This window comes from Oreochromis niloticus, linkage group LG12 (genome assembly GCF_001858045.2).
Source record: "Oreochromis niloticus isolate F11D_XX linkage group LG12, O_niloticus_UMD_NMBU, whole genome shotgun sequence".
NCBI lineage: Eukaryota > Metazoa > Chordata > Actinopteri > Cichliformes > Cichlidae > Oreochromis > Oreochromis niloticus.
In genome coordinates, this window is record NC_031977.2 from 11451731 (window position 1) to 11523819 (window position 72089).

Genomic DNA, 72089 nt, shown 5'->3' on the forward strand with positions numbered 1-72089 from the left:
GTTCTCCTAGAAATTGCCTGTGCATTGCACTTGAATCACGCTTGTGCTGTTACTTCTTTTTTTTTACTGTGTATATCAAAGAAAAAAACCAAACTTGTACATGTGCTTTGAACTTGCTGCTTGCTGGGGATGCTGGGAGTATTTCTTGCAGCACTTTGCTGAAAATCTAGAGGGATCCATGACTGACAGGGACAAACTCTGGACACGAGCTTAGTAGAAAGACAAGAATGAAGAACTATGCTAAGAAAATGAGAATAAATGGATGTCAATTTCCATGTGGAATTGGTAACCAATGATCCATTAAGCCAGCCTTTCCACAACAGACAGACAAAACAGCCTGAATTAGAAGTGCCTGACATTTCAGTTAATTGCACTTTGTCAGCTCTACAGTAGCTACAACCCAGGTCAAGTCCTCAGCGTCTACCCACAATATGTAAAGCTGGCAAATCCATACGTGATGAATAAATAACATGATTTTATCTTTAATTTGTATTTAATCTATCTAAAAACTAAACAGGAAATGTGTTTAAAAAATGAGAAGAAATGGCTTTTAATGACTCTGAAGTTCCGATTAATGAGCAGGAGCAGTCAGCTACCATTAAATTGCATCCCTCGTTGAGAGTTTACAGAGATGGAGAAGCGAGCCGAGGTTCTACTTACCAGACAAGCGTTAAGGGAAAAACTAAAGAAAACAAACACACCCCCTTGCTGTCATGAAAGCAAAAGGTTTATTCATGTTTGAAATTACACAACTACCACAAGGAAGACTTTTCAGTCCAGGGTGTAGTCTGGTTAGAAAGTAACACTAAACATCTTTAATACATTAGAATCACTGCCACAAATCATTTGTCATGACTTTTCAGTTTCAGAATCACATACAATAGAAAAAAGAGAAAAGAAGTCTTGAACCCTGTTGAACAGAGCTGGAAATGTACAGTTCTGAATACTGAAACCTCTATGCATTACAGTTTTTATAGTGATTTTTTTGTCTTTTTTCTCCGCATGATTTAGTAACAAGATGAGCAACATTCAAAATGTTCTTTTTTTTTTCTCCCTTCATTATTTACAACAGTTTTAACTGTTTGGTGTTAATTTATCAACAATATTCGCCACACGTCCCCACCCCTCCCGCGCGCCCACACCCCCCAGCCGTATAAGCCACAGAGCAACAACATCTTCAGCCACCCAACCCCACCCCCTCCCATCCCCTCCCCGTCTATTTTCCATGGTATTAATATTGTTATTTCATTGTTTTGTTTTGTTTTTATTTGTTATTTTAAGTTGCACAGCTGCAACATCATTTTATTAAAAGATTAAAATATACATTAGATTACATAGAGAATGAAGAGTTTACAGTGTTACAAGATGTAATCAAAATAACTACATAAAAACATTAAATAAGGGCCAAAGAAACTGTGGTGGTGATATGGTTTAGAGGTAGTAGGTGAGCGCTCTAAGCTACAGAAATGTTGGAAATTATTGGTTTCTATGAATGAGGTAATAAAGCTGGGTATTGATTGGTGGGGTGTATAATTACTCTTAAGCTATATTATGTACAACTTTTCCTGTGTAATGGGGGCCTGCTCCTGTGTGCCATGTTGTAATGATCTACTGTTCGTGTGTGTGTGTGTGTGTGTGTGTGTGTGTGCTGTCGAGGGGGGCTTCCATAAGCAGTACAAAGAAAAAAGGTTTACATATGTACATACTAAACATCAAATTATAAAATATGCAGTGGTGTCATGTTATAGTCAAGCAATCAATTATGCTTCTTTATGTTCCAGAGTTTGAATAGTCATTTCCTTGTACTAATGTATACAGCTGTAAGGCAAAAATAAATCTTGAAAGTAACTACAAAGCTGCCATTGAGCTGTCAACAACAGCATTGTTGAGTTGCCGGACAAGACTGCGAGCACATTACAGTCAAAGAAACAGCTGCTTTAATCTCTATGTTGTAAGGACTCAATTATCAAAATGGAGAGCGGCAATTAAATCAAGAATCGAACAAATGGGCCTTTAAGGTGTCATAAAATGTCACGGACAACACACAAGTGTCATCCCGTACTTTTGAGTGGAGATAATTATCCTGAAAGTTTACTGTTATTTTTGTTTGGAAATGTGCATGTGTTTACCTCTACAGTGAACCAACAAATTAAAAAGAAGAAAAGAAGCATGGCGTGTACACTTGATTGATTTATGAAGAAAGAACAAAACAGCTACCGGGAAACACTTGGTGTTCATAATGGAGGATGGAATTTCAATGCGTGCGACACGGTCGTGATGAATTTTAAGATACGTGAAAACCAATCTGCTGTGAAAGTTTAGTTTTCAATATCCTCTTCAGGTGGTCAGCCATTTAAAAAGTCCTGCTAGAGGCGAAGATGCATTAATAGCGGATCAATTCGAGGTATCGGAGTGCACACTTCCGGGTCCTTCTGTTGGAGATATTACAGAAGATGGAGTCGTTGCATCTTGCCATCCCCCATTAGCCTTGGACACAAATGGAAAAGGTTGAGATTACAATCAAACACTCAATGCAATACGAACCTGGTAAATTCTAGACACTCCAAAAACAGAATATGTAGATCTATAGACTGATTGCCCTAATGTGTCAGTTGATATTAAAGTGTTGCAGACGCAGTTAGTCTAGTCTCTGCGTTACAGTAGCATCAGCAAAGAGACTCTCAAAAACAAATTTGTCCTGTGTCCCGACCAATGGGAGCGATCCCTGAAATCAGTGTCTAAGCAGATTTCAGCAGCGACCGACAGCTTGTCGCTACATATTCTCCTGTCAGTCAAGAAGAGGGAGGGCTCGGGCTGGGTGAGGTGGGGAGAGCTGAGTGAAAGTGACAGGGCAGGGCCTCTCCAAGAGAGCCAGTCTTAGCCAGCCTGACTTTGCTTTGCTCCAGGCGTGACCTAGCCTTTACTGGATCCCTCTACGTCACCACCAACACAGCTAAAGGTCTATGTGAATATATCAATAGTGCATTTTCTGGGCTATGGCTAAAAACAGCTGCTTTTCCACAGCTTTCCGTTCAGAATATGTTTTTTACTCTATTACTCTTTGTGCTCCGATCCTCTCTTTTCATGTGTTAAGGTTATTCGACTATTAATATTTTAGTAGGGATCACACTGAGGTCTGCTGAGCCAGTAGGCACAGGTCTACACTGCACATGGAAGTGAGAAACCTTGTGAGAAAGTGAAAAACACTTGATCCTACAAGGAGTTGACATGTCTAAAGAGCTTATAGCAACAAGGCTACAGCAAAGCCAAAATGACACCAACAGCACAGAATTGCTGGCAACAGCCGCCACCGTTTGTTTATATTTAAAAGAAAGAAAAAGATTTTTAATAAACTAATTTAATACCTTGTTTTCATGCTTAACTCTTACATACTATTAAGACTGTGAATATCTGTGCATTTCACCCAACAGGCATGCTAACACAAAGAGAGCAAATGCTGCAGTGTTGATACAGTGCCGAGAGAACGAGCTGTCTCCTCCTATTTCTCTCTCTTTCTCTCCCTCACTCTCCATCCTCCCTCATCAACGAAATTAATCTTTACTCTGATAGCTTCAGATTATGTGCTGCTTTACAAAAAGGCGCCGTATCAAACCTCATCAGGGAAGAAGAAATTCATGTCTGGAAAAAGGCTGCGGGCGATCACGTGATCATATTTTATCATGAAGATAAGTCTACGGAAAATTCTGTGAAGCATTTCAAAGCAGCTGAAACGCAACAGATAGGGCGTGTTTTTTCTCCCCCTCCAAATCTCATTCTTGGTTTGAGTCAAACAAAGTATTAAAAGCCGTTTATTAAAGTAAATCTGATTTTATTCACCTGCTGTGTAGCGTATTTTTTATTAAAAGCAGCTTTTATTTAGATCAGGTGACACAGTGATGTGACACACTGGCTAATATTTTATTGTGCAGGTTGTAAAGCAATGTAATGCACCGTAATTTCATTAAATAAAATTAAAGGATAACCATGCAGCACTTTTATTGGAAAAAAAAAGTATCAATGAATTTCACACTTCCTTTGCCTCGACAAGCGTGTAAGCCAATAAAACCTTCACTTACATTTAGGCCATGTGGACTATACATCGCGTTTCCCCCCAGAGCATCATTGTATCCTGCCGTCTGACTGATAACATGGCGCAGGGTATCCACCTGAAGGGACAGACAAGGTGGACAAGCTGGTCAGCCGAGTGTCTCGCAGAGTTCCAACACTAACTGTAAACATGCTTAGTAAAGCAAAAGATACTAACTGAAGTGAAATTAACAAAAAGGGACTTCTGAGACAGCAAATGTACTAACCAGAAAAAACACGGCAAAAAGATTTTCAAAATAAATGTAAAAACAAAGGATAGTGATGTTACGAGCATGCTCAGGTATACTACTTCATCTAAAGCAGTTGTGGATTGATACCAAATAAAAGCATAAGTAAAAGTAATGGAACACATAGACTTTAATAAAATCTTAAATTAGCTTTGATTTTTCTTTACCTTTATTATGAATGAGCATATATTTTTTTCTGGTGTGGTAGTGAGTGTGTGTGCAGTGTGTCGGCTGTGTAGCTGCGTTAAACTCACAAAATGGAAGACATCAACAACAAACAATAACAAGATGAGACAGGAAGATAGCGATACAGAAGTACAGAAAAAAGGGGATAACATCGTACCAAAAAACCCAAATACCAACCCAAGAGCTCAAGTCAAAGCCAAATGCATTCAGACAATGTTTTGAATAGTAACCAGGAAACTGCTTTGCGGCATGATTGCAGTGGGGTGGGATCATATTTTGGCGGCCAAAGCATTCCATCCAAAGCGAAATAGTCAGTAAACACTTCAGTCAATGGGATGTTATTGGAGGCCTCGCTTGGTAATTTGAACTGCCCGTGGATTGGGCAGCATGTTTTTCTTATTTATGTTTTTTGGATTTTTTTTGTCTTTTTTTAGGTTTGTTGTGCTTTTTAGACTGCACTGTGGATGGCTCAGTACACAGGCAAGACAAGGACAGCTCTCTGCACTAGTCGTCAGGAACTGTCCCTGATTGTTGCTCCTACCTGTGACTGTACATTGGCTCCGACTTGTGCCCCTTGGTAAGAATCCCCATTCAGACTCTGCATGCTCAAGAACATGTCCCCAGAGTTTGGGAGGTTAAAAGAACCTGAAGAACCTGGAAAGGGAAGATGTAAGTAGCTGAATACATGAGAGGGCTATAAAGGGAAAGCACAGGCACACACACAGACACGCACGCACGCACACACATTTATCTGTAAAAAACACACCCAGCTCAAGCAGACAAACACACAGAAGAAAGACTCCCATAAAGCAGGCAACTACAGGGGTGACGGAAGAAAAGGCAAGGAACCAAAACAGAGGAGGAGGAGGATGATGTGCAGAAGAACTGAAGATCTTTTTTTACGAATGCAGTGAGCACAAATTAAATGAAAATCACATGACAACAAGGGGACCGATTCTATATGTGGTTGGTCGCTTAAGCTCCCAATTGTTCCACATCACCTACTTCCAGTCTAAATTAGCAGGGAGGTATCACATGGTAAATGACAAGGACAATAAGAAGCTTATGAAAAGACCAGTACCAGTAAACATGTTGCTTAAAAGAGTGTTTTTGCTCTCTGCAGAATCCAGCTGAAACTCTTCATCTTTCATCTGGAATCCTGGGTGCAAGAAAAAGGGACCACTTCATAAGCTTACCACATCCCGACGAAGCTCAAGCTAGTCCAAACTCAGCATTACATTACTCATCAAACTCGACTAAACATGCCCTTTCAGGCTCTTTGCTTTTATCTCTATTTTTATTCAGCATCAACTGCACATAACACCATTTTGATACTACTACTGCAGGTAAACTGCTCCCAGCAATTATGTTTCACTTTTTTGCAAAATGCCTTTACCATTCAGTGGGAATACATACCATTACATTAGAAATGACAAGAAGTTGACAGAAAGTCAAGGGAAAACAAATCCCATGGCATTATTTTGAATTTTTTTTTTCTTATTTTGCCAAAAATACATGTGTTCTCGGTTCACAAGTCAGGAACGCTCTCTTTATGCATGAGTTTGCTTGGCATCAACTGTCTTATAGACAGGAGACACTGTGATCCCCAAGCTGGGAGCAGAGCCTGTCACTCTAGCCTGTGTGAATGGTGCATGAGAGAGTGAGGCAGGCAGGCAGCAGGTTAAGGACTGAGGTAGAAGGTAGATCTTTTTGTTTGTTTTATTTGTCTATATGCAGGAATGCCTACCGGAGTTAGGTGTGGTAGGGGAGTTGGCCTGGCTGTTCTGCACTGCAGCGGCTGCAGCGTGTGCCGCATTTACAGCAGTCTTGGCGGCATACAGGTTGGCTTCTTCCTGAAACTTGCCGATATTTTTCTTGTACCGGATCCTTTTGTTGCCAAACCAGTTGGATACCTGCGTGGGAGAGCAGAAGGAGGAGGAGCAGAGGAGTCAGATGTCAAGCAGGCACAGCACCATGCACTGAGCAGTGCGATTGTTTCAAGATGTCATGTTTGGGTCCATCAAGTACCCAATTCCCAGCCCCTGCGCTAATGTCCGCCGGGTACACAAGCTAATTAAGCCGTAATCAGGAGCCACTTGTGTCTTCTCATGGATGGGAGCATGACATGCTCTCAGATCTGTCTCCTGACAAAACTAAAACACAAGGGGCTCCTATTGCACAGACACTGAAGTCGGTACATATTTCTCATATGAGGACTGGCTGTTAAGGATACAAATTTTGACATTTCCCTCAGTGAAACATATGAATGTTCATATTTTATCCTCCACAGAATTCTCACTGTTTCCAGACGAGTGGGTCCAGGTGACTGACATTTTATAGAAATACAGTTACTTAACATATTGTAATAATTCATCATCTGAAGAGTACGTCCAATTTAGCATAACCACTGGAAAGCATTACACAGTTTTCTGGGATTACTGGGTTTGGGTTGCTTTATTTTGGAAGATCATAAAACACTAAGGCAGTGAAACATTTGTGCACGCTCAGTGATTTAGAGCGCCGTAGACATGAGAAGCAGTACAGAGATTATTGGGGCAGGCCTAGAGCTCTTAAGGCTTGAGAAAGACTCGAGATCAAACATGCACTAGAATCTGGGTACGTTCAGATTTAGAGCAGTCGGATATGTTAATTTTGTTGGACCGAAACGATGCCATTCAACATCACACACTGAAAAGTTGTATGGTGTGAACCTTATGTGTGAATGCTGGCTCTGCAATAACAGTGGAATAATAATGAGATGATGCTTGTTTTTAATGGTCCTATAAATTAGAGTGTCTTGTCGCTGTGCTGCAGCCCCCCTCTCAGGCCCTGCAGCCCACGGCTGGACCAGCCAAAGAGCAGCTGCCCCTAATGACGCTTTATTTAATTTCCACCCATGTGCTTAAATTTTAATATCCCCAGCAGCCCGCCGATGCTGTGGCGTAAAAACTGACTGGATTTGCAGGACATCAGATCATTTCTATCCTCCACGTCTCTGTGCTCTAAATCTTTAATATCTAGGCAATTAAAATTAATGACCATTCAGGCGAGGCCCACTGTTGGCAGGGTTTCCTTGACATCAATTGTTTGATGGGTTTACCTAGAGGTTAAACTAACAAGCAAGGCTTAATTGGAAGCAATGAAAGCCCTGGCCATCATCCTTTTTACTTAACCTGCTTAGAGTGGATTGTAGAGCCTAAGACGATGCAATATTGTTGCTCTTTTGGACAGCTCGCAACGTGCCCACAAACCCCTGAAAAATCATATAAAATGTTTTGTAAAGCTCATCAGTCTGTTTAATTTAACAAAATGTTCATAAAAACAGTGCATTAAACAGATCTGCATTTATTAAAATGTCAGTTGTGGCCAGTTGTGGTGTTTGCACGTTCAGACCTATTTTTATCATTAAATTTGACTTAATGGATACAGACTATACACTAGTTTACTTTCATCGCATATTACTTTCATCAGAAAGGAGGCAAATCCTGCAATAAAATATGACTGATTATTTCATAAAATTAATAGATTTTTTTTTGAGTGTGTTATGACTGTAGTGCACACATTTATTGTGTTACAAGCCTCAGCAGTCTGGACAGACTCAGCCGCGGTGGCGTCACATCTTGTGGATGTTATACCACCCTTCTTTATTCTGCACACACATTTCTCTCCTGCCCGATGAACTCTGGCTTTAGTGATTCTCGGGTTCAGCTAAAATATTGAATAGATGCACAGCACCGCAAGGTGTGTGCAGCACAACCCAATCTACAGAACTAATTTCCTTTTATCTCGTAGCAGACCATGCATTCAATTGACTCCTATGTTTGGTAAGAATTACCTGACACCACCCGCACTCAAAGGCAGCGATTGTGTCATGACAATGCAGACTTCCTGTGCAAAGCTATGATACCACTGGCTTCATTGTTGCACACTGTAGTTAAGAGTTTGGACTATTTCATTGTGTCTCAGATAAATACTGCTTACTGATCAATATATGACCAATGCATGAGCCAAAAGTAAACTTGCAATGCCCTACTGTAAGATCAAATACAAAAAATAAAGCATTCGCTGCTTTGAAATTATTACTTTTTTTAAATAGCTGAAATATTGGACAGGCTGTCATACATTTTGCATTATAACAGATTGAACATATTAACCCTGTGGTGGAATCAGGTTTAACAGTTAACCAGTGTTATATTGACACATATTACATCAAAGGTGGCCTCTGAAGCATCCACACACCTCAACACAAACTACATCCATCATATCCCATGCCCTTAGCCCTTACTGCAATGCACATGCAAATTAAATAATAATAATAATAAAAAAAATTAAATGAATAAAAAAGGAAATAAGACCTGGTCTCGCACTAGGTAATGTTACCACCTTAAGTACATCATTGTGCATCAGTTATGTGCTCAAGCAGAAATCGGACATGAAACAGACATCTGCAATTTTGTTAACTCAAGGGTATTTTAAGGGCATTAAAAGTAATAATAGAAAGGAAATGTGGCGTTTGGACTGCTGGAATCTGAGTGAGCGCTTGACTTGAAGATGACTTCATTTTCAATGATCCCTGTTAAAATGATGCAGGGTGTTTCATCAGCAAAGATGTATTGAGCAAAGCTGCAAAGCTATATTGGCATACCATTCACAACTGATGGTGTTTAGTTAATGAACTACTTGTGCAATCGAGAAAGCACCAAAAAAGGGGGGGGGGGTTACTTAGTCCAGCCTGCAGTGTGACCACAGTAAGCCATATATGAAAGGCTGGGCCACAGTGAGGGATAACATACTTATAGTGAACCCAGCATTATGTCAAGCCTCTCACTCTGTTACCCTCCTAAAATGAGCCAAAGCACTAAGAATAAGTCAATAATGATGTCTGCCATGGCCTCCGCTTATCGAGGAGTACACCACTAATGGGGCCCGGGATGAGTTCAGGTGAATTTTTAAAAGCCCTCTAATTTCTGCAAAGACTTATTTGTTCTCATGGGAACTGGTTCCGCGGACTGCTTTGGGAGACACTCAGACAGCGATGCCCATTTCTTTAACTGCTGTAAATCACACAGTGATCATGAGGTGGGAGGGATATAAATAAACTCTGAGTGCAATTTTTTTTGGAAGGGGGGGGGTTCAAGATTTAAAAAGACCACACAATTATTCAATCTTCTACAAGAAAACAAAACAACAATCAAATCAAATCAAAAGAAAACAAATAAATCATGTCATAAACCATAGCCAGAAAGTAAAAATTACATGTGACACATTTGTACACACATAGTATGGTGATAATATGGGTGTAGTGTAAGGATGTCAAACATTAAAAATAGGCTGCAATCTCTTGTTAAAAGTGGGATGTAAATGCTGATATAGCTTAGCCACTCTTTTTTTAATGTAAATTCAAACTTTAAATTTGATATTATAGCATTAGCATGGATCCAATAGTGTAAGAGAGGGAGGGTCTGTGCAGTGGACAACTGTGAGGCCATTACATACATGAACAAAGGAGGTACAAAAAAATGAAAACAGTGGATCAGGAGAAGTTATGACATACCTGTGATACTGTGATGGTGCTTCCCACCCCCTGAAGGCAAAAAAGAATGGGCTTTTACAGTATCTGACTCTTCATGACTACACTCAATATACCCCTCATCACCCCCTCCCCACACAGACAAAACACTGCAGATTATTGTATAGATTCATGTTTCTCTGATATTGTGTCTCAAGAGGACAACCATAGAACAATGGAGAATAAAAAAATCTAGATAGTAGTCACAATCATAGCAAAGGGGGGAGGAAAAAAAAGAGAAGACAGGGTAATAATACTTTGGATGTGGGGGTTAGGTGTGAGAGATATTGCCTTCAGGTTTACCCAATGAGGAGGCTATGATAGATATCGAATTGGAAAGTTGACTTTTTAAGTGTGAAATATAACAGAATTAGCAGACTCCTGCAAGGTCACTTGAAGAGCAAACATATGAGTAAATACCCAGGATCATCCAGTGTTTTTGAAGCACCGGAGTGACCGCTTTTCTTAAAGTAATGGATGATGCCTTTTTTTTTTTTTCCCATATGACCTGAGCGACTGACCAGGCAAGAGAGAGAGAGAGAGCGCACATGGTGGATGGGAATGAGGGGGAAAAATGGCAGGGGACCCAGCGTTGGGGCGACTAAGGAAGGACAGCATAGTGCTTTGATTGAGGCTAAGATGATACAGGCCTCCCTTCCCTGTGGCCCTGCTCTGACTGACTGGGACCAGCCTTGACTGAAGGATCATTAGGAAGTCACAATGTCAAGGTTAGCAAAGGACATTGCGCCTTGGTGGTGCGACCTACGGTAACTATCCCTCAAGGCTTTTAGCCTTTCCCACCTTGATTACCCACCAGCTACTGTTAGACGAGCACTACCCACCTGGGAAACTGTGATGCTGCACTTCTTGGCCAGCTCCTCTTTTGCCTCCTCGCTCGGATACGGGTTGCTGAGGTGCGAGTAGAAATATTCGTTCAAAATTTCTGTTGCCTGCTTGCTGAAGTTTCTCCTTTTCCGCCTGAGTGGGGAGCAAAACGAGAGAAACACCGAGCAAGCCTATTAGTGAGACCAGCATTAACTCATCCATTTGGATTGCACAAATTGCACAATCAATCTCACACATAAATGGTGAAAATAATGAGGAATGGGCTCTAAGGGCCCTCAGGAGCAGGATATCGTGTCCTGCTCCAAGAGCCTCATCAACACACAAAAAACTACAACCAATAAACTGACAAGCACACAGACACACACACACACACACACACATACCGTTGCAAAATACATACAATGTTTAATTTGGTGTGTTGGTCTCCAATCTCTAGTCCAAGCGTGTAATGTGTAGAGTTTAGTGCAGCGGATGGGTGGGCTTCATGATGGAGCGCAAAGCCCAGTCGGAGTGCATCTCGGTACATTATAGAAATCATGGCATGCACAGTTGAGCATTGTTCCTGAAGTGCCACAGCCCCAGGGATCTCCAGTAGAAACAAGCAAACTCTAACTAGATCTGGGTCCCCTTCCCTCCCAGGGCACTACTTATCATGTTGTTGAGCATTTGCTTATTTTGCCTTGTTTACTGCGCTTCACACAGGCAGTGGGCAGCAAATGTGCTTCCACTTGGCTTGTTTGGCCCAAACTTGTGCTTCTCTCCGCAGAGCTTCTACAATGCACCATACTGTTAGTGATTAGAGTAATCCACAACACCTGCTGATGACCACCCCTCCATCCATTACACATGACTCGGCCCCCATTTCATTTGGGTCCTAACTGCTCTCAGGTGTGAGGGCATGATTGTCTTGGAAATGGATAACGCATGGAACATGGGCATAATTAAAATCATGCATCTCTGCAGTGCTCACACTGTGTGCTGTGCCAGAAAAGTGGAAAGAAACTTCAGACCTGCACGCCGTCTAAAAATGACCTCGCCCACTGGATTTACTTATGTGGGTCACGCAGAAGCAATAAAAAAGTCGAAACTTTCTACCTACACACACGCGCGCACGCATTCGCACTAAGCACACGCGATCAACTGACCTGGCATCAAGGAATCTGGAGCGCAGGATCATGACAGCCTCACAGGTGCTCTGCTTCAGTTGCATCTGGATGGAACTGAACTTACGGTGGATGATTCCCACCATGCGCTCAATCTCTTTGGGAGAAATGGGCCGCGTACGAGACTGTTCCCTCAGCAGGTTCATCACGTGGGTAGTGAATTCGTTACATGCCTGCCAAGAGAAAGAGTGACAAAAACAACCAACGTGAGGTGGGGTTTTTGTTGTTTGTTTGTTTTAGAACTTTAAAAAGCTCCTGACTGATGTGTTAAAGTTATATCCATTTTTCATGTATTAAATGAGTTAATATGCACGCTGATAAAAGCTTCCACGGAGTGCAGTGTTTGCATATAACTGTGACATAATAGGTGAAGTCATCTCAGAATAAATGCAGATCTGCAATTTGGCCTGGCCTTAATGCACTGAAGTTAAGCAGCTTTTCGTTAACACGGTAGTTCATACATGATTAATTAGAATAACTCATTTACGTAGTGCACACTTTAGCTCATTACTCTGAGTAAAATTTGTTAAGTATTTACATTTAGATAATTAAAACCTGGAAACACCCTTAAGAAAGATGCATTTACTCCAGGCGAAGTGTTGCGTGCCCCCGCATACCCACCTCCTCTCTCGGAGAGAGCACAAAGTAAATTACTCTAATTTACCTCACTGGCTTGCTGAGGCATCACAGTTTCACCTTCTATTTTCACCCATAATGCCCGTGTTTAATGGCAGGCTCAAAGTGCTGGGTGAAAGAGCTGATCATACTTTCATTTAACACAGATGACTGGGGCACTCCTTTGGATCTCTATAATCAACTACAACACAGTGAATAATACGGCAATTTCGCTTTTTCCCGAGCCGCTTTTTTTCCCACATCCTCCTCTATCGTGCATATTCGCCACAGTTTGCAGTTGTGAAAGTACAACTCAGTGGCTTTTAAACATTTAAACACAAAGTGAAATTTGAAAGCTGGTAGTCACGTGGAATAATGCATAAAGAACATTTTGGAGGGTGTGTGCTATTTCCAATAAAATCTCATTCGGGAGGCATTTCTTGGGAGGATCTTAACCTTGGGGCTGTAAAGCTTACCTGTTCGTATTTCTCCAGCTCTGTGTGGTAAATCTGTCTGATCTGGGTGAGTTTGGCTCTGTAGTCGGAATGTTCGATTGAGTTGTCGGCTGCCCCGCCCGAGGCGGCGGCGGCGGCGGCTGCGGCGGCAGATCCGCCACCTTTCTCTGGTCCCGCTACTCCCTCTGCCAACAGCATATTGTCTAAACGCATGAGCTGAGGGTCTGGGGGGTCCTCCTCCTGAGCGCCACGGATGCTGAGACCTGCAGAGACACAGAAACAGGGACACGTTTCAGCAAATGCATTCAAGAGATGAATTAAGATGGGAAAATTAACATTATTAATAAGAGAATGAGTCAGAACAGCTGAAATCAGAAGCGTTGACTCTATATCGTTTGATACTGTGATGTTTCCCCGTCAGGTAGGAACTGAGCGCCTCCTGTGTATATGCTGTGTTCCTGTCGCCCATGTGTACGCCTGTTCTCTTTTATTTACACACTGCGCTGCACACTGTGTGTACGGGAAGGCTGACATGACAGCAACATCCATAAACTGACAAATGCTCAATGGTGAAGTGGCACTTCTACTCTGTGAAAGGATGCTAAACAGAAAACTATACCTTTAGTAAGTGTCTGTCTTTCACACAGTGAATGCTGGGAAATCCACAAAAGTAACTACTGTTTGACTCGCGTCTATTTCCTTGTGAGTTTTGAATCTTCAGTTAATTTAATTTAAGAGGAATCTAGGCCATTATAAGACTGAGCTATGAAATAATAATAAGGAAAAAATTGCGTTGTGAATTGCATGCAAAGCGCAAAGCCTGATTTCTGTGTTTGTTTTCAGATGGTGCTGTTTATTTCCTCTGGTCTGTCTCGCCAGGCTGTCAGCAGGTCGTAATCACACAGCAGATAGCGCGGGCTACGTGCACACCTGGATGCGCTGGCAGTGAAACCACAATGTCAGGCTTTTCAGAAAACAAACAAAAAAAAAAGCTCTCGCAGGTCAAAATTACACCAAAAACACGCTCGAGCAATCAAGTCTAGTAAGTGGATAAAAATGTGGCTCAATGGGCAGTAAATACTGAGTGGCTACTCAAACGTTATGATTACCAGAGTTGTTTCAATTCAATAATCCCTCCCGCAATTCAGGGATTTTCAAGAGCTCATTACAGCTTCATTAAGATATGGCTAGCCTTTGGATTCTAAATAAGAAGATTAGTGGCTCTATTGTGTCAGCCAGTAGGCATGCAATCAGAGAAGCCCTTTTTACCGTGCTTTGACCGACTGACCCTGCGAGCCGTCCACAAGAGTAAATACTAGAGAGAAAACACTCCCTTTCTTCTTAATATCTCTCTTATAAACACAATCGTAGGTTAAAAAAAGCCCACAGTGTAACCTCTTTTCTGATGTTTTCATCCCCGTTGGTGGTTTGTTCAACTGCAATGCCACTGAAAAACAAATTTTCCTCTATTTATAGGTCGGCTGGCTTTGAGTCTTTTAGGTGTAATGGTGTGAAAGGAGTGGATGAATGTGGCTATTTGTGCTGGAGACATTGAGATGCTGGACAAAGCTCCATCAGGCTTTGCAGAGCCAAGCCATCCATGTGGACAATATGCCGCTGCTCCACTAACCCTCATCCACATCACGCTGCATCTGCACAACTCCACCCAAAGCCATCATTCTGGACAGACTCGACTGTTTCCATTCCAGTTTGTGCTGCGTGAAACAAAACGGCACATGATTCAAATGTGACTGACCAGATGCCCGGCTCGGGATCTCAACATGCTCTAATAGCTGGTGGTTTGTCTGCCACGACGGTTCATATTTTCCCTAATTCAGTGTTTACACCCACTCTCTGAATCAACGCAAACTCAGCAGGCTGCACTTTTCTTTGTGCTGCGGGTGGTGGTAAGTAGGTAGCCACGTTTTTCATGTCAGGTATATTAAATATAACTCTGGGACGCGGCGTGCATTTCCACACCAAACCTAGTTGTCACTTTCACTCCACTCACTCCATATCCAGGGGAAATGCAGCTGAGGGAATTTACAGGGCTTTTCAGCTAAATGGGCATAAATCACTGGTTTCATTCAAACTAAATAATCTAAGGCCATAAAGAGCTACTTGTCTCTTACCATATATTACCACAAAGTTCCTGTGTGCAATACTGTGGCCATTCACGGCAAAGGAAAACAGAGCGAGGCATTAGAAAGTGACACGTAATCCTGTTAGTCCGCTGACATGTGGAGTGGCCGTGACATTTTTATCATACGTGTCCATTTCTATTTAGGAAATCAGCAGGATAAAAATGATTACTGCGCTGCTCCGAGAAGGAGACGGCCCTGCAGGAGTCCACCAGGGTGTATTTGTGCCACGCCGGCTCTGGCTGGTCATTCATAACACATGTTATGGGAGGGATAGTGAGTTCATCTCAACCACATAAATACTAAAAATTAAAGAAAGAATAAGAGCGAAACGCATATCTCTGCCTCGCTGTCTCTTTTCCGCGCACCTTTGTTGGAGGAGCTAAGCTCGGCGTCATCACACAACTTCCACAATATAAGCTCAGGCGAGATAATATCTTTAATTTGCTGTGTGGTTGACAAATCTGTATAGTAACTCGCAATTCCACAGTAACATTTTGCAATGCTGCTTTTCCTGCTCAAATCTTTATCCTGTTTTTGTCTGATGATATGGGTATTAAAACAAGTTTGGGCACCCGAGTTTAGCTTTAATCCACCTCCACAGTCAAAGTGGGATTAATCTCGGTGCGAGGGGAAAGTGCGGGAGTCATGTCATCTTGGTAAAGCCTCTAAGCAAAAGAAAAAAGGAAAAAGAAAAGAAGAAAAGGAATTTAAGAAAGAAAAATCCATATCTTCCAGTTATTACACGTGGGCTTGATGATGATGCTCGCTCACTTAATTACCAGGGCGCATTTCATGATATAAAAGGGAAAAAAAATGAGAAATTGTAATAATAATGTCACATGTCCTTAATCGGCCCCATTTGTCATTCAACAATACAGGTGGGGTAGCCGGGTAGAAAAAAAGAAGCACTTGCATATATGATTGTTCCTCATTTCTCTTCTGTGGCTGAGACAAAAGGAGACGCTGTGATTAATCCTTCCCTATCAGTTAGGGGTGGCTCTTCTTTTCACTTTTTACAGGTTTCACTGTCATTATCTGATCTGTGGATGTAACAAATTTGACAGATAAAGGCAATGCAGCCCTTTTCCCTCATACACTCTCCCCTGTTCACTGTTTATAATCATTTCCGGTTCGGGGCCGTTGTCTCGTCCATCATTCCCTGCTTGAAGCCCTGACAGCGATCTGAGCACTGCCTCGGGCTGCTCTCCTTTCCTCCCACCTCTTTTTCCCCCTTGTGCCCTCTTTTATTCTGTGGGCTTAGCTGACCTTTGCCCCGCTGCTTGTTTACTCTCATCACTGAAGTGTGAGCAGGAGAGCCATAAAGGAAGAGCCCCGCTGGGTTAATGTGGCCCGCTGAAGAGTGCAGGGGTGGCTCTGGGCTTCTCCACCATATTCTGCCTCGCTCAGTGCACTGTCAGACACGAGATGATACACTGGAAGAGCGGCGCTTCTTGCAGATGAAGCCAGAGATTTTTATTTATTTTTTGCGATACTTTTCTCTCAATAACTAAAGGACTTTTCGAGATTAAAAGTTCTGTGAAGCAGTAAAGTAACCTATGTTTAGATGATACGCGCTGTGGTTCGGTTACTTCCACCGCTGTTTCCAAAACATCCTGTTCATTACAAGTAACCCTGACCTCCCGCAGTCCTCTCCTACCCACTGCCTCTAGTGAACAGCTCCGGCCACATATCGACAGTCTGTTCATCTAATTGCATCGATCCGCAAAGGTCTCCCAAAGCCAACTAATCGAAACAGAATTTATTTTCTGTCAATATTTGCAAAGGTCATCTTAAAGCCGTGGAGTTGATGGTGTGAGGAGAGAATCGTCTGGAAGGAAGAGCGGGACCGTGGCTTCTAGCCTGTTACTGAAGCTCGTCCAAGGTGAGCTTTAACTTAAGCTTGGCACTCGGGATCCAGGGCTTCTAATCCACCGTGTTATTAAAACCCACTGCCAAAGCAAAACACTAGAGACTACAGAGGGCTTAGAGTATCCATTTCACAAAGAGGCCAGTGTCACTACAGCCGCGTTCCACGTCTCCTTTGACTTCATATCATCTCCTTTGTCGTGGCGCCTGGATCGGTAACCTTCAGCTCGAGAGGCGGGGAGCTGGATCAAATTACCATTGAAAATCTTTTGTTCTGTCAAATGAAACATAAGAATCCTCTTTCATCGACGTTCTTAAAGGCTTTTTTTTTTTAAGATTGGCCTACATCCACATGGCACAAAGAATCTGAGAGAATGCCTGTGGGCTCTCTCTCTCTAACATGTACAGTAATTAACATGCCATTAACACATTAATACACATTAACTATTCCCAATGTTAATGGCAGGGTAATTACCATACCTGATACCACTCTGTGGGGAAGCCAAAGCACATTTGCCACTTTGTGTTTCACTTTCTTTGTTGAGTGAGCTGAAAAGAATAATTTGGGAAGATGGCTCAGTCTGCTTTCCTCCACATGGACAATATCTGTGTCAGTGCAAATGGATATATTGTCTGTCTCCAGCTCAAACGCTGTGAATAATGCAGCTGTTCTGATTTTACTATAAAAACACCGGAAAGGAAGAAAGCGCCCATTGTGAGGCGCTAAGGATTGTTTTTTTAGAGGTGAGGCTGAAACACTGGAAGGGACAAAGAGTGTGGTGATTAAATGCCGAGCAGTAGAAGAGAGGGAATGGGCCCTAAACTGGGGAATCCCTGTCTGGAATGATGATGTATTTCCTCCCAGTGCAGTGAGTGATAAGCTAATCAGCCGCGCTGACAGTGAAGTGTTACAGCCCCCCAGTGCTGGGTCAAGACTTCTCCCATCATACACCACCAGCACACACTAAACAGACAGCGCATGGAGATGGCGGCGCTGGGGAGTGACAAAAAGTGGCTCTGGTCAGAAAAGAAGATCTCTGTCAGTTCAGGTAGCCTTTGTCCCTTGGTGATGATGAGGCACTCCTCCCCCCCCCCCCCCAAAAAAAAAGCTGTGACAGCATTGGGGTGGGAGGGGGGGGCATGCCACTCTCGACCCACAACTCCAAGACATGCGAGGAGCGGGGGTGGGAAAAGGGGGTGGGAAAAGACAACCCAAACAGACATCTTGAAGACATTTTGCCAGGCACACCAAAATTAATCACTGTCCCACGGTGGCACTGACATTTGTGGGAAGTGACACACAACATGACAGACTAGAGGGAGAGGATGAAAGGAGAGCGAGGGAGGGTGGGAGGGCTGAGTAAACAAGAGCCACTGTCACTCGCTGCGATCATGTGTGTGCGCGCACCCCTGTGTGTGTGTGTGTGTGTGCATTTGTGTGTTTATATGTGGATATGTGAGTGCCCACTTTGTTTCCTGCCCTCTAAGACTCAAATGTGGGCAAACAGCCAAGTGGTTCAGTGATGGCTGACCAGGCCTGGTGGTGGCGGACACACGCGGCGGTCGGGGGAGACTGGCCAAATGAGCGGACAGGACCTCCGCTACAGATCAGCACACTGACTGACCCTACAGGACACGTACAGCATGGGGCTCCAACATAGGGCTCACGTGGTTCACATGGTCCGCTGGTCACAGAATGAGCAACAAACACAGAGACATCCGTGTGGTATTCAGGGAGTCGCACCAAAACCTAGGACAAACATAACATACGCTCGATAAACAGAATGGGAACAAATGACAGGAAAATCTTCCACAGCAGCTTCAGTGTGCCTTGGTTTTGGTTTTATACATCTTTGGGATTCAGCTGGAGGATTGAGCTCCAGCTGATCTTCATTTATTTGTTATTTGAAACAAATAAAGTGGTCAAAAAACACTGTCATCTTGGGAGAGACCACTCCCATCAAGACAGGAATGTTTCACCGGTAAGATCCGCAGTGACACTTCCCTCTACAGGGGACAAGTGGACACAAACCACATGAGAAACCCCTCCACCCCCACATATTCGAACTGCCTCACTAGGCTCTCAGTAGGTGACATGCATTCAGACCTACACCCTCTGTTGGTGTTGGTAAGGGATGAGTCATCCGACAATGTCCCCCTTTTTTCCCACATCTCTAAACCAGTGATAGTTTTTAAATTTCTGAACCTTCAAATCTGCATCTATCTTTGTAGGGATCAGTTTAAGGACTGCAATACTGCTGTAATATCCCTCTCTATGTAACTGTCAACAGTCTACCGTTGCCGAGACTGATCACATGCTGCACTGGCATTCTCAAGTCAGCTAGGGAAGAGTTGCTCTTTTGTTTTTCCCTGAATGTTGCTCTAGTGCACAAGCATCACAGGCCAATAGCAGTTTCTGACCATCTTTCCCACAGATCTCAATGCAGACGTCACTTAAGTCAGTGTTCTTACTGAAGCACTAGCGGAGCAGTCTTTGTGACTGAAGCCCCTGCCATCTGTGTCCCAACAATGAAACCACTCTTTCACCAGTGAAGAGAAATATGGGTGGGGGGACAGAGAGTTTTACTGTCCAAGAATCAGACCCACTGCTTCACAAGTTGTCTTTGCACGACCGAATGCCAGCGGCTTAACTCCTGTGTACCTGTAGTCACTGTATTTTTCCACTCATTTATTTATGCCTTCCCTTTAATTTGTCCCCCACCCTTATTAGTCAAATAATATCTGTAAGCCTCATCTAGACTAGCACGTGGAGCGTAGATCACTTTGAGACCGTTATTGCATCTCATGTTTCAATATTTCATTTTATTGCCCCCTATATTGTGTTAGCATGTTTTGCTTATTTCTTTTCTTCAGTTTCATTTTATATTTCATGTATTGATGGTCTTTAGCTGCTAGCCTCAATTTGCTGGAAAGGTAGGCTGATTTGTTATTCAGACCCCAAGCAAATAATGCAAATGTGGCACTGAAAGCCACTTATGAAATACCCAACGGCAACTAATCACTCCTCCTCTCGTTCCAGCCTTTCTACAGCCTCCTAATTAGAAGATGGAGATTGCATGAAACCAGGTCACACAGCAGGTCTTGTACACACCGATAACCAGGCAAATACGCAGGCAAAACTTTGCCCAGACACTAAGCCAAGCATGCATTATTTTAAAGGCTAGAGGTGAAAAATAATGCTATTCAGGTTATTAATCCCATATATTTCACTGTATGCTTCCAAAGAAAGGATTTGGGCTGGAAGCATTTTGTCTGTGTGTGTTTATGTGTGTGTGTTCTGTATTTGTGTGTATCTGTGCATGTGCATACGTCCATGTCTGCACGTGTGCGTGCAAAGGCTAGATGCTCACATAAACAAAGAAAAGGCATTGGTAGCATACAGCCAACCATGATCCACTGCCAGAGAGATTATTCTTTGCAGTGCCATTTCTGCAAGAGAGTTGACAGTCCATCATTTAGATTTTGCAGTGTATCCACGAAAAGGCTGCATTGCCTGAAGCAGAAGGAGCTGCTCTTTCCTTCAGTGTCTTTTATAGAAGAGAATTCAGCTCCAAATTGTAAAGCCAGAATGTTTTGCTAGCCGTGCTAGCGTGTAAGGACTCTGCTACGAGGCAAGCGGGGTTATGACATCGGAATAAGACTGCACTTGACGTGCTGATTCTCGGTGGGGACTGATAAAGCTCACAAAAACACATCCACCTCCAGTATCTGAGGCTGAATGCACTCAGGACGACAGCGCTTTTTCTGGAAGCATCCTGAGTCTGAGCCATGTTGCAGGTTACTGCTAGGTCTGCAGAGTGCAGTGCAAGGAGTGGCTGGGCAGATCAGGTCCAGGCCAAACAACAGCTTGTGACAGAAGCAGGCCAAAGAGGATGTTGAGACACGCAGAGATTTAACAGGCAGCCGGCCTGCCATCCACTCTTTTTCAGCTCTCCTTATACTCAGCCCATCACTTCGGATCCATCGCAAGCGACTCTCAAAGAACACAGCAAGAATATAGTTTGAGAAAGGGACAAAATAATAGTTGCACGTTTGTGGAAAAAGAGGAAAATATCATTTTTCTCATTTTATTTTGATTGTATTGCACACCTGCCGAGGATACTCCACTTTTTTTAATGACACCCTGAAAGCAAGGTAGCAAAAAAAGAGGTTATTTGGTGCTAATTATTCCCAGCATGTACTTTACACAACATTTAATGAGTTAGACTGGAGGTGTGGCCATTGGCTGTGACTTGCTTGCCCAGTTACCGAAGATGAACCATGCAATCTCCCTCACGTCACCCCTGTCATGTGTACCACGTCCCCCTCCGCATCCAATTCCCCGCTAAGGCTTCAGTGGAGCAGAGACGAGGCGCCACTGAAGCAACACAACAGCTCCCGTAGCGTCTCCACACACCGGCGAGGGAGGGGTTGAAGGGGGGTAGAGCTGGGAGCTCACTCTCATAATTACAATAATTAACAGTTGCAGATTTAATTGGAAGGGAAGGCATTAACAGGAGGAACATTGTGGTGGCGCATGCAGAGGGAACCTTTGCTGCGAGAAGCTTTTGTCTTCTTTGTACCTAATGGTGCCTTGGCTGTGGTTGGCGAGTGCTGACACAACACAACACAACCGAGCTGAGGGTTCAGACGGTAGGGCTTGTCAGGACTCAGACTGGAGGCAGATAATTAGGTGCCAGGTTAATGAGAGCACAGGCTCTTGATGGCATTTGGTTACTGTATGTGGGCAATTAATGACTTTGTTTTTGTGTTTTTATTGCCCACTTGAGTGGAAAACATAATACATTATTCACCTCAGGCCCGGCGTGTGGTGTTTGATGGAGTAGCAGTGACTCCGGACTAAAGAATCAGTTTCATTCACCGTGGCGAATTCAAAACAATACATAGTATACGGAGTTGTGAAATGCAATCTCGGCTCACTCACGGCTACTGCGCCGTCTGACCTTTTCAGAGCGCATTACCTCATGTCGTCAGCAATGATGTTAAAAACTCCAAATATGTCAAGCAAACGCTGAAGTCACTGGTCAGGCGGAGGACAACGTAGCCCGCGAAACACACCAGAACAAAGAAAGCAAACCCGAGCGTTGGCTTAATTCTCCGCGTCGCGTTTCATAATGTATTTACGAAATTCCACACCCCGTGGAAAAGCCCCGCTTTCATTCCAGAGGATTTATTGGCAATGAATCCACTGAGAGGTCTTTAGACATCCTCTTCTTTAGCCCAACCGCTCGACGCCTCCTATTTTGGAGTTAGTTGTTCTCTAGCCTGTGGTGGCCAATTAGAGTGCTATAAGATAAATGGGCACCCGCAACTTTGATGTCCATCTTTTTAATAAGCTTTGGTTAAGATGACATCTGTGTGAAAGAGTTCAATATCTTCACAGTGGGAGAGAAAAGAGGTTTATTCTAAAATGAAATATCATGTAAATACTGCTGGAGGTTTAGGCTGGGTGGGGTGGGGTGGGGTGTTGGGGGATCACAGTGTCTGCTGTGACTCTGGTGTTGGCATTCATTATCTTCCACTGCAGTCGTGCAGATTAGTCAGCGAAAGATGATTTTTAGAGCCTTGTGAAAACTAGGCTTTTATATACACCGAATACTGAATCAGCTTTAGCAGGATTCAAATAAGGAGAACGTATCACGTCTGAAAAACAGTGTCTATTTTATATATGTGTATATACAGAAAAGTCAAAAAATTAACACTGAAGAACATAGTAGAGCAGTAATAGGATGAAAGGTGCAGTGTAACAATATCTAAAATGGTGGGGTAATAAAATGGTGCATGAGTCTGTATGAATGTAGGAGAGAAGGAGAGGTGGAAAAAGCATATATCTAACCTAGCCTGCGGACTTGCTCCTTTATATGTGCGTGTAACTCAGTCAGGAATAATGTAAATGTCTGGAGAGTCTTAAGACTGAGCAGGCCCGTATAAAAGCACCCTGTTTCGGGCTAGTAAAACAAGTCAATAAATACAGCGGAGAAGTCAGTGCTGTCTGCTGCACTCTCGTGAATGAAAACAGAGGTGAACTGCTTATTTTCAGTCTGGCACCAGAGGTTGACAGCGGCATTATGGGCGCTCATACATTCTGACTATCACTCGTCACAAGCTATATCTGTCAACATTACACTCAAGTGCATTTTAGATGTAAAACAAGCCTTCGCTTTGCTGGTGGGGTGGGGGGCAGTATTTATGACTCGGCGTGGTCAGCTGCTAAATGAGCTAAACAGCGGTGGCTGACCACGGTTGCGACGTCCTCGAACTACTTTTCCGTCTCGCCCACTTGGCCTGTTTGTCTTGTTTGCTGATTCTCACGGGCAGAACAAACACAGACGCGCTACATGCTAAGCCTCTGTAGGCTGGCACTTACTGTGGGAGAAAGCGCGTCTAAATGGGAAGCCAATGGCACAGACTCGCACAAGATGGAAACACCATTAGGTAAGCAAACACTTTCCCGAGATAACTGCTACCTGATTACAAGAGGGAAGCGTAGCCATGGTTCTCCTTTTTTTTTTCATACTGTATCAACACTTTGGGAAAGCAAATATTTCAGTGACTACCCTCGCCGCGCTTTAATCCATATGGCGCATTCCGCGTGTCACCACGGATGTTACACTCCCCGGATGGGTTTTCAGAATAGGAAGAACTGCTCTCTATAAGCAGTGCTCACCTGCTCCGTGTTACACAATGAATATACAGAGGTCACACACCATATCACACCAGGGCCAGCATCAATCCTTTATTAAATTACCCAGCTATCTTATTTTCTGTCACCACGCTGATATGAGGGTTATCTTTTTCATTTATGTAGCGGATTTTCAGGGGATTATGCATTAAAGATTAGGGGTGTATACCTCAGCACAACAAAATGCAATACCTCAGACAGCGCATGGCTGATGTGTGTTAAGGAAAAGGAGGTGCTATAAAACAAATCTTCAGCAGCCAGAACCGGACAGGGTTTATTCTCCTCAGACAATACAAGCTGTGACTATACAGAATGCTTCAACCCTAAAATACTGTGGTAAGCAATACAAATCCCTTGGACAAAATGAAATGTATTAAACATGTGGATTTCATAAATCTCCCCTTCCTCGGTCTGGGTCAGAGGTATATTCACTGTAGAGCTCAGCAGGCATTTTTTTTTTCTTTCCCCAGCATTGTTACACTGAGTCGCAAGTGCTCCGAGTGGTTTCAAAATGAATGTCAGCAAAAGCTGCATGTGTACGGCAAACAGCAGATCCTCACAGTAAAATGGTTCAAATCACTTACCCCTGCTACTTTATAAGAGTACAACACTGGTGAAGGGATTTAGGGGTGTGCTAGAGGAACGCTGCAGCTGAAATAGCGAAGCGGGATCTACATTGTAAATGTGAAATCGTCTAAGATGAACAGTTCCGGATAGTTCTCCAAGCTCACACTCTACAGTACAGACAGTTTAAAAAAAAAAAGTGCCATTCAGATCCGAGCACAACACTGTTAAACACCCAACTGGGATCCCTTTAACCTTGAGTAGCATACCAAAGGTAGAAGCAGCCCGGGGCTATGGGGGTGACTGGCTAGCACAACTCCCAGTGCCATGCTGGTCCACAGTGGGGGCCCGACATGGCCAGATTGCCAGAGCGGCCAGGAGAGGTGGTACTACAGAGTTAGCGGGGACTGATCATTCATCTGCCACAACATTCATTTAAGTTGCTTCATTATCTGTTTGTTTTGTTTTCCAAACGATTCTGTGCTGGTAACCTCGCTGAGGAGAAATAGCACCAATGTTCACCTTGTGACAGATAAAGCATCTGTTGGCGGTTCGTTGGTGGGACGTTCCTGCTAATTATTTAGCTAGCTTGATGGATAATATGTGATCATTAAAGATCAGCGCTAAGAAAAGGGAGTAATTAGCACTGCTTTGTGGTTCTTGCTAGGACTTGAAGTAGCACAGATACACAATTAAATATTTTTTGTACATACCAACAGGCTGTAGAATTTGGATTTCAAACTAAAAGCGTATTAATGATGTATGGCTGTTATATATAGTCGTGCTTCGTGTGTCTGTGTGTGTGAGGGTGGGGGGTGTCGGGAGGGTGCAGGAGATGAATAAAGATGGAAGATAAATTAGTGTGTGAAAGAGGATTTTCTTTCCCTCAAGCTCACGTTACAGCTGAAGCAAAAACAAATAATGAAGCCTACAACCTACGAGTCACTTCAGTCCCATTGTACGATTCAATCATTTTTGTGACAGCTGACGATTACTTCATCATCACATAGAGACAGATTAAAAAGTTGTCAAATTAAATATTAAAGAGGGACTGCAGGCAGTGGTGAATTTTTAAAGGAATAACACAGATTGGAGATGAAACGAGGCACCTATATGCATATTTTATGCCATAGGGAACAAATGCATATTTTTTTCCTCTAGGCCACCTACTTTGTAATAAAGAATAGTGAGCGTATAGATGTGGCAATGCAAGTACAGCAGAAATGATATGAAAGAGAAATTGGTTCTACATAATGATGTCAAAAGGAATACGGCTCTGCATGGTCATGCAGAATAAAGATAAGATTCTCTTTCTCCGTCAGTGAATATTTTGCTAATGGTTTCTTCATTTCCTTAAAGAATAAAGAAGTCAGCTTTGTATGAACCTTGAATGAGGTTTCTATTGAATGAAGTTAACATTTATCTTTCAATGGCAGAAGAGATCTGTTGAAAATACCCATGTGTGGAGCAGAATGCTGAATATAAAAGCTTTGTCATCTGTTGAAATAAAGATAAAGTGACAAGTGACAGTAAATGCTATCACATTTTCAGCAGAAGGGAGGTTTGAAGAGGAGAACAAAGCCACGAAATGCAATGCAGAGAGGGTTAAATCCCTGCAAAGAACAGAGAAGAGGCTGCATTTCACTAAGTCAGCATCGATTGGAGTAAACAATGACTGATCAATACGCATATAAAGGCCCCCTTCTAACAAAGACTTACATGCAGATTTCATATATTATATCTCTCAGAGAGCGTTTTCTCAAGCCTGTTGAATTAGCAGCGTCGCACCTTTTTTTTTTCTCCTCCGAGCAGTGTTTTCTATTCGGTGCTGCTACATAGACGCACTCTTGTGTCCATACACACTTACTCATGCAATAAGCATCACTGTCACAGAGGCTTCCTTTCCAAATGGTTCAGCCTCCACCATCTGCAGGCGTTCCCAGACACACCGCTTTGAGTCTGCCATAATGATGCATGACTAAGTACAGTTAAAGTGTTGCAGTCTGTTGGCAAAAAGCAGTCAAGCACTTTGCTATAGTGTCACTCCGGATAAACCATACAGCTGAAGGTTGACGATGGATAAAAGGCGGTGACAGGCCTAGTGATGTGACTCTGTGTGCATGTGTGTGCATGTGTGTGTGTGGATTCACACGTGTATGAGAGGTTAGAAACCATGGCACAGCAGATTTGTAAGTGTACTTAACTAGGATGTGAAATAGGGTTGGACACAGTGAAATAAAATGCTGCGCTGGAGTCTGTTGAAACTGGGACACGGTTTAAAAGTTATTCCCTCTGCCAATAAACACGCGGCCTCCCTCTAGAACTAAGGGGTTCACAAGAATCGCAGACTCATGGGTTTGGAAATATGTTTCGTTACACATATTTCTGAAAGACTGTTGTTGGCATAACATTGTCAAATTGCAATTATTTTAACTGCTGACCTTGATGCACTTGGACCGTCTTTGGAAAATTTTGTGTATAAATGATCATTACTTGGGGTCCACATTTTTTGCCAGGCTTATTTGGTCCTGTGCAGCCTAGTGGTTCAGTGAATTTAGCAATAAGGGACTTAGCAATAAGCCTTCCTCTCAGCTCCAATCCAGTCATTCTCCTCTTTTTTACTGTCTCCTACAGTACGCTTCAGAGTAGATATTCAGCGTACAGTGAATACAGAGAAGACAAAGAACTCTCCATTATACTGTACTCTGTTTGCCAAAGTCTTTAGTGTCAAAATGCTCTGCAGACTTTGTTGCTGCTTTGTCGAGTTCACCGCTGCAGCCGCTTTCATGTAAATGATCCTGAATGTTATTTTCTAAAGAATGCATTTTAAAGAGAAATTCTCATTTCTGCCTCTGCGTCTTGTCACGAAACCCTTTTCTCTTCTATCTCCTCCCCCCTCTCTCTCCCCCCCTACTCGTCTCCCTCCTGCCGCAGCCGTAGACTGCATAATTGATGCAAATACTGTCACTTGTGTCAGGAGTGGAGGCTCTTCTAGTTTACTTCTGTGCTACACTTTATCGGAGAACATTAAGTGGAGAAAGCGGTCTCATGCCAGGGGTGGAAAATCAGCTTGTCAGTGGTCTCATTCACAAAGCCATTTCTTCGGGATTGTTTCATCAAGGTGATTGAGAACAAAAAGAACGGCAGCAAATTCCAGCTTATGTTTCGAAGCCCTGCCACATACATTATTTATATTTGTTGCCCACCCCGGTCTCCCTAGCCATCTGAATACATCATTGCCTAATTCTCAAATATTTCTTCAGATTTGCTCTTATTTGTGCAATATCCTTTCCACATCAGCCACGCCAAACCATTAGGCTTGTAAAGCATGCCTTTTGTGTGTGACACTGACATGAAATTATAGATAGCTACTTTAAAGGAGTGCTAGGGCATGATGGGAAAGCTGTAATGGCTGTTGAGTGACTGGAGTGCAGTCAGAGACAGAAACAGGATTTCATTTGCAACAACGATACAGGAGGAATTATGTAAAATGGTAACATTCCATGCCATTTAATGAGCCATATTCACTAATGTCGAAGTCTATGGTCTAGCAGTAATAAAACGCACCGCCTGCCAGAGCTCTGCCGCTACACTGTTTCTGTCTATTTCCAGCTACGTATGAAACAATGGTGCATAGCAGAACAGCCAGACATTTGCAGTTCTTTACCCCGCGTGCTGAATGCTTTGCCTTCAGAGTGAGGCGCTTGTCTGCTACCCTTTCCCCTCCTCCTCATCCTTCTCCTCCCTTTCACCCCTCCTTCCGTGCTCTCCCTGTCCTCGTTTTTCTGGCCCTAGTCTGTGCCACAGATTAAGTGACTTGATCCTGCAAACATCTGAAGAATTCAGCTCCACAAAGAGGTCAGACAAAGGCCAGGGGATAGCCTTACAGGTCCTCCTCTATTAGCAGATCCACAGAGGTGTCATCAAGAGGAGCAACAAAGTCGACTCAAAACGAGCAGACGGCCAACTGATGTTTATCGCGGCCCTCATTATTAAAACTTTCACAGGCCGCGTTTGCTTGGACGCACGCCGTCGGAAATTAACGGGATAAATCGATTAGCCTCGGACTGCGCGGATGTTGTGTGATGAGCTGCGTCAGAAAAGAATATATTTTCGGACTTGTAAATGGAATCTTTGCTCTTTGTCGTATCTTTACAGTTTTTATTTTTATTTCTTCACAAAACAATTTTTTCCTTTTTTTGCACAAACAAGTTCTCACTTGTGAACTGAAATACTCACACCAAGTGAGCCGCAAGTGCTGACTGTCTCTTTGTTTACATGCCACTTGATATAGATAAACAAAAAAATACCCCCATATTTTCCCGGCAATAGCGTTCACAAAGAATATCTGGGGCTCCTAGAAAAACATTTCAACTGTAATAAGCTTTCTCCATGAGAGTCTGAAACATTTCAGAGCGCCTCTTTGAAGCACTCACTGTGTTGACTGTTCATACAGACAGTGCTTGGAAAGTCTGAGCGCCATATCGCTGTAACCTCTCACTGCTTCTGCATTAATAATTAATAGCCAATGTGAGTAAACACCACTGTAGATACAAGAATGTCCTTAACAACGCAATCTCTGCTCTGCTCCCACTTAAAGCTGTATGCTCAACAAATTTAGTCGAGCTTGCAGATGCATGCTAATGCATGTATGTAGCGCCAATTCCAGCGGTGCCTTCTATGTATATATTCGTGTGCAACTGAGCGCCGTTTGGCATATTTACCTAAACTGATTTGCTCGGTTGTGCAAAACCTTCACACTGGAGACGGATTCAAGCAGGTGGCTTTATCTTTCATGCCACAGACTCCTATGTGCGGTGAGACCTGCTCAGGAGGAGATTTGGAGGTGCTGCTCCTGCGCAGTTACCCTTTTGCTTACAGGCAACACGCTGTGAGTTTACGGCTAACACGGCCTCATTTATATTACTTATAGTGAGCAATGTATGTGCAGGGCCTGTAGAACATGCTGACCTTGTCACTGTTAGCGGCATCTCTCCGTGCTAGTGAAGAGCCTGTTCAGGTATTGTTATCCAACCACTCTGTAGCTTCCTGCTCGTGTTAAAGGAGAAGTTAATGGGAGTAGTACAGTTGCTTATTGAATGGCTGAACAACATAACATGCCCACTGAGCTCTGATTAAAAGATTTTATTACACATACAGCACAAGCTCATATCACAGCACTGCATAATGTCTGGTTTTGAAAACCCCAGCTTGCTTCTGAATATAAGAGAAATGAGATGCTTTATAATATATAATATAATGCATACACTAATCATATTACAATGGCTGTGCAAGCATCACCAGTGAGCCTTATTTAGCTTTTGGTGGCGGAATATGAGCAGCTATTCAAAATTCAGGAGTTAGGAGAGCGTCTTTTATCTTACTATATATCCTCATTATTTCTAATAGCACTTCTGAAGGCTAAAGAGTAGAGCAGAGCATGTTCTCTTTATTCTTCAGTCACTGACAGACATTGCCAAGCACTATGGGTTAATGTAATATCACAGTTGGATGCCTCCTCAACTCACTTACATTCCCTGTTAGCTTAAAAGTCTGTCCATGAAAAAAAAAAGGGGGGGGGGGATGCAATGCATGAAAGGATGTGACGATTGTGGGAGCTCGTAATGGCAGAGGGCCCACAAATTACACCATAAAAACAATCTTTCAAGGACCCCTTAAGAAAATAAGTTTAGTGGGCTAAAAGCATATTATTATTTTTTTTATTCTAAATAAAGAAATGCATCATTATAATGTTTTCGCATAAAATCAAAGGGAAACAAAAGATCAAAAAAATTCACATGTGTGATAGCTACAGTCCCGCTCTATCGTGGGGAATTGCCGGTCTAAGAATAGAAAAACTGACTGTAAAAAGTCCATGGTTCATCTACTGAGACTGGCATATCAATTAGGATTCTGAATAAGAGTGTAATTGAAAGCAACAGGAGCAGAAAGAAGCGGAAATTCATCAAGGCAAGCATGGAAAAGCACAAATGAGTTCCGAGCGAGACACAGAGAGCCTTGTCCCTATTCTCCTGCTCTGTCTTTGCCCAGAACAGATCCACCTAATCTCTCCCGCCATTACCAAACAATGAAATTAGCAACCAAACAACTCCGCCCGCTGTAGTTTCCTTTAATAATTCCAAGCGGCCTAATTGTTTTATTAGAGGTACAAATAAATATTTCTCAGAGTGTCTCCCTTTCCAGCCACAGTAGATTCATAAACTTTGCGTTAACGGCACACTGGGCGCTCAAGTCTGCAGCCTAAGGGGCCCCAATAAGTGGTAAATCTAGTTTTATAAAAGCAAGCGAAAAAAAGGAGCTCACTGTGTAGCATTAACCAATTACTGTTAGCTCATCAGTCACAACCTGTTGCGGTGGTTCATCGCCTTCACGCAATTTTGAGCAAACTAAGAAATAAAAGTGCTGCCAGGGTCAAAGGTCACCTTGCTGGGAGTTTTATAGGTAGGTTTTATTGGGTGCGTCGGAGCTCTGAGCTTGTGATTGCTTTGCAGGGTCTGGTTTGCCGGACGGTTGCGTCTGGGTGTTCCTACAGCCCTCATCTCTGCTAGTAAGCGTGCACGCTGGTGCAGGACTGCCACACAATCATTGTACCATGGCTCCACTGTCACTAAATGGCACGTTCTCTGAGCCCCAGTCCTCCCTTTCCTAGGCACGGGCTTCTCCAGCTGCAGCCTAATTTCCTGTGACTTGCCTAATTACTGTAATTAAGGATTAATTGCCATTAATTATTCACACATAAGCTCATCGCAAATCATGGGGTAAATGTCTTATGAAAGCTGCCATACAAGCCATGTATAAACACACTAGGATGCTACAGGCTGCTGAATCGATCACTCAGCCCTCTAGCAAATACTCCACGCCACACTTAGGAAAACAGCGATAACTCTCCCCAAAATCAACAGCCTATCCAGGTGATGGAGGAATCAATTCACATGCTTTATTCATCTCAGCTAAATTCAGTTGCTTCCAAACAGCGCTTCCAGGATTTCCAAGGCATCAAACAGAGGGAGCTGTCTGCGAAATATTCCGTAAACACTAACTTTTGATTTTAAAAAAAGGAAAAAAGAGAAGAAAGTGTACGTGAAATAGATAAGTTGAGGCTAATTCTGCTCTAATCTGCTTCTGTCATCTTCCGCTTGATGTCAGCAGCATAAGAATCAGTCCATTAAATCTGCTATCTCAGCAAAGAGGTGAGGAACGCGAAGCTCTAGCAGAAATTGTCAATGATTGAGGTCATTCACTGACAGCCCTAAGGAAATTTATTCATGTGCTACTTTACTTTTCATTGTCTCTCTAAATTTTATGCTCAGTTGTTTGGGGGTTTTTTTTCAGGGGGGTTTCCAGGAACACGGTTTGATGTTTTTGCGACTGCGATGTTGCGGGACCTTCTGGTTCTGGGTGGAGGGAGAAAGTCGGACAAAACTCGGACAATTCCCAAGCAGCTTTTTTTGGGAAATGCTTTTTTTTTTTTTTTTTGAATTAAGCATCATAAAATCTTAATAGCCTATAATGTAAATCTGCTGAGCAGGAAATGTCTTCCAGGGACCTGCATGCAAACAGTATTTAAAGTGAGACATTTTTACAAGGCTTTAAATCAGCAGCGGAGCCATGTGTTGATAGAGAGAGAGAGAGAGAGAAAAAAAAGGAGAAGTAAACTGTGTGGTGCGTCACACCGGTCCCACCACATATCAGCTCCTCTGTGCTTTTTTTTCCCTTTTGGATAAACACTGGCCACTGAGTGGGAGGTGGATGGAATGAGAAGGGACTAATTGCTGGACCAAAGGCAGATGTGGCAGATTAATGCAGGAAACAGCTTCATTTTGGGCGCATAAGTTTGTGTGTTTGATTTAAACATTTATGTTAATGGGCCTTCTGGCAGCTCTTTAATGCTCTACACTCTCTTGCAAACAGCCACTTTGCAAATCCATCATTGGACCATCTTGAAAAAAAAAAAAGAAGAAGAAAAAATCAAGCTGCACGAGGAGAGGGGAAAAGATAACACTATTCCAGATCAAGACAAGGGGATAACAAGACTTGGGACGTACAGAGGCAGCTTGAGCCAATGCCGGCAAAATTTCTCCAGATCAGCATTATCGCAGCCAGAGTTTAATTTATAGAACTGAGCCGGTCCTGTTTTATGCGTTTGTTAGATTAATGTGCCGAGCCATAGTTTTTTACTGCTATAGCCTTTGATCAAGTTCAATTTACTGGGCTTAACCTGAGGTTCAAACGTAGTCTAAGATCCATTTCGAGTCATTATGTGAAGCCTCTACTTTCTCCATCCGCGACTGGGCTTCAAGTCCCCGTAATTAAACACAAGTTCAGAATATCAAATCTGTCCCCGAGTGTTGACGCTTCTTCCATGAACCTATTTGTTTCCTTTTATTTCGAGCCAACTTTTATACCTTTGTCGCGTGCCTCTCAAATTAGCATGTGTTAATTGTTACTTTATGAGGAGTGCAGTGCTGTGATAAATACCACTTTTCACTGAGACACAAGAGACAAGTGCGCAGTTGCGTCTCGGTGTTAATACGGAGATATGTTGTACAATCAACGTGTCACCGCTCTGTGCGACTGCACGTGAGTTACAAGACCCCACAACCTGTGCTTTCTGCAGACCCTGCTGCCCCCACACATTTCACACTCCCACCCCCGCCCCCGCGTGACACCTCCCAGCACACGCATGCATCATCGCGTCATTGACGCCTAATTGATACTTCCCTATTTATTGTCACCTACCCTCTCTGTCAGCTGACTTGGCTCTCCGTGTCGCTTTGCATTTATGGACTCCCAGTTCACTTGATCTCAGTAATTAGAGTTTATGTGCTAATTGGTGTAAATACAAAGATGGGAGTTGCAGGCGAACACTTCACACCGCGGCTATAAATTGTGGCTCTGATAAGTGTGGGTTGTAGTGCTGAAGGGATAGCAGGAGTGTCTCTAGGAAACTGATATTTCAATCATCAACCCCCGTCTTTTTTTTTACACAATCAAAGTGCTGCTAAGCGTGAATAATATTTAGATAGCTTAAGACATGTTTCACATCTTCTCCCTTTGAAAGTCTCATTCACCTTTTGATGTCAGGTGTCACATTTCTACTGTCCGGACCAGCCTGTCGACTTAATTGCGAAGACACGACAGTGTTTTATAGATATGGAGAGACGGTTAAGCATTTCTAACATAACTGCAGCTTCTCCATTCTAGTGAGAGTAATGTTCAATCAAAGGCAGTATAACGTATATACTACCCACACTTCTTGATTTCTGGTGCCTTCAGGAGAAAGAGGGTGATGGTTTGGCTTTTTACACTGTACGGTTACAGCAAACTCCACTTTCAGAATATTCATTTTTAAACTGACTGTGGTGTTGCTGAGGGGGGAAGACTGAAAAATAACAACTGGTTTGCAGGTCCACGGCAGAAAACATGTTAGTTTCACTGGAGAGGTGCTGCAGTTTTTTTTACACTTTTTTTTTTTCTCTTTGCCTGTTTCCATGTTTCTTTCTGTGAAAACAGCACAATACACTGACTTATTTGCACTAAGAGTCGAATGAACGTCGGCCTTTTTTTGTTGTTTTTCTTTCACATAAATAATTTGACAGTCACAGGATGATGAGGTCAGCCCAGAAAAAAAATGGGTTAAAAAATCATAACTGACATAACACAATTTTAGAGATGGTGTTGTGAAAAAACTTGATTACACCTTGTGATGTGATAAAGTCTAACAGGGTATTAAAGATGAAGAGAAAAAAGAATTCGCTTTGAGGGCTATAAATTAGACTTTTTATCGTCATACAACAAGTTTTAAGTGTAAACAGAAGATGAAGTTAATCCTCATTAATCATCCTAAAAGTATAATAACCTTGACATCAGTGCAACAGAGGGCTTTACTTCAGAGGGCCGTAAAAAGAGATAGGAGTGGATCGCTGTTGTAGCTGCTATGCTAACTATCAGTGAGATTTTAATCTGTAAAACTCAAAGCAACCTGTTTTTAATGTGTGCTGATGAGATCATTTATAACGTCTGCTCAAAGCTGCAACATATATTTCCTTTCTCGGGCCACGCACTTCCAAAAATGCTCAAATCTGAAATTATACGACAGTCGTGCAGATATCAAATAGCAAACTTTCACGCTTGTTAAAATCGTGGTTTAACCACATGCTTTTCACATGCAAACACACAGACGCATGTTCCTTTATCCCCGTTTCATTTTCAGCTCGGTTCCTTTTAAACTCTGTGTTGTCAGCAGATGTCCTTCTAACGGAGACAAAGAAAATGAGAGGGGGCTGGATATCATCAGCATAGAAATGAGCCTCCTCCGTGGCCCTTCTAAGGCACAGCCACAGTGCCGCTCCAGCCACTACACTACCTTTTCAACTTGCAAATGACAGTGTCACCAAATGCTATCCTTCCATCAATCAAGTCAGGGGGGTCATGAATATACAAAAGGCAAAGCGGAGACTGGCTGCCTCCCGCAGCTCTACTTGGCCCAATTATACAGGCTCAGCTTTCTCCTGTGAGCTTCCACTTTTTGTTTCAGTCTAAAGGGTACAGTCCAAGGCAGCCCCGGGCTTAATCAAGGTAGGTCACGCATACTGGACCTCTCAAGTGGACTGCAAATGCAAGTTAAATGTGGACACCAATCATCTTTCTTTTACATCATTACTGCTAGGGGGCAAAGACAGCAGGGTTCAGCTGCGCACCCCTTTTTCTGTGCACACTCCCATGAACTGAAGTCGTCCTCTTTACCCAAACACAAGACCCTACCACTAAGCCGTTGCAGCTCCCTCCTCTGCTTCTCTCTGCCGCAGCCTGCTTGCCCCTTTCTTTACCCCAGCTGTCAGATCATAGTAGTGAATTAGCATTCTAACAGATTCGCCCCAACCCAGGGATGAATTAGCACACAGGAGTAACTAATGACCTCCCTGCTGAAAGTGGACCTTATAGTCGATGGCACAGCTGATCAATACCACAGCTTCAGCTCAGTTTACCTGCTCTTCTCTCTTTTTAGTGCTTTTGCAGCCACAGAAAATGCTTTCAAAGACACTTTAATTCAAAACATTACACGGGGAATTGCGAAAGCTATTTGCATTCATGTCTATCCGAAGAAGAAAATGGCACAAAATTCATCGATGCAGCTGAATGGCGACTGCTCTGCGCAAAGTCCGCTGGTCAATAATGTCTCATTGTTACGTATTCATTATGATACCAAATGTAAACAAGACAAATCCATGCGGTAGTGTAAGTAATGGTAATGTGACCAGATAGCATCAATCACTGAATGCAGCGTTTGTGTTCTTGCTCTGTGTTGACAAAGTGTTGCGAGAGCTGACCAATCAATCATCTCATTAAAAGCCATGATTCTAATTGTTTTTGATGAGTGTAACACTGACGCAAAGGTTAGACCATTTTGTTTCAGTGAAAGGCGTCTGACTGAATGAATGCGTTATAAATTTGTCAAGAGTGACACTGATGAAGCAGGAGTGGACTTTCTTACCAAAACACTTAACGATGATTTCGTTCTGAAGAATCTCTCCGCGTAATCACACGTTTTCTACCTAAGCGAGACGAGCCACTGACATGCCGTACACAAACATGAAAGGATGTAGGCTGTCAATGTTGTTAATCGGAGCTCCGAGCCCTTTGAAAAGCACATTCGAAAATAAAGAGTGTCAAAAAGAAATCGGAAAACAAGGAGCCCGAAATGAGCTTTGATCAGCTGTTTTGATGTGTCTGTGGAAGAGAAGCGGTCGGCCTACGATGATAAGTCTCAGAGGACTATGAGAAAGCAAAGGGTTAATGTGGCTGGTAAAATAAATTACTCTAAATATGTAAGTGGACGTTGGAAGGGGCCCCTGCAAGAGCAGAATGGGTTTGGGTAAACCAACAGTCTGTCTGCAATAATTTATAGACAGCTATGATAAATACTATTTGTCCATGACAGTCACATGAAATAATAAACCATGGCTGGCTATAAACATTACTAAATCCTGACACTATTGATTTATAATGTCTAACAGTGACATCAAACCAAACAACTGACAGAAACAATGCCAGGGCTTTAGGAGCAGTTTGTCAACTATTAATTCTGTCAAAGGGGGTTTTGCTCTAAGCCGAGGGAGCTTGTCTTGCAGTTGTCAATCCCTTTGCTGGAAATGACTGCAGCACGTCTGCGGGTAAGGGCCCTAGGCGCTGCTCCGTTAGCCCTAATTACCCCCATCCCTGCCTTGGCAACGACAAGACCAGCCTCTATTTAAAATGCATGTTAATTATGCAAATTATTAATTGGGCTGGTGCTTGAGGATTTGTGTTTATGCCCGGATTAGAGTTAATAACTGTATCAAGCTACGTTTTAAGCCTGACCTATGACAAGTTATGCTGAGGTGCTGAAAGGGATATTTTCCAATACATTACCCTCTCTTCTCTTCCAAGTCCGTTCCCCATTACGGGAGGTTGAATAAACGGCACACAAATTCTCTTACCTCGCAGCAACACCCAGTTTGGATCTACACAGTGTGCTATTGTTGACACTGTTGCACCATAGGGCGCTTATACAAGATCTTTTCAGGGTACAGCAATCTGTATTTGCTGGTAACCACTATGATGCACGTGTAAGCATGTTTTTAAAAAAAGGAAAATCACACGAGCATAGTCACATAAAGAGTAGAGGGTCTTATTTCATGGCGATCCAGGAGTAGCTGTCAGGCTAATTGCACACACCTGTGATGGGGGACCACACATGCTCTGCCACCACCTGCCATGGGCAACAGTCAACGAAAGCCTTAACTCTGCTCACCCAGTTCTCAAGTTCAAGCAAAGATCATGGAGCAAACCTAAAATGTCTCGTAGTTTGTTCCACCCATACCCGTTTGTGGAGGTTTCATTATTTTGACTTTAGAATAAATAATTCTAGTTATCTCATTTTAATGTATGTCACCATCGAATGGCATACATATAGGGCTGGCATATAAGAGACAGGAACGTTTTAGGAAAATCTCTAGCACTTTAAAGTTAAACAGTAAACAGACTACATGGGGTGTCAGCCAGTCAGCAGTCTTTCTACTTCCTACCATGACTGAAATGGTTAAGGGCGCATTAAGCTGTTTTGCTCAATGGCCCTTGACCAATATAAAGAAGTACTGAGATAGCATGTTCTGATTTATGCCCTGTGAAGACATTATCAATGCATCCAAGCACATGCATAAAGAACAACACACAGGGTGCAGGAAATAGATAGATAGATAGATAGATAGATAGATAGATAGATAGATAGATAGATAGATAGATAGATAGATAGATAGATAGATAGATAGATAGATAGTCAATCATCTGTAGACAGATTAAATAAAAAAACTACTACAGCACAATCTGCACAACAACAAAAGACTAAATAAGCCCAATAAAAGAGAAAACCTGTAAAATTGCAAATAGACTTTCCATTTATTTTCTAGGGAACCTTTTGTTTGTTGGATCTAAATTATAGCTTGATTAAAGTCTAACAGAGGGCTACAGTAAATCCTGTGTGAATGTTTGCTGCAGTTCCTCTAAAATGGGAAATATTGATCAGTATGATTTCCCTGGGTACTAGAGAGCTGTAGAGGAAGAGTGAGAGACATTATTTAAGGGACATGGAGCCTAAGTTGGGGGGGGGTGAAGAAAAAAAAGTGACATTATTGTATATGCCTTGAAACATGACTTAGTCTGAGTGGCCTTTGATGGTAAGGCAAAAAGGTAGTTCATCATTGTCTGCATGGGAACCAGGGGGGTGGTTGTCTTGTGTTGATTTTACATTATTAATTTGAGGCGCACAAGGTCATCTGGGCCCGTATAGTCATGAGAACCGGTTGTTATCTTAACACAGCTGTCGAGCTGCATCTGCATTGACTGATTATGCCATTGATTGGTAACAGTGTGAGAAGGGAGCCTTTAGGATGTTGCTCCAAAATCAGGGTATTTTCAGTACCACGACAGCTTCCTTGCTACTAAAAGCCTCGACTCCAAACAGGCCTTGTTATTTGTATGTACTGAATTTTCCAGCACTGTAGCTCCAGGAGTATTGTAAAAACCATGCCTCAGACACCTTCTATCTGCTGTAAGCAAATCAAATGTAAATGTCAAATTATTGTAAACATATGCTAATGCAGAAAAAAAAATCCATGGGGGGGAAGGTGGTAGTGGGGGAGGGGGGGCTAAATAGAAAATAAACATTACAAAAACTGTGAAATCTTAAACAAAAGGGGGTTGAATCCTGAGCAGCTGGCAGGGAATGAACTCTTCTGGAGAGGGAATGCCAGTTTCAGAGCGCCCCGAGCATCGATTTGGAGCCAAGGCAGTAAACAGCTTTTATCAGCAATAATGATGGCATAATCCCAGCTAAAGAGGAAAGTAGCATATGGTGCAAAGCTTACAACTGCAATCCCAACAAAGTAGGGGGGATTTTCATCACTTTGTCCACTTGAAAGACACTCTGCCAATTCATTTTTTTTTCAAGGATGATAATCCAAACAGTAAAACTAAAAGGGATTTGTTTCCTCTCATCTGTTGACTGTAGACCAGTGTTATTTATACATCTCCACCATGCAAAGTTGTACTGAAAAGGCTATAAGCACAGCTCTGTGCTTTAAATTACAGCCACACATCAAATTATGGATATGGATAATCATCTCTAAAATGAATTCCAAACAACGCATTAGCTTCGACCTACGCAAAAGTCAGACAATCTTTGCTCCAGCGTCCTTATTTCAGCTGTCATCTTTATCGTATCCTCCATCATTAAAACGATCAAGTTCCCTTTTTGATCAGACAACCAGGGCCAGAAGACAGCTCTTTCCCAGGAACAGTGTAACGCTGCCAAGTAGCACTCTAGACTGGCTTCAACCTCTGTCATTGATTTTCCTCCAAGCTGTGACCATTCATTGTTTGTGACATTCTCCTGTCGGCTCTTTAACACCCGTCAACCAAATCAATTTCATATTTTTGTCAATGCCTTGCAACTGGATGAGCCAGATGGGAAGGGATGTCACATGATTTAAGATGTCGATTCCTGGCAACAGTTTTATCTGCAGTTTTTGCAAGACTTGGAAAACTGGCACAACGTTTTTTTTTTTTAAAGATGTATAAGAACAGGAGAAGCTAGCATGCATCGCTGATCACTAATTAGTCATTAATTGATTACCTGACGAGTATGGCCTTACTGTAGCTTCTAACATTCATTCATTCATTTTATTTTGATTTTATAGTTCAGCCTATTTGCAGATTTTGGATGTAAAACAAAAACAGACTTTTGCAGCACAACGTTATCTTCTGAGAATTCTAGCCCCAAAGAAATATAATCAACAGAATGTAAGTTAACATAAGTTAATATAAAGTTCATGTAATCTGATGTTAAGTTAAGCAGTAGGAGTCATCAAAAGGAAACCAAACAGCAAACCAATTTGCTCAACTCTAACAAGTCACTAAATGTATTCTTTGTCTCTTCATAAGCCTAGCAGACCATATGGCATTGCCCTCCATTATAGCCTCAATATCACGCACTAACAATGACAACAATAATAGAAGGGGTGACCTTGACTTCCTGTCTGGACTCTAAGAATAATATTTGATAGCAATATTAAGTGTAACAATAATGAGATGAATATTCCCCATTTAGTGCAGACAGCTTTAGGACAAATTCTGAAGGGAGAGCTGCCTGCTGCAGCTACATGCTGGTCACTCTTAGTTGTCAAGGCTGATTTATTGCCTCCTAGCTGTTCAATTTCACATTTTGTCCTCGTCATATCCCCGACTCATGATCATTCTGCACTGACCCTTGTAGGGCAGGCAGGGAATATTGATAAAACAATTATCTGCTTGCCGTTCATTTGATTTTCCATTTCAATTACGGATTGGAGGAGGCAAAAAGAAAAGATTGCAGCATCGATTTTTTTTTTCCTACCTTACAACAGGAAGGAGGCGAGCTTTGATGGGATGCTTTGGTGACATGGAATACGGGAAAGAGAAGTGCCTACCAGCTTTGGGAGTTCTGCCTCTCTTTGGATGATGTCATGGCTTTAAGCGCTACAGACTGAATTTGGCATATTCGACCCAGCCAATTAATAGTTGTTTCAAAGCTAAAATGACGCCCAGATTCTGTATTTTTCATTTTTAAAAATCATATTTTGGAACATCTTTTGCACCCAGTTGACTAAAGATTATCTGACTGATTATTGGTGTTGATGATTCGGTGCGATGAGCGCGACAGGCTCTTCTCCATGGGGGAGCAACATGTTCATGCTGCTGCTGACCTGCGGTAAACACTGTATGTGCCTTGCACTCTGGAGGCCAAAGGACCCCAAAGGTCATAGCAGTTTGTCAGCGATACCATTCCACTCTCTTCCCCTTTCTGATGGTCTGCCACTGTCTATTTGTCAATCTAAAATGACAACACAGTTGCATCATCCTTGTTTTTCCTGCAGCACTGACACAATGCTCCACCACCTCTGCATTGTGCAATATTGCACTGTGACGGAGACCATACTGTGGGGATGATTTGGGGCATATTCAGAGACAGTGACAGATAAAAATCAAACCAAATATACAAAATACAGTAAATGATTCATTTGGGGATATATGCATGTTAAAAGAAGAGTTTCATTAAGAAAAGGCATGTCAAATGAATTCATTACGACATAAAATAAATAGATTCTTCTGTAAATGATTTGGAACATTGGTAATGGGTAAAGATCTAATGGGAATCCTGGTAAAATAGCCTTCGGGGAGCCTGGGAAAATCTGCCTCAGTGAAGTGGCCGGCTCTTGGCCAAAACCCTGTGTAGATGGGGAAAGGGGAGGGGGGAGGAGGGGAGGGAAGGGGATACACAGACTTCACAGAGATGACAGAGAGCGAGGGGGAGAAAAAGACAGACAGAGAAGGATAAGAGAGCGAGCGAGAACGCACTCTCAAGGAATCTCCAGCCGTGGACGATTTTAAGTTCCACTGTTGAGCATAATCGTGTAAAAATGCTGAAGACTTGAAAGGGCTGATGATAATGCTATTGCTTTCCAGTGATCCAGCACGGTCACCGGCAGCAGCAGCAAGCCACAGCGCTGTACTACTTCCTATATCGCAGTCCGCTTCGGCGCACACGGCAGCTCCCAGGAGATTTCACATGGCTGACCTTAAATAAGTTTGGCTTTGATCAAAGTTTAGCTTTAGCATGATCAGTCTGCTTACTGCAGATCAGGGGATCAGGGAGATGAGACCCGGGGTAGGAAGCCCTGGCAAAGACTCCTTCCCAAAGCTCCAATGCACCCTTCCAACACCGGATTATGTTGAGCAATTAAGGTAATGAACTGGCTAACGTAACAGCACATAATGATCCTTTTTATCCTTGTTCTCCAAGGTGCCTCTTGTATTTTATCTGACACATCTTTCTCTGTATTGCACCAAAAAAAAAAAAATCAATTTTGTACCCTGATGGTTGATGCTCCCAATGCAGGAATTGATATCACAAGCAATATAAGGCAAAAGAAAACCTCCACTGGGCATGCCTGTGGGTAATACAGGCGATGTTCAGAAGCAGAGTGCTAACAGAGGGCCTCTTGTTCGCGGTTTAGGCAGAAAGTAGAGGCCAAAAGGAGAAAGAGTGCAAAAGTACCTGTGCAGACGTGTGCACTTGCCTGCACTGGTGTACATCGGAGTGAACGGTCAGGCCTAATGTCTCTCTGTGTGGCAGTGAAAGCCTGCATTCCAGTTCCCCCAATCAACCTCCCACCCCATCAGTGCACGACTTGTCTGCCTGCTCCCTTTTCATTTGAACACATTTTCTAGCCAAAAATTTCACTTCAATCTCACCTCATCTCTCCATACTACATTAACCCCTGGCAATTGCCTTCCAAATGACCCCATTAAGCTGTAATTGCCTCAGCAGGCCTGCTCCCTCGCTTGTAATTCTGTGCAGCGAACCCACCAGACGTTCCCCCGGCATTGTTTCATGTTCTGGCTCCCATCAGCCAGTTCAGATGCTGACCCCCACCCCCACCTTACCCACCCACCAACCGCTACTCCCCACCTCTTCTCTGTCGTGGCCGGTGCGCTGTTGGTGCTCACTGCTAGCAATGCCACTCGCAGGCTCTCCTCATCTCCGCTGTGGGCTCACAGAGGGGGTAGCATGCCCTCACTGCTTCCTCCTTAACAGCCAAACTCGTCATCACTTACACAAGTAAATTTACTAGAAGAACCTCCAAATAAAATAAGCTCCACCTGGCTTTTTATCATGTCTTTCCCTCCATTTTATGACAGTATTCGTTGTAACTTGGGAAAAGTATCAGGAAGAAAACAACGTGTTTGGCAGTCTCTCTTCACCATCGCACAATTAATTGTGGCATAACAGTTACATGTTAAAGCATCATTTCTCTCTTCAGTAGTCATTACGGTGCTGTTGGGTGCAGCGAGTACACCCAGCGATGACACCCGCCGCGGCACCTCCCAGCACAACTTCACCTTTTCGGTTCCCACAAGGGAGCTGATGTCAAGACTGCTCAACTTTTTGACGAAGGCCTCCGCGGATAACTAACGTGCAAATGCGGATGGGTGGAGAAAGTGATCCTGACAGTGATGTATTGCAACTAGTTGCAGGTGTCAAAAAAGAAGATGCTCTGCCAGCCACTGGCGTGCGTGCAATATATACAGCGTGTGCATGCATGAACACATCTGGGGCCCCTGTGCGTTTTTCCTCAACATGTGTCCCTCTGCGCGTCACGTACGCGTTTATATTTGTGTGCACACTCACAGACGTTTGATGTGCGCGCACGTGACTGTTGATGGCTCTGAGCCTCTATGGGTGATCTCGCGTGAGGCGACTCGGACTAATAATCTATTCAGCGTCTAATAAAGGGCATTTCTTCTTCTTACTCCCACTCTAGATTGGTTAGCTAATATAGGCTTTCTCTCACACGCTGCTAGACAAACAATCAACTTAACACCATTTTAAATGCCCTCCACCTACTATATATTTCATTTGTTTAAAAAAAAACTTTAATTTTTTTTAAGACTGCTGAACGACATTAGCAAAACACTTCAGCTACACTGATTTCCATTTTGTACACTGCAGCGCTTTACTGTGATTTGAAAAGTGGCTGCTAAATTAATTCTAAGCCAGAGATACACAAGCTTTCTCTGAACACAGAAACCTTCAGAAATGCTTTAGATCATTTCATTCTCTCGTTGCCCGTTTATTTAAATTCATTCTTTTTCCTAAGCAAATGTTCCCAGGAATATCAAGGTGTTTTTGTTGCAAAGCTCTAACTGATCCAGGGGGATTTGCTTCCAACAGCCTGTCTCTCCCTCGCCTTTCAACACAAAACTCTGCGCTCCAATCAAAATGAACCACCAGGGACCCCCGCCGCACGCCCCCCCCCCTGAACTACGCCTGCTCCGAGTGCTGTGATAGCAGCCTCTCTGCCATTGATCGCGGAGTTTAGCACGGAGCATGTACGCCACTGTTAGCAGAAAACAAAGACCTCTCTCCCTTTAATAGCGGCGCGCACGGCTAATGCGCCGTCCTCCGCTTCCCCATGCCCCGAAGAATGAATGAAAGAAAGCAGATAACAATTAAAAGGGTTAACAAGGGTCCACGTCTAGTCACAAGTCATCTTTTTCACACAAATCTTTTTACCTCATAAACAGATTGATATCTTCTGGGAGCGCACATTCACTTGCCACCAGAGATAAAAACATGCATTCATGTCTTACTTCTAATTGTGTTCCACGTCGCAAATCTAATTGTAGACACTGAATTCAAAAAGGAAACACAGCTTTATTGATCCACCTAACACAGACCAGGAGGATCTCATGAATTAGGAATGAGATAAATCACCATTAACCCCAGAGAACCCAGCTTGTGGTCGACCACTGACACACTGCGCTGATCTTTTTTTTTTTTTTTTTTAATATTTGGGATAATTCTTCCTCGCAACGTATAAATATAACTCTTCAGTGAATACAGCATGTGTCTGTTTATTAAATCAGGGGCTGATTTAATTGTGACAGAGAATAAATTCTTCTATTTTCTGCCTCTATAAAATTGCCATCATTTTTAATTAATTCTTAATTAAAATATATTACACCACAGCTTCTACCCATCTCTCTTGATATTCTAACATAATCAATTCAGAACCATTTACGTATCATTAATTAAAAGCTTTCCTCTCTCATCCTTAAAATCATAATGAGGGCCGATTCCTCATTAGTAACCTATAAGGGAGAAAATAACAATACAGTAGAGAATGGATGGCACATTGCACAGTGAGTCCTTTGTCTCGGAGATTCGAAAAAAGCACATTTTTAATGCTTCTCAATTGGATTTAAGAATTACTGAGTCAATTTTGTAGACTCAATGAGAATAAGTGAAGCAACGCAGACTCTCTTAGTATTAATTTGTGCCTCCATGCTGCGTGCAGCGGTGAAACAAAGTCAATCAGGATCATCAGTCAGGTTGATTTTTGCACTAAATTCTATTTAAGCTGCAAAGAACTAAAAAGCAGAATTACTCAAGAGCGTTAAACATTATAAAAGCCTAATGTAAATATTTAAGGACGTTTATGTGTGTGTGTGTGTGTGTGTGTGTGTGTGTGTGTGTGTGTGTGTGTGTGAAAATCTCAAGATTGCAGGCTGGTGTGCATTTGATTGCATCTGTGAATGCTGATGCTGGACCGGTAAATTAAATTTTCTAACACTAGCACTTTCTATATTGAACCTTCAGACAAAAAAAAAAAAAAACAACCATTTTCTCAGAGTAATAAACAATTCTGCATGAATGTAAAAGCCATTTTAATACTTGTTGAAAAGCCATCAGCCTTCATAATTCCACTTAACCATAAATTCTTCTTTGGGGGTTGGCGTCTAAATAAACAGCGGCCAAAGATCATTTATTATCCAGACTTTAAAAGAAGCCAACGCGTTGAGACTATCTTTCCATCTTGAGCTCTCTCTTAAAGAAGAGTAATAATATCAAGTAATGATAGGTATTGTTATGCCGAGGATCAGGCGTATCCTGATTTTTATCGCTCGTCTCTCACAGGTGCTCCGGCGTTACTTGTCAGGACTGCATGTCTGGGTCTTCCACATGTCAGATAAAAATCGCTGCACTTGGTGTTTCGGCAGCCTGACAGCAATTTATTTGAATGTTTTGTCACACTGGTGTTGGTGCATTTTGTGTGGGCTGCTCACTGGAATGGCAACAGCTCGTAGCTTCCTGACACTCTCCAGCACTCACACACACACACACGTTGTGCAGCATAAAATCACAGATGTATATGTCTACTCTGGGTAATTAAACCCTCTGTATGTTAAAAAAAAATATACAAATAGCTGCTGATGAACTTCATATCTAACAACCCATGAAGTAAGTGACACTACATGATGAGCACTATCCTTTTCAAAACTGTACTTTTTTTGCTCGCTGTGTCCACACACACACACTCAGACACACGCACGCACAAAACCCACTATGAAACCCAAATAAAATGTCAAACCAGCTGAGGTCAACTACAGCCAGGGAGATGTAGAGTCTATATTTACATGCAAACCCACTGCTATTTGCTCCTCCTATTAATTAAATAGCATCTAGGTAAGTAACCCACTTGATTCAGAGGATGTTAAACACAAACCTCACTGCAATCTTGTGATCCTCCGAGCTGACATGGAATATTGAGTAAGTTAATGAAATCCTCTCAAAGACAGGAACTCTATTTTTACACCATGATAATTAAAGTACGGTACAGTTATAATTTACAGCTCTCGCTTAATTGCATAGGAAAAGTAAAATGGGAAGCCTACAGTATGAGATTAAATGTGTGTCTCTGTGTTTCTGTGTGTGTGTGTGCCTCTTCACTCAAGAAGAGCGAATATAAAAAGAGCTTCCTGTGCAGCTACACAACGGGACTGTATCTTTTAGCATCGTGGAACGTATCAAAGATTAGGTAATGAAATATACACTCTTCTATTTTTCTGCTACCAGGCCCTTTGACAAATCGAGTACAATCCAAAATCTCCATAAATCACTATTAAAGACAAGTATATCATCACCGGCGCATATATCTTCCCCAGCCTGACCTGTAGACTAATGAGAAAAGGCCCAGACTATCTTGTCTGATTAATTAATTCAAAATGTCGGCTGTTATTCAAATGTGAGGCTGGTGTTATTTGAATAACACTTGACAGCGACGCCTGAAGAAATAATTTCTGGTTTGTGAGGCTGCAGCGGCATTACTGATGATGGCTCGTGGAAATGTTAGAAGCCGCCGAGTGTTTTCCCCCCTCTTTGCTAGTCCTCTCGCTTTCCCTCCCTCACCTTCTCAGTTATGATAGCTCCAAGAAGTATTTCATTACTTCAGCCGCCCCTTCCTCACAATTATGGCTCTTGCCATTTTTTTTTTTTCCAACTGTCCCTCTCTCCGTGTTTGTATTCCCTCCCACAGCCAGCCCAGATCTACAGGGCAGTGCTTTGGCTCTGCAAGAGACATGCTGGCAAAGAGGAAGGTCATGGTTTTTACAACTGCAGCTCCCCAATGCTGACAGCCCGTGCTGCCAAAGTGACACGCTCTGTTTGGCTTTCCCACGTTCATGGAGCTCCACAGCACTTCGTCTTTATCACGGAGCACGCCACGCACACACGCACACACGAACACGCACATTTAATCAGGCTCAGAGCTGCATTTCCTGCCAGTGTGCAACAAAACGATCACATGTACGGACATAATCACGAAATATCGCGACGGACACAAGCGGTTATTATCCTACTTGGTGGTGCACTTTTCCTTTTTATGTCTTTCTTTTTTTATTGCAAAACCCAGCGGATTGGGAGGGGGGGGGGGTTAGGGAAAATAGGCACTGGAGAAAGAAAACCGTGAACGTACGTGGTAGGGCCTAGGGGCAGCGCACTCCCCTCTATCGCTTCCCTCATCAAGCATGGATTCTAATCAGGGCTGGGGAGATATAAGACGCTCAGTCATTAAATAAATTAACTCTGCCACTCCATGCTCTCCTTCAGCACCCGTGCGAGGCCCGCCGTGCTCTGCATACTTACAGAGGCTCACCTTCACGCCATAACCTAGCATGCCTGCCAACACACGCACACACACACTCACACACACAGACGCACGTTAAGAACTAAACTTGAATATTTAGAGAAGGAGAGGAACCACACCTCCTGTCCCTCAACAACTGATGTTCCCTTTCCCACTGGAAGCTTTTACATTATTGGATTTAATTTAAAAAAAAATAAAAATAAAAAAAGTCCTGTGGACATTTTAGCCATGTCCCACAGTTTTGCATTAAAAAAAAAAAAGAAGGAAAAAAAATCCAAGTGTACACATAAGAGATAAAAAAATCTCTGAGATCCAAGGTTGATTGAGAGGGCTGGTGAGACAGCACAGACACGAGTTTTTTGTTGAGGATCTGTGCAGTGTGCTGCCATTCATCAACAGGAAGCAAGTGCAGTGACGAACAGTAAAAGAGCTCAGTGTCGGCTCGGATCACTGACACAAACAATCAAAGCTGACACAGTCTTCGTATAGCACCTGCCACTCCGCCAACACAAATAGATCAATATGAGGGGGAACTCATTCGCTGTTTAAAACTTATATGCGCGCACCCACATTATCTCCCAAAGCGGCGTGATGTAAAAAGCGCACGCTTAATACATATCAATCACTTTGACAGAGGAAATGCTTATTTGAGGAGCCAACGTGAAGCAAATACACGGTGTCAGCAGAATGTCCGTTGTCAAAACTTGCCATTTGAATTTTCAGCCGCATTGTGCTGAGACAAATGTCCTTAGAAATCCCTTACATTGCAATTTAGATCATTTTAATGCACGCTTTAATTCTCCATTACTTAGAGAGGACGTACCTGGGAGGGTGGAAACGCATTAGAGAAAGTAAGAAATGAACAGAAGGGTCTGGGGAATCTCTCGAGCAGACACAATTAAATATTCATGCGTCTCCTCCTAGGACACAACAGATACAGATCATTATCATGGCAACAGCACACCACCATTTTGTTCACACCTTTGGCTTGGAATCAATGGGTGTGCGAAAAATTCTATACGAAAAGAAGCCATCGTCAGGTCATCTCTTATTAACTCTTATTAAAATTACATTTGCTAATTTTTTTTAAAGATTACAAATAATATTAGATGTTAGATTCTTAACTAGAGTCAAAATTATGACCAGCGGGTGAGCAGCTTTGCAAAAGGATCCATGTATTTGTGAGGATTTTGCAACGGGACAGTATAGTAGGTCACAGTGTTACTGAATGGTTCCAAAATTCATTACCAGTGCTCGGTATTTTCCTGCCTCCTGCTTGAGGAAAAGTAAGGAAAAAAAAGAATAGCAGTGTGTAATGTACTTCCTCCACTTTCTAAAGAGAGGAGAAACCAGCCTTTTTTTCCCTCCTTCTTTTTGGTTTTCAATCCCCCATCAAAGAGGAGCAAAAGGAGGGACAGCATTTCCCTGCTCGCCGTCATTAATCATAGCTTTCTGGGAGCAAGTGCATATTAATTTCTGTCATCCCAAACATCATTTGGTATTGTTATGCCACGGCTTAGTCCTCATTCACCAGCAGACGTCGGCCGTTCCTCCTGGTTTGAGGGAAGACAGGGCCTGTGTGGCTGTGTTTCAGAGCAAGAGGCCTTTATCCCTGGGGCTCTGACACCAATTAAGCCATTTCACCGAGAGACGAAAACAGGTCCCACCGTTTCTCTGTAACATGAGCCAGCACCTAGCTGCTGGCCCCTCGCCATCTCTCCATTACTTCAGACGCAAAAATGAACTTCAAGGACTAAAGAAAATAAAAAGACAGTTAGCCCGGCAAATGGTTGCACTTAACTGACTGCTGACAAAATTACAAAGAAAGCTACTTAAGTCTTTGTCCATTGATCACCAGGAGTGCCAGCCCAGTTTCTCCATCATTAGCTCCAGTGACACATTTAGTTAAAATGATTTTAAACAGATATTTGAATTCACGGGCGATATCAAAACAGTGTGATATTTATGCCAAAACTGATAAGAAAAATGCTGGGTGTGCACTTCCTTTAACACTCCCTCCACCCCTCCATCGTTGCCTTTTAGCAGGCAGCAGAGTGGAGCTTGTCTTAGGGCAAGAGCAGAATAATGCAAGGTTTGTTATGAATTAAATATTAGAAATCTTAACACAGCAGCCAATAAGAATTATTTGCCTTATTAAAGCAGCAGAAGACGCTGATTAAAATTTCATTGCATTGCAGTCTTTTTCCCATTTCTGCCTTCAATATATCATTCTAATGTATGAAACGTGGAACAATGGCATCTGGAACAATGGGGAGAGGGGCTACATTTTCAAGCTCGCAAATGTAGCAGAGACAGCAAAGAGCCCCTTTTTTCCTTCCCCCGTTTTTGGAAAACAATCGTGTGTAAAGAGAAGAAAGGTGACGATTGTGTATCACGTCGCTTTTGTCACACAACAAGCCGCAGACCGCCACGGCGTCGAGATATTACAAATGTGTGCATTTAGTGACTGGTGGCTTTAACTCCTTCATCACTTTAGCAAGAGAACCGCATCACCTGTAACACCTTCACACACACACCCTCCAAGAAAAAAAGTCCATCTATTAAAAAAGATTAAACACACACAAAAAAGCTAAATTAGGAGGAAATTCAAGAGCGCTGTCCATGTTCTTGCACTCACAGATGATGGGTCACTTAGTTGTCCACATGTAATGTGTACAAGAGTAAATGAACATCATGGTGTCTATTGTCCCATGAGGAAAACTCTTCCCTGAAACACTAGGGCTAATGAAATAGGGACCTATAAATAGCAGAGTCATTACTGAGAGAGGACCTGCTTTGCGCCAGTCTTTCACTGTAACGCTTTTTACACTAATAACCAGCTCTATGGCATTACATACACTTGGCCATCGGGTGACACAGTAATGAACATCATGACACAAGAGACTTGGAGAGTAATTTTAAAATAAAGTCTCTTTGTGACTTTATTTACTTACTTGTAAATAAACTCCAGCTATAGCTTGAAATCATATAGAATCATTTTGAGTCTAAGGGAAGAAAAACGCATAATGAAATGTGTTTTCATAATCACAAACGCATTAAAAGTGGGTTTTAGATTTTGCAACAATTTTTTTTTCGTCAATACATTTTGGCCTATAAATAAATAAATACAGATGGATATTTTATTTTATTTTCCCCTGCTACATTTAATTTTAAGATTTTAAAAAATGCAAATCTAAAAAGTGGAATAAATAAGTTATAAGATTGTTTAGAGTCCAGCTGTAGTGACATAAAAAAAAATTAAATATAAAAACAACAGCAGGACGAGTATTTCTTCAAACAGACAAAAAAAAAAGCGCAATATTTCTACAGGTGTCAAAATGTGACCCACCTTCTTCACGTTTGCGTCTGCCTCGTGCTTTTTGCATTCAGCAACAAACAGATGCCACAAAAAGCAAGAGGGGCATGCAAAGAGTCTCCAGCAGGCACGCTCCTACTGCTGTAAACTAATTTCAATCAATCCTTCCTTTTTGCATCCAAAGCAGCCTCTGCTGGCTGCCACCGCCTGAAGATAACTATTTCACCACCTCTGTCATGCCTAATTAACAACTCAGATGTACAATTCAGAAATTTCGCAATTAACCTACTAAAATATTGTTGGAGGATGCTAATTGTTATGCCAGTTGCCATAAAGGCTCATTTGCATAACGTATGTGCAAAAAACAATTATGAGCTGTTGATCGCGCAGGAGCCCGCAGAAAACGCTTGGAGCGATTCGAGGGGGAGAGAGGGAGACGTGTGCAAGAAGATGGGTGCATGCGTGTGCAGATGGAAGGACAGCACTAGATCATCCCACCCCCCAAAAAAAATAAATAAATAAATAAAAATTTGAGGTTCTGTACGTGCAGATACCAGCCACTACAGCTGCAGAGACATCTATCGCCACAACACAAAAGCATTTACCCTTCCAAATGAAACCAATATGTATACTCTGTTTTTTTCCTCTTTGTCTGGCTCTCCTTCTTTTCATCTTTGCTGATGGGGAAATGGAGGGTATTTGGGAGCTACTTAGATAATAGCCACATCTTCCTCGGTCCCCCTTGTGCTTTAGAAGGGGAAGCACTAGTGGCCCTGACACTGAGCCAGTCAAGAACCCAGCTGTGCGCAAGCCATTCGGCACAACACTATCTAGTCAGTGCAGCCGCATCACTGGGGCTCTCTGAGACAAAAAGCAGCCAAAGTCAATTGTGTCTGCTGCTGAATAGCTTTCTGTTCTCTGTCATGCATTTACTGGAGCCTTTTCAGGATGAAGAAAAACCCATGAGGTAGAACCCAAAAAAAAGAAAAGAAAAAAATTGACTAAAATAACATATGTTTTTGTTCCCTAGCTCCCTAATTTTGAGAAAAAAATATAATCATAATAATAATAATACAATTAGAACGAGTTTCCTCATCAACTTTGGCAGCACTAAAATTCATGCTCCCTACAGAATTCAGAAATGCTTACCCACTCAGTCCTAACTCTATTTACTTCAGGTAACACTTTTAGTCCGCCTTGCATGTGGTTAATTACAGGCTCATCCTGAACTGTATTTAGTGAGCACGGTCTTTCTCAGTCGAGCACCGAACACAGCGTGGACAGACCTAAATGCACACATGAAAGCACGCTCAGCTCTTTCAGAAGCCATATCAAAAACGTGCACACACACAAAAAAAACACCAAACGGCGACACCGCCTCGACCTGTGAGTGCAGTACCCTCCCTAATCCACTGCCTCTGACACAGGATCGCAGCATTCATCAGCCTGACTCTCTGCCACATTCCCTCCCTCCCTCCCCTACCTCTCCAGACCCCCCATTTCTGAACCTGATGAGTCAAAGGTCACGAAAACAACAAGTCAATACGCAGCCAAAGAAGCGCCACGCAGCTGAGAGAGCTGTGGAGAGGGCTAAGCCTCTCTGTAGTACTCCATGATTTAGCCTGTAATAGTTTTCTGTAATCTCTTTCTATTGATTAAACCTCACATCAAAGAGGAGTCTTGCTACAGAACCTCTCTTTTCCTGGTCAGAAATACCATATGGAGGTAATCTTTCACCTTTGTTATTCTTGCCGCTCCCGCTGCTCCTGCTGCTGTGAGCCTCTCTTCCAAGCAAGAGAGCAAGACAAGGGAGTAGCCAGCAGGATAAAACAAACCCAGCACAGAGGAATAACTGCAAAACTCATCTGAATCGCAGGCAATTTTCACTCAATGCATTCATTGTCTCCTCATGAAGCCTAAGGGGGGGAAAGGTACAGCGTGAATGTATCCTTTGTCCTAAAACAGTTAGAGACATGAAAGATTTTGATTTGTTTGTCTTTTTTTTATGTATGAACCTAAAGGAAAAAAAAAAGATCACAAAGAACAACACTTGCCAACCAAATCTCACATTCAGCTTATCTAAATGCAAAACCAAGAAATTTTGGAGGAAAAAGCCTTCCTGCTAAAACACTCAATTTAGTGACAGGCAAATGACTTCATGCTGCCACTTAATCTCATTTCTTGCATAATGCTCTCTAATTAGCATATCAAAGTGAATTAATACTTCGAGGGCATTAGCAATGCAGAAATGTGCCCGTAGCTCTACAATAACAGTTAAAAGAGTGCCATAAACTTCTAAACACCTTGGAAAAAAACGCTTTGAAGTGTCTTGCTATTACTAGAAAATGCATTTTCTTAACCTTTCCGTTCCAAAACGCAATCATTTCAAAATGTAACTCAGTCTCGCCATCTTCGTCACAAAATAATACGAAAGCCAGACCTTAGTCTTACTAATCATCTGCACACCATGCAATAAGCCCTGATAACATGATACATGTGTGCAGTAATTACACTGATGATTCTTGGACCACTTTCAAATTTATTATTAAAAGCCATTTTCAGGCAGCGGTGGGCTCCATGGCTAAAAGACAGCGGTCCCATGTGCCATCTCAACAGACATGAAAGGGCCAAGGAAGCCTTGTGAATGATGCTGCAGGAGCCAGTGAAAGGCTTACTGTGAGCTGGAAAAGCAGACCGGTCAACAAGGCCACCAGACCAGCTGAGCTCTGTCAATGGCTAAGAGGGGGAGGCTGTGACTTTAAACCACAGGTTAACCATGCACACATACACACACACATGCACGCACGCAGGCTTGTGCTCACTCTCCTCCTCTGTCTCGTCTCTTTTTCACACTCACTTCTTACCAGGATCTCGATCAAACGTGCGCGTGCACACACCAAATGATTTTGCTTTAAAAAATTTTCATGCTACCTTGAAAGACTCGAGTTCACACAGCTTAAACATTCAAACAGGAGCCATTATAACTTCAAACAAACAAACAAGTAAAACTGATGTGGGAAAGTGGTTTGGGTCTGAAACTAAAAATCACTTCTAATACTTGTCTTTTCAGTGAGCTCCACGTTCTACAATCACAGCAACGCTTCCGTACTGGAAGACACTTTCGCCTCAAAGCTGGCATCGTGTTTGATCTGCATCTACTCTTTTTTTTTTTATTGCTCCGTCTCTTTCATTGCCTGAAATCAACAGGCTCACAAACATAGCAGAGCAGCTCGGCTACACTGTGGACCCTCGGCCTGCCCCTGTGGACGCCACCTGTGTTGAGGAAGTTCATAAACTTTTATGACCTCCTTCAAGCTAATTTCCTCATAAACCGCACAAAGGTCACAAATCTGACAAAACACCAGGTTTGCTCTTTTTTTTCCTAGTAGAGTCCAATTTTTTTATCATTTTAAAATACATATTACTAGAAAAATAAATAGCTAACATATGGGAGAGTAGATATTTGAAGCCCCTGTTCAATAAGCATGGTCTGCAAAAAAATTGTCCTTAAAAAGCCAGTGTCCTTATTTAAGAAAATACACCATAAGGTGTAAAAACAACAATCTCTCAGGACACAGGTTTGGACTTGAAATAAAAAATACACAAAGTTCAAGCTATAAAAATTATGACACAAAACTTGTAATTACAACTCTCAATAATATATGAATGAAGTGTGTGTGCATGCTAAAGGTTTTCAATCCTAGTCCTAAAAAAACAGAAATAACAGAGTTTATGCTCATATAAATATATAAAAAGAAGATTTTTTTTATTATTATTTCACAATCCCTTTCTCTAACTAAGCTTCCAGGAGATGTGTTGTTTGCATTTTCCAAGATCAACCATCCACCTTTGCAGGAAGGCTTTCATACAACTGCAATCGAATTATGAATTTGCGAGCCTGTCGTATAATCTGACTAATAAAAAAATCTCTTATAAGTTGATAGCAAAACGTTGTCAGGTTTTACAGCATGGATTCTGTGTGATCTAGGATATGTAGAGCATATGCTACGGGACTCCCCCAGCCTCTTCACTGGCAGGGTGGTGAGTGTGAAATCTGGAGCGCACTTTATGTTCAAATCCAAGCAAACCAGTGCTTTAAAACACACTTGCATAAGAAAAAAAGAGCATCTTCAGTGGAAGAAGACTCTGCCTATTGTTCCGTGACAACGGGAGTTTCTGAGTGGTACGGTGACATATTTTTAAAAAGTGACTGATTCATTCGGTCAGAGGTCACCTATAACCTGGATGCAGGCTGTCATCAGCTCACTGAGAGGTAAAAAAATAAAATAAGAAATGCCTGTGTGCTTTTATTGATTCTCCAATTGCATGTATCACTGTAACGATGGAGTTTATAGTTTGATATTACAGTATTTTAGACAAAGATCTTACCTGTCTTTTCTTTGATTTCACAGAGAACGCTGAAGAGTGCTGGTTTCATTCTGTGACAGTTCAGTCCGTGTTTCCTGTTTCAGTATAAGAGAAAATAAAATACTGAAATAAGTTCAATGATAGTTCACATGTCTGACACAAACAGTTAAAAGGGTTGGACACGCTTTTAAGTTTAGTTGCCACTTTAATAATGTTCCAATGTTCCAAGCCTCTTCTTCAGAAAGTTAGCATTTTCTTCTAAAATGTATAATGTGTCATGCTATTTTTATTGGGGGGTTTTTTAATAAAAGCATTTCATAAATAACACCAAGCCCTAATGTAAATATTAGTCTCAGTGGCAATTCCCTGCATAACATGAGCCCACTGGCATTAATTGTGTTTCAACACCACGTAGACTTTTGTAGATGAATGAACATTTATAAAACACGTGCTCTCTAGGACAGTTTAACTAAAATGCTGTGCTTCCCTCAGTGGCAACTTTCACTGTGTTAAAGCTTTGCGAGGCAATAAATACACCTCAGAGTGAGATTATCATTAAAGCCACTCCAGCCTATTGTTGTGCATTGGGGAGTTAAGTTAAACGGGCCACATCTCAATAATGATGCGTTCGGCGTTTTTTTTTTTTCTTTTCTTTTTTTGGTGTGGCGAAGTTAATAAAACATATAAATCAACCAACTTTGCTTGCGCCTCGTCCAGACTTTGATCAGTTATGGTCATTATTTGATGCAGAATGTCACCAATGTCTTGTTTTCTTCCGTCTCCGTCTGTCCCATCGTGTCCATGTGGAGGCGGCAGTGCCATGCCTCCTTGTACCGAGTGGCCAGCCAGACTGACACCGCCGATCGACTGCATGATCCGGGCTTGATCGTCCATAGTAGCCGCTAAAGAGTCTGTGCACTGAGCCACACAAATTGAAAAACTCATATACGAAATCGGCTACAACATGTGCCGCAGACTGGAAGGATGTACGGTTGTGTGATTCTTCGGCGTTAGGCAGCACACACGCGATTTTTGTCAAAAATATGCAGCAGTTTTTATTATTATTATTATTTAGCGTAAATCTTGTGTCCAAGTTGTCGTCGCTTTACGCGCGGTCCAAAGTGCCAAAACGCTGATTTTGGCTGTGTTTGTAGAAAATCGCATAAATATTTTTTTCTCTTCTTCTTTAAAACTTGTTTGTCAAAATTGACGGTCCATCACATCCCGCACGGATCCTCATAGCAATCAGTCTTTTCTCTGGGTTTTGACGGGCGGTAGAGACAGAAACGGTCCTTGGTGGTCTCTCATTTATTAACGCTCTTCGTGGGATTCCCGGCGCATTTCCTTTCGAAAATGTCCAAATCCTCCTCGTGAAGCACCGGCAACAAAATTAAAAAAAAAAAAAAAAGATATCCGCTGTGAAAACGTGTAAACAAATAAAAAAAACAATCTTAGGCTCGCAGGTGTCAACTATAAATGTGCAGAAATTATCCCCGCGACAACTGACAGTATTTAAAAAAAAATACACAATCTGCAGCAAGGTTTCCAAATGTGACTACAAAAAATATGAAATGTACAAAAAGTTGGGAGATTTCTGCCTAGAAAAAAAAGCAACGGCGAGAAGAAATTAATTAGGAGACAACGCTGTATAAAGGCGATGCGCAAAAAAATATCTTGCCCTTCTGAAATTTATGAGCTCCAGCCTCTGCCTGTGTGTGTTTTATGTTGTTTGATGGCAGCGGTAGTGAGCGATTGACAGTGTGCCAATGCCACTCACTCAGTGCAGACGTGTCAGAGCAGGGAAGAGGGCAGGAAAAAAAATAATCACAAAAAAAAAAAAATACAAAATACGAAATGAAAATGCACGCTCCGCCCTGCAGAGGAGGGGTCTATATTCTTGTCACTTCTCGCCTGAACACCGAAAAACAAAATGTTAAGCGCTAGTACTTAGGATGGTGATTATAATGATGAAAGCACGGCTGAGTCCCCTCTCTTTCTTGCAACAGCGGCAGCAGGGTATCCTCGTTTCCTCACGCGTGCACGTGCAGCTATGTGCATATTCTCTAGCAATAACAAAGATTTAGCTCTGCAGCAATACAAGCAAACACATAATGAGAGTTTTTATACAGTTTGATGTAGAACTGCACAGTCCCTTGTAAGCCTCGGTTCAAGCCAGGCAAGCAGTAGACATGTTTATATTATTGGAAAGTAAAGCTCCTCGACCAATCCCGGGCGAGAATGACGAAGACTGACGAGCTCCGCGTCCTATGCTGGCAGATGCATGATGCCGAAAGCCCACCCACTTCATCCCTCCATCTTCACCACAGCTCTTACAAAAGGATGGGAACTTCTGATTGGTCGTTGCTACGAGTGACATCCACTGCACAAGCAGGCGGCGCTGCTCTGTGCTCCTTCGCAGTTGCTATGGCAGCAGACAAGTTGTTGAGCCGGAGGAATGGCAGCAAATATACAGTGCACCTCTACTATAAGCATCGAGATCAGAAAAAAAAAAGAAAATAGGGGGTTTCCCTTCAGTTAAAATGAATTCAGCGATAACGTGTAGGAATAAAGGATGTGGACAGAGTTTTATACGAAGAAAGCACATTTTCAAAGGAGGGCTTGTGTTGTGCAAAGACGTTAATGGTGAACTTTTGATGAATAGGCTTTGCTTGGTTCTGATTACCCTGCAATGAAGTGACAAAGTCACATAAACATTATTTAAGCACGGCCGTGTTGCAATATATGGTCTTGTTTGCTCAAGTGAGTTGTTAAATTCTCCACCAGCCACTTTTCTTCCACCCTGACATCACTGAATAAATGACGTCTAAGTAGTTTAAAGTGGCCCATCCAGTGTTTCACTGGACCTCTGAAAAAGCAGAAACGCTGCCTAAAATGCTATTTATTACTTCTGAAGAAAAGTGCTATATCCAGTTGGTAACTGTGTTCAAAGGTGAATGTGCAGCCATCAATAATGGAAGTGGGAGTTTCAGCAGGCAGCATGGTGGTTCAGCGGTTAGCACGTCTGCCTCACAGCCAGACTCCTGGGTTCAAACTTGGGCAGAGCCCCTCTGTGAGCGCACTCTTCCTTTACGTTATGCATGATTTCTCATAGTAAAATAATTTTTTTTAAAAACTAGCCTGCTGATTTGTACTGTGGACGCAAAGTACTTTACAATATACCAGGATGTAGCATGATTCTTCTAAAAGCACCTTTTAGCACACTGAGTGAACATGTGCATTTAAAATATCTATTTATTTAGTTATTTTTGCACAGTTAATTTCATCAAAATACAAACAGGATGTTCTGTATAGTCAACATCTGCCTGTAATTTTGACTATGTTGCATGTGTACATATTTATCAGATTTGGAATTAGCTTAATTCATGAAACATCAAATGTAGAGAAAAACTGTAACATTTTTGCCAAAAACAATCATAGATGTAAAAAAGACTAAATCATGCATGTGCAGCATGTATATCACTCTTTTAAGCAAAATTTAAAAGTAAATAGACTTGCAGAATGACAATAAGTTTATTTGTTTTTGTCATATATCTGTTTGGTTTTGCTTATTTGAAAGGTTTATGTTGACCTGCCCTGCGTCTACAGATGTAAACTACCAGTTTCTCTGTAATGTGACATCTTTGCATTTTAAACATGTCATGTATAGTTGACAAATATACATATTTGGTATATTGATGTTCATTAAACTGTGTTGATCCTTTTAAATAAAGAGAAAGAGATTTTTTTAAAAAAATGAAAAAGAGCTCATTCATTTTATGGAAAATGTAAGTCTGAATTTGATGAACACCAGAAGTTACTGTGACATGGAAAGTTGGCATCATGTTCAACTTGTGAGTCTGTCAGTGCGTCATCATGAAAAACTGTCTTCCTGGAGACAACTACTGTAGCGGAAACTACCACAAAAGCACTTCTGAGTATTTTGGCAGGTGTTTGTATGTCTGTCTGTGGACAGATTTTGTCAACACGGCAGTGTCGCAATTGTACAGTATAAAGCTTCAAAGATTTACAGATGTGATGCTGAGCTCAAAATGAAGGCAGGAATCAAAGATGTGTGTTGTTTGACCAATAGAGGGACTGCTGGGGGCTATGGCAGCTTCACAAAATACCACCTTCTTCTTAAGCTTGAATATGTTTGTAGCTCCCTGATTAAGTGTCTTTGTCATTTATATGAAAGTTTGATATCTACTAGTAACAGCTGATATTGTTTTAACCTTGCTCTATTTGTCTTTGTGTGTACGTCTACCTGTGTGTGTGTGTGTGTGTGTGTGTGTGTGTGTGTGTGTGTGTCACTGTGACAAAATGTGGTCGTCAAGACAATGTTGCAGAAACCACCACAAAGGCGTTTTTTAGTGCTTTGGCAGGTGTTCGTCTGTGTGTCTGTTGACAGATTTTGTCAACATGATAGTCACAACTCTGCAAGATGCAGTTGCAAAATATTATAGGTGTGTAGCTGACACTGGAATAAAGTAAGAGACTGACTATGGGTTTGAGACTATGGCTGTGGACTGTGGAAATCTCGCTGATGTGATCCAGTGTGTGGTCTTTACTTTCTCTATGGCAAATATTCAAAAACAGCGCGTTATAATAGTGATGTCACACATAGCTAACGCATTTTAAGCTCTGATGACACCTGTGAAAGTTACCTGTCTCATATAGATGGTAAAGATAGATACAATGTGGCATGACCATATTTTACATCACTGCATTATCTGTTCAGCATTATTAGAATCATCTTATTACTTCAGGAAGTGCTCCTTTTTGAATATTTTCCTGGCAGCTGTCAGGGGTCCACGTAATACTGTATTAAAATAGTGAATAGTTTTAGCGAATGATTCATCTTCATGAGTCAGAACTCAGTTGTGAAAAGGAAGCAACTTTTACTGAAAGAAATTCGTTTGAAGTCATGATACGGTGAGTCATTACTTAAAATAACTTTTCAGCTTCTGATTTTCTTACTAGAATAGGTCAGAAAACCTTACCTATAAATGAATATATAATTGTTTCACAATAAAATCGACTGACGTGGTCAAGTTAAAGGAAATCACTGATGCTGAAAGTTTGCATTAGTGTATCTACCAAATTCCAAAGTTTGAAATGTTCACATCACAATCAATTTCAACATGTGAAGACGAAAAAAACTCTAATTTGTCTTTAGTGGTCTGTGTGGTTTTGCTCATTCATTTGACCTTGAAGTATGGGAGCAATGCACTCCTGAGTTTAGTGAATGGGAGTCCCAGGACTACTGCATTTATCATTGAAATACTGAGCTGTCAAGTCACACTGCATACCTGTCAAGAGGGGCTCAAAGGTACGGCTCCGACTCCTCTCCTCTGTTGCAGTGCATGATTCTTCATTGCATTGCATAGCAGGCCTATTCGCCGTTGTTTTCAGCCATATGTCAACATAATTCATTTCCGTATGTGACAGCTCCTTACAGTAAGACACTGTGGGTCTACTAGTTGACAAAACCATCTTTACATAACCGAGGGGTTGCGCTAACCACTGCTGCTGGTGTGAAAACAGTGCAGGTCAGTTTATCTGAGGAGAAATAATTTAGACGTAATTTGACATGTTGTTTCCACAAGTACTGCATATTAGGTTAAATAAAATGACAATATTTTTACAAATGTGCTTAGCGAGGCATAGGAATAAGCACCTATGAGTGCAGAGACAACACTTTGTCATCATGCTTCTCATCGTGACATCTGAAAAGACCCACAGGTGCTGTGGAAAGTGACTGTGTTGTCATATTTCATTTAGGCATCCTTCTGCAAAGCTGTAATTGCCTAATTAGCTTGTTAATTAGGAGATTAGCATTTACTGATAGAGTGGCTTGCTCTGTTGTGATGAGAGTAATACAGATTAAGTGAGAAGTTATGGGTGCATGAGTTCACAATTTCGCTGTCCACAAAAAGGGTCAGAAATCATTAAAGGATTTGTGAAATCACCGGGTGTAGTGCGAGTGAAGATGTCTTTTCTCCCGGCTTCCTTGTATTTGAATTGGTGTTGAAGAAGGTGAGAGAATGCAAGAAGGCAGCCTGTCACGGAGCGGCGAGACACTTCCTGTTCTGAGTGTCGCCTGTATGATCCCCTGTTGCTCAGGGAGATTGAAGGAAATGACCTAGCAGACGGTGCCAGGGATATTACTAACCCAATTATAAACAGCCTTTCATCTGGTTTGGATATTTTATTTATTTCTTGATATTTGTCGCTGCTGTGCATGCAATTCATCTTCATTGTGCTTGTAAATGTTAGAGTGGATAGAAGTAGCATGAATATTGGTTTAATCTGCAGGAAGCAGTGCCATTAAACATTTTGACGTATATGCTTCTGATGCGGGTGCAAGTCAGGTAGAGTCAGGTTACTTTTATTCATGTAACACACGCTTCAACAATACAAATACACACAAATATCCAGGATGGGTAATACACATAAGGCAGACACAACATGATAACTCATAAACACAATGAAAAACTGAAGTAGAATCAAAAAGTATGTATGGAGAAAGTATTCACATCCTTAATTAAATTAAAAATCCTGCTTTCCAAAGCATTGTCAGCAAAATGTACTTATAGCACCAACATTAAAAGTATTCATTATGCAGGACTGTGGCTCTCGTTAATTGCATTTTCATGAAGCACTTTTAAGTTGAAGCTCATCGAGGAGGAGTTGATTTTAATTGCTTTATGTACTGTTGAGTGTAAAAATAAAGCTACTTACGTGTTTTGGACATAAAGTCTTCTTCTGCAAAGAAATTAGTGGAGGCTTTCAAGTGAACTTTAAAATACAAATGCAAAAGAAATAGAAAGCAAACTGAACACAGTCTCAAAAAGAAAATATAGATACAAAAGTACTAGTAAATAGTAAATATTGGTTGACAGTTTACAGGAAATACTGTATGTGAGGTTAAACTAATAAAACGTGATACCTCTCAACCATGTTTCTGGTACATGACAGAATTTTGCTACTAATAATAAGATCATTTCTTTGAGGTTTAAAAATCTGGGTGATACAGACAGATGAAGACCAACACAGTAGGCTTCATTATAACACAGCACCTACTACAGCAGTGCCTCACTCTGTCCACCTCATTCATGTGCATAACTGAAACCAAAAAGTAAACCATTCAATAAAGTTTTAATCCCAAGAGTTTTAAGTCTAAGGAATTTGTTTCTTGAGAAAGTCAGGACAGATGTGAGAGATCAGGAGCAGGCACTAATCTGGGAGGGGGGGGGTAAGAAATACACAGCTATACTGCTCAGCGCGATCAATCATTGTACACTTGTCCTCCCTCGACTCTCTCGCTGTTACTGTCTCCACTGAATGCTCTTCTCTCTTTGCTTAAAATTATTACACAGACCATAAACCCAGAGAGGTGAGCGTCCTGTTAATGTGGGTACATGTAGTGGATGCAGTAACCTTTAAGACTGGCCAGCGAGTGGTGGTGGCTTGGACACAGGCCATATATTCTGGTCAATACCAAAGGCATGGACCGAGTTCAGCAGGCATTTTAAGGCCTTACATTTTAATTGTCATCCAGGCTACAGCCTAAATTGATTCTCAGGAGAGATAACATCAGACCTTTGTTATGGTGCTTTTATTGCAAAAATTCCGATAAATTTGTTGGATTTCTCAAATTTTGGGGGTGGAAAAAAAAAAGCTGGGGTGAAAGTCAGAGAGCAAGGGATCCTCATCCAGCTGCCACTGCAATATTTATTTGGCTCAGTAGCCAGAAACTTGATGATGGACTGATGTAAAATTCTATCATATGACTCATAAAAATTGGGTAATGTTCACTTTAATCACTTTTTAGCCCAGGCTTTCTTGATATTGTGGAGTCAATTTTAATTTAAGATAGGTTGTGTTTCTCTTCATAAAACAGCAGAAGCCCTCAACACGACCAACTTCGGACTTCATTTCATCCACTTTATCTCCATCCTATGTCTAATTATAAAGATTAAAACATAAAATTTTATATTTTTCACTCCTTTCATCATCAATTTATCTGGTAATGAAGAGGAAATCTCAGAAGAGGTCAGAGTGTAGCATGTCTAAATCACTGCGGCCAGACTGCCCTCAACTCAGCTTGAGTATTGACATTATGCCAGCTATGACACCATAACTCAGCCCACTGCGATGGTCATTTGATAAATGGTATCATAAATTGTTGACAAAACAATTTGTGATGTATTATGTTACCGATGGGTTGTACTGCTTATCAAATCAAGTAATCTGGCAGGGCTCTCCATTCATCAGCATAATGCAAGCTCTAGCTGTAGATAGTGATGGCTTTGTTGCTTTGTCAACATAAAGTTCAAATGTAGTGTTGCTAGAAACAGGGAGACCGGCGAGTTTCATTATTTTTATGAGGCTCTTATGGGGGTGCAGTGTTACTGTCTTTTTTTTTTCCTCACTTGAAAGAACGAGAGCGAGACGAGTATGTTGTGTAATTTTCAGCTCATCATTATGAAATAGTCATTATATTGAAATTCGCCGGTGCATGAAAGAATAGTAGTGTGCAAACAAACATCACAGATGTTTTATCATTAATGAAAAGTAATGAAGCATCAGGAAAAGGAGTCAAAATGCACAACTGCATGCATGTTAAACCAGTCCAAAGTTTAAATTAGACATTTTGGCAAAATATTTGCTTAGTTCTGAATAGGCAGCCTTTTTCCTAATGCTGAGCTAACATGACCGATGACCTAGTTAAATAAACAGCAAGAGAGTCGTTTTTTTTAAACTGGTCATCGTTATATAAAAAAAGATGGTAAAAATGGTACACCCTCTGTCAAGTCTAAGAGTTTATATATCAGGACACATTTAAAAGAAATTAAATAGTGCTTACTAGGTCTTGAAATCAGGTGAGTGGAACCCAGATGAACAAGAATACATGACATATAACAGCTTGTGATTTTTTATTTAACCAAAATTAAGAGTACACCCCATGATTCAGTAGCTTCTAGAATGACCTTTAGCAGAAATAGCTTGAAAAACATTACACAGGAATTTTGGCTCACACTTCTTTGCAGCATTGTTTAATTTCATTGAGGTTTGTTGGCATCTATTTATGGCTCTGCCATAATATATCAGTTGGGTTGAGGTTTAGACCTGGGATCACTGTCCTGCTGAATGAGCCAATTTAAACCAAATTGGACAAACAGCCTCCCATTTGACTCTAGAATACTTTGGTATACAGGGGAGTTCACGGTCACCTCTATGACTGCAAGGTCCTGCCCAAGTAATTACCCCTCTCTACAACCGCGCTTTACAGTTGGTACGAGGTGTTTGTGCTGATATGCTGTGTCTGGTTTTCACCAAACACGGTGCTGTGCATTATGGTCAGACATCTCCACTGTGGTCTTGTCTGTTCAAAGGAACTTGTTCCAGAAATCTTGTGGTTTATTGATGCACTGATGCAACTTTGCAAACCTAAGTTATGCTGTCATGCTCTTTTTAGAGAGAAGAGGCTTTCTTCCAACCAAGCCACACTTATTAAGTCTTTTTCCAATTGTACTGTCATGAACTTTAACATTTATCATGTTAACTGAGGCCTGTAGCGTTTGATATGTAGGTCTTAGGTAAAGATTTTAATGTTGAATATTTAATTGATTAAGATCCAGCCTGACTCAGTATGATTTACTAGAAAATTTACTTTTTTGTTGCTTTTTACACTGACTTTCTATGATGCATATTTATAAGTAAAAGGTTAAATGCGTTGGCTAGTTTTGGCAAGTTTCTTTACTCCAATTTTATCCCAGAATAAGTGGCTACTATTGCATTTTTTTCCCTCCATTTTCTATAAAATTCTGCACCGTTAAATATCTTCCATTGATTGCAAGCTCGACTAAAATAGCCTGTTTCACAGCTATTTCACATTCATATGTACTCCTGGTATCTAGGCTTGATTTTACTTTCACGCTTTACAAATTAAGTTAATTTGACACACATGTCAGTATTTAAGACAGTTGTTTTTCTCCTTTACAAACATTTGTCATCCTTTATGTCCCTTAAAAACATGCCAGATAGAAAATATTCCTCTTGCACCAAACAGCTCAAGAGTGAGTTCATTAATGTTGGGTTACTGACAAGCGGTGGTGTGAATGTGACCGCGCTCACCAACAGCTGTCTTTTTTTTCTCTTAAGTGTCCTGCATAGAGCACTCAAAGAAAAGAAAAAGCAAAACAGCAGCCTGCCTAGGTGGTGTAATTAGGAGGCATTTTAATAAATGCTAAAAGCATAAAAAGAAAAAAAAACCTCCTTATTTTTACCTTCTGTGAAGTCACACGATTACACTTTTAATTGTCAGTTTGCTTCAAACACCTTCAGGTGGCTGTGTCCCATTTTTCTTTTTTTTGGCATTCATGTGAAACATACAGTACAATATTTATGAAGTGCACCGCCATACAGCCTGCACTACAGCCAATTTTCAGCTGAAATATTTGATCTTAAAAGCCACAGAAGCCGCGTGCTCTTGATCAAGAAACAATGTTGCATCTTTTCATCTCGCTCTTCTTTGCTGGAAGTCGCCTGTCCATTCTTTCTCTGACAGTGCCATTTCTGTTTGGCTGGCAGTAAGCAACCCCTGGGCTTCAAAGATACATTGAAGTTCTGCAAATAATCTGTCAAGCATGGAGACCAATGACTATAACAGCATCTGTCCACCACATCTCAGCAAACCTATTCATGAATGCACCGTTTGTTGTTGACATGATGGAATGCGTTTGTTGTCATCAGAGTATTTTAGCACAGTGAAGCCCTCCAACGCAGTCATTGCTCACTTCTTATCATTGTCTTAATGCTGTTTGTTGAGGAAAAGGGATTTGATGACCTACTGGTTTGTGACATTTAGTATCCACTATCTCTCCGAGGAGGTGATGGGATTTATGAAATGGGTCACACACACGCACATGAGTCTTACTTAAGCTTCCCGTTAAGGCCGCATGACCTTAAGAGAGAGAGAAACATATCACTGGAAAATGCTAATGTGGTACATTTGGTGCACATTAATTCTGTGCAGGAATAAGACACATATTTCACTACAGGAAAAATACAAGTGATGTATTCTCTCATCATCCTTAAAAATTAAGGGAATCTGCTCTTTAGCAATTAGTGGCAGTATTTGTAATTTGTAAATGGTGATATTGCAGCTATTACTGGGTTTTCTTGTGATAATATTGAACTGGGTGATTTGTTTTGAGGGAAAGCATTTTAAAATACATGTAAACTGTGTGGATGTACAACCTGGAGTCAGTAAAAGTGGAATGCATTCATTTAACTTTAACTTTTTTATATCCATATTTGTTTATTTTTATTCATGACGGTGAGACCTGGATGGCAAAACTTTCCAGGGAGGCTGGAAAAAGGGGGAGGGGCTGTGATCAAACAGTTAAGCAATTTCAGAACGATACCTAATTTAAACATCTGGATAAAAACTCTGATCACAGTGTTCAGAGCAGGATTCACTGTATGTAAACAAAAATAATTATACAGCAAGATCCAGATGTTGTTTTTGAAAATCGTGGATTCCGAATTGTTTGGACTGAAGAGGAGACGGATCGTTTCGGCTGTTACCAACTCCAACATCAGCATCTGTGATGATATGGAAAATGTTTAGTACAGAATTCATCACTGAAGGATTGATGGCACAATTAATTTGGAAAAACATATAAAGGTTTTATTGACGTCAAACTTTGCTTTGTGTGGAGGAAAAGTCTTTCTTTTCTATGCAAGACGATGTCAAATCACAGTTACAGGGTGTTTTAAAAGACGAGGTGATGATGCATGGTGGGAAACACCGCTGTTTTTGCTGACATCACATTCAAAATGAACTTTTTTCCAAACCACAACATTTACATCTTTATTTACACTTTATTTGCATCATTGTACCCTGAACTATGGGCCAGTCTGTAACAGTCAAAACTGGACAGTTGTTGAGCATGACAGGAGACAGTTGCTATGGTTTTCCTGTCCAGTGGAAACACCTGACTGTCTGGGTTTTGGTCAATTTTGCTCCACGTTTCAACTTCAATTTCTCCCAAAGCTGCAGCACTAACTCCTATGAAAAGGTGAAGTGCCCTACAATGTCAGGGTTCATGATAGCCCTTACTCCTGGTGTTCTGTGGAGATCACAGCAATTAGGCTTTTCACTTGTGAATTTTAAGCAGTTTGAAATTGAAGAGGTCAGTTGTCGTTATCAACTGTGTGCCCTCAGAAAGGAAGACAACACAGAGGTCAAGCGCATCGCGTTACAGGGCTAAAATGAAAGCGAAATCTAAGCAATGAAAAATTGGAGTTCATTTTGAATTTTCACTCTTTTTCTTGGAAATATCTGAACACCTCTGGCGGCTCATGTTGGCCTAGCATTGAGTAAGAATTTGGGGCCCCGTGCAACACAAGCTCCAAGTGAGCCACATGTTAATTTGTTTACCAGGAGATAGAAATTTGTGTGAGAAAATCAAATCAGTCATTAAAAGTCGGGCAGTACTACCAACCCCTTCCATGTTTAAAAAGTGTTGTGAGTTAACAGAGAAAGGCTGTCTGTGTGACCAAAATACTCAGTGACTTCTATTGACTCATAAAGGTATTTTATGCTTTTACAAGCTGATTTTGCAAAAATAAAAAATAATAATCAGCGCTGTGCTACACAGCAGTGTGTATGCGTATCTACATTTAATTTGCAGGTATCATGATTTGAAATGTATGCAGCATCAGCACAGAGATAACAATTAGTTCTTCTTTCCTTTCTTCTTCTGAAAAAAAAGTCGAGTGTTTGCCCAAGAAATCAAACCATAGAGCTGTTACCGACTCGGGCATAATGTTAGAAAAAGTGATTAACGAAGACAACATTAACAAGATTGTCTTCAATTGCAATTAACCGCGCTAACCATGTGACTATTGGTGCTCTGAGAAAACGGTGCGCGTTGTGGTTCGATGTATTGGACGACTGCCGTGAAGCTGAGGATGGAGAGACGTTGCCTGTGTGAGCAGAGATAGCACAAATACTTGTGTTGATTGGGAACAATTTTTTGCCATTTCATTGTACTGTGACATATCTTTCATTAAGGTTTAAGCATTAGATTAAACTAGAACCAGTATCCAATAGTAATTAACTTGAGTATATCGGGAGGCCATTATTCACATTAAAGTAACCTTTTAATAGCTGAGCCTTTAACTCCACTGCAGGTAATGACTTTAAAGAGTGCTTATTAAAAGAGAAATGGTAATGAGCTTTAATAAAGCAGAACAACTTTGAAATGAAGAGGGCTTTTCAATAGAAAAGGATGGAGGGATTGGACCTGTGATTCCATTAACGAGACTAATGATTCTTTATCAGCCCTCTTATGTGTACATGGAGTTAACATTAACAGTGATTGAAGATGGGTTTCAGTAAAAAGATGGGCCCTTTCATTACCCTTTAAAAGATCAGATAAGAGAAAAAGAACTTTAGCAATTTAAATCATTGAGAATTGATAACACAAGTCGTGCGACCTCAAAGTCAGCGACCACAGCCAAAATCTCCTTCAGCACTTATGGGCTGTAACAATGCAGTACATCTGTAATTATAAAATCTGTCTCATTATGTGCGAAAATGAACCGAATGAAAGGAAGCAGATTAAGTGATACGAGTGTCAAAATTTGGCTTGGAAACTGCAAGTTATCTAGTAGATTTAATTTTACACTCTTTGTGCCGCTTTGAAATGTTAAAAGACGCTTCAGATTTGCATGAAATCCAATAACGGCCATTTGAATATATACGACGCATTGTTTTGGCCACAATAGACCTTTGGGTTTTCAGAGAGAAGCCAAAAGGCAACAAGGTAGAGAAGACAAAGAATTAAAGAAATGCAGGGACAGAGGGAATGGAAATAATTAAATCAATCTTTGGCGAGCAGCTGGAGCAGGACTCCAGCTGACAACAGCACCTGGGTGTGCAGCAGAGTCTGCCTGGGGCTGTGCTGCCTCGCCTCCACCTCCTCGGCACCCCACCTCTTTCCAAAGCCCCTAATGGCCCCGGCCCCTGCTGGAGCTCTGGCTGGTACACCCACCCCGTCTCCGTGTTTTCAGACAGAGGCAGCGTCGTCACACTGACGCTCGCCGACTAATTAAAGGGATGATTTGTGAAATGCCACCTTTTTATTCAATTAATCACCAACACATAGCCATAAACCCCATCGGCTAAAAATATTCTTGTTGGTTTGCTGTATAACTGATAGAGGAGAGTGCATTAAAGAAGCAGCGGGTTTTAAAAGAGGCGCCAAAAAAGGTTGGTCGACCTTTTTTTAAAGACCCGTCAATCCATTTTATTGTGGCAGCATCACGGCAACAATACAAACGATTCCCTTTTGCTATTAGTGACAACAGCTTGCTCTGTGTTCGTACATCACTCTGGATTCTTTAAACAGAAGCCAAACATACATGTCTAAATGAATGACTGTGCAGTTCTCAAACAAATGCTTCCCTTCTTCCGTGTTCCTCCTCATTTCAACATGTTTTAATTAGTAGTGAAAAATGAGTTCATTTGGATGATAAATAACGGGAGCTGTGCATGCTTTTGGTTGGCAGGGCTAAACACGGGTGTTTTTCACCCCATTCTCATACAGAAGGAGTCAGAGACAGTGTGAACAGCTTACAGAGCCATTTAAAAGAAACGCTGATGGCTTGAAAATAATTTACATTGGCTAAAGGCTGCGTGCTACAAAAATTTTAGCTTTTACCGAAATGATTAGCAGAATATTGTTGGAGAGTAAAAGCTACTACTTTGCAAATACTAAAGTTTATAGGTAGACAGACATTCCGTTCAAACCCCTACAAGAGGAAAACGTACTAATGCTGTTTTTCACGTACTCCACACTGGAGATACTAAGAAAGCAGTTTTATTGTCATTATACTCTCCGACACCAAGTGCAGTCAAGCTTTAATGGGTTTCCTTTCATCATACCATGGCTAAAGTTTTCCACCTTGAAGAGCCAACCCAAGTTCTTGCACGCTCTTCTTTGTCTTTGTTCAAACGGCCAAAATTTTGTGTCAAAAGTTGTCTCGTTTCATCTTTATTCTCTCAAACGACTTCACTAGTGCAGAAGAAATCACACATATCATCAATAAATATTTATTCAGTGTTTGTGGTGAGCAATTGGTGCGAACTCAGGTGTAATTTGGTTTCAGCCTATCGAGATTAATTTTGTCAGGAACATGATGAATGCAATGCAGGGCAACGCTCCGATGCATCAGTGTCATTCCAGATGAGATTTTTCACAGGAGTTGAGAGTTTCTAAGATTAAGTGCAGTATTAGTCAATGTTTTTGGGATAAGACTTCACACTAATTTAGTGAAGAGCAACAACCTGCAGAGGAGGCTCCATTAGCAATGACAATGAACTACAGCTCTGGAGGGGAAAATCTGATTAACGCCGCTCACTGGAATTGTAAAGTTTCTTCAGTGGCTGGGCGATAATTCCACATTTGCAGGAATACCAGCTCGTAAAGTGCTTTTGTCCATGTCAAAGTCTCTCTTTGCTGATGTATTGTCATATTTCCCAAGGCCCCAGAAGACAATAAATTTATAGGCCTATCAAGAAAAGTACCGTGCAATAACGTATCTCAAAAACTGCTACAGCAGACAGGTATTTGTCTATGAATTTGGGAATATGCTAAATCTCATTTGTGCAGCAGTGCTTTAAACAAAAGCAAGAACATGCCCGAGGCGATATGAAATGTAAAGTGTGTAAAGGCATGCTGGTAGGATCAGCGTGTTTTCTTGAAAAATCTATCCTCATCAGGACACTGAACACTTACAGCACAGTGCAATCTCTCCCGCTTCCTGTTTTAACTTTATTCGGGATGTAGGACTGGCCTTTTACCACCAAATATCTCTTCATTATCCCCCAGCCCCGCGCCCACCCCCCTCTTTTTTTTCTCAAGGAAATTTCTCTATTGAGATCAGATGTTCTGAATATATAACAGTGACAAGCTGCTGTCAGCATTGATTTCCATTTCTCCTAGAAATATGGTGTTGAAATCCTCTCCAGGCAGATAAGTATCTTTACACATGACTGCCAGATTTGATTGCCTTCTGTAAAAGAGGCTGTATTGGAGTCACTCTCAGTGCTTGCCACAGTACATTGTATTCTTCTTCTGTTATGCCATACTATGCCCCTTGCAGAGCCCTCATCTAAATAAGAATATTTCTTCCATGCTTGGCTGTCCTCAGAGGGATTGGTGTGCAGCAGGGCTGAGTTGTCGGGTTGGGCGGGAGGAGGATGGAGGGGGTGCAGGGATTCCACTCTCTGCTCACTGTAATGGAACATGTGACCTTACCAAACTAGAGATGTCGGCTTGAATTGCTGTAAGAAGTGTTCTTTTTATATGCTGTGTACTTAGGATGTCTGTTTTACCCCGCAATATGAGAAGCCACCCTGCACAAGAACCAGAGCGTGAATTACGATGGTGAAACTTTAAAATCAGCTGCAGCGATTACACTTTTAGTTGGATGTAAGTTTGTTTATTTATCATCTGTTTAGTTCTTTATTCATTTGCTGACTTTGAATGAGTACTTAGGAAAATGCATATTAACCACAGAGGAATCTGTGGATACTGAACTTTAAATCTTTAAAATGAAAGTAACCTACATGTTAGCCAAAAGTAATAATTTCTTGTTTATTTGTTTGTTTGTTTTTAATTAGCAAAGTTCCAGATAGCTTAGCATGTCATGCTCTGTTGTAAATAATACATTTCTCTTGCTTAAAAAATGACAAGACACTAATACTGAGGCTTCAAAATGTGATTCTGAATGCGAGTCCATCTTTTATATACAGTCTATGTAATCATAACATAACACTTTCAGTAGCAGAATTGCA

General features: G+C 41.7%; 1 protein-coding gene across 9 annotated transcripts; it reads right to left on the reverse strand.

Annotated features, from left to right (window-relative positions):
* Window positions 1-709: 709 nt before the first annotated feature.
* On the reverse strand, window positions 710-57461 carry pbx3b (pre-B-cell leukemia homeobox 3b). Of its 9 annotated transcripts, none has more exons than XM_005473107.4 (11): window positions 55911-57461; window positions 55235-55314; window positions 13190-13431; window positions 12081-12271; window positions 10932-11067; window positions 10075-10104; window positions 6268-6433; window positions 5602-5679; window positions 5062-5174; window positions 4077-4166; window positions 710-2487 (listed from the first exon to the last, which is right to left on the reverse strand). In XM_005473107.4, exons 1-11 carry the CDS (start codon window positions 56156-56158, stop codon window positions 2395-2397), a joined length of 1467 nt encoding a protein of 488 aa, XP_005473164.1. In that variant the 5' UTR covers window positions 56159-57461; the 3' UTR covers window positions 710-2394. The 9 variants fall into 9 exon arrangements, with proteins under 9 accessions (XP_005473164.1, XP_005473165.1, XP_005473166.1 ...); XM_005473108.4 differs by having other exon boundaries at window positions 55235-55308; window positions 55911-57450; XM_005473109.4 differs by lacking the exon at window positions 10075-10104 and having other exon boundaries at window positions 55911-57453.
* Window positions 57462-72089: the final 14628 nt, after the last annotated feature.

Excerpts from the sequence above, each read along its gene's own strand:
- pbx3b (XM_005473107.4), bottom strand. The coding sequence starts at position 56,158 with ATGAGTTTTTCAATTTGTGTGGCTCAGTGCACAGACTCTTTAGCGGCT. Across the intron at positions 11,068-12,080 it reads TCCAGATTCCTTGATGCCAG|GCGGAAAAGGAGAAACTTCA; the intron begins GTCAGTTGATCG and ends CTCCCCACTCAG. Across the intron at positions 4,167-5,061 it reads GAGCCAATGTACAGTCACAG|GTGGATACCCTGCGCCATGT; the intron begins GTAGGAGCAACA and ends CTGTCCCTTCAG.